General features: G+C 42.0%; 1 protein-coding gene across 2 annotated transcripts; it reads left to right on the top strand.

Annotated features, from left to right (window-relative positions):
- The first annotated feature begins 1,279 nt into the window (after nt 1–1,279).
- On the top strand, nt 1,280–50,002 carry SLC29A4 (solute carrier family 29 member 4). 2 transcript variants are annotated; one of them, XM_075285146.1, is made up of 11 exons: nt 1,280–1,425; nt 19,054–19,234; nt 21,901–22,029; nt 23,056–23,169; nt 28,417–28,545; nt 30,761–30,835; nt 35,569–35,822; nt 38,190–38,313; nt 40,202–40,389; nt 41,750–41,990; nt 49,791–50,002. In XM_075285146.1, exons 2-11 carry the CDS (start codon nt 19,069–19,071, stop codon nt 49,931–49,933), a joined length of 1,563 nt encoding a protein of 520 aa, XP_075141247.1. In that variant the 5' UTR covers nt 1,280–1,425; nt 19,054–19,068; the 3' UTR covers nt 49,934–50,002. The 2 variants fall into 2 exon arrangements, with proteins under 2 accessions (XP_075141247.1, XP_075141246.1); XM_075285145.1 differs by lacking the exon at nt 1,280–1,425 and adding an exon at nt 2,832–3,083.
- The last annotated feature ends 16,608 nt before the right edge of the window (nt 50,003–66,610 follow it).

The following is a 66,610-nucleotide window of genomic DNA, read 5'->3' on the forward strand; positions in this document are numbered from 1 at the left end:
ACAAGACTTCTTCACTGTAAGGTCTGTGAATCTGTGGAATAACCTACCCCTGGGGCTGTTCACAGCAGCAACAACTAACAGCTTCACAAAGGCTTAAATGGCTTTTTAGAGAAATATAGCATTAATGATTATGGACATGTCCGTCATAAGATGAGAGCAATGGAAATTAACACTGTCCATCTGCATTCTCTCTAATACAAAGATCATAAGGGAAGTTTTCTTGCATCATGTTTGTTTACCCTTGTGAAGGAGGAAAAAGTTGTGCATGTTAGGTTTTTTTTTCCCCCGAACTTGATGCAAAACAGTGACCATTTTATTGTTAACATTAGAGTGAATGGGAATGGACACAGACGGCGGGGGCTTAATCTTAATTATTGTTAATGTCCCTTGTTCTCATGTTATAGGTCCTTAGTAATGAAGACACCTAGTTATTTAAAAGCTGAGACTTTTCTTACCAATAAATCCCTTACCAATAAAACCCTGTGAACACTTCCGCGCGGCTAGCCGTGACATGATGCTGGTGCTGTGCACCGGCATCCAGTCGAAGCGTTCGGCTCCAGATTAGGCCTGAACAATGGGCCTAATCGGGAGGGAGTCTGAGTCAGCTGAGTTAGCTAGCAGAAAAAAGAAGTGAGCGGCTCCCATTGAAGTCAATAAGAGCCATTTTTGTAGGCGCATTCCGTGTCAAAATCTGCTCCAAATTTTTTTTTCGTGTGAAAATACCCTCAGGTGTATGAGAAGATAACAAATCATTTGTACTAGCCCCTGATAATAATGGCAATATTAAAGTGAAAATAACTGAGTGCCAATGGACTCACTTTATTGATTATTGGCGCTCAGTTACCAACAATGATATACAATGATATATTGATTTGATTAGTCTGCAGCTGGACAAATAGATCTCTGGTATATACACAGAAGCAGCTGTTACCCAAGCGTCCATAGTTAATAGCATAGAGTCACCTGACATGTCAGGGAACCTTTTACTTTGCATTTTGTAGGTTTGTGTATCCAATAAAGGTGAGACATGTTGTATGTGCCAGATCTAAACTTACACTTCAGCTTACTGTACACAATCTAGTAATATACACTGGGCTGTGTATGATTCTGCCTAATACATATGTATGACAGCCATGGATAGTGCTGCTCGGTCTGTCCCTCTCCCAGCTGCAGGTGCTACATTTGTCTGGCTGCCTCCAGGCGTTCCCTTGGCATTGTGCATGGCTTCCCCGTCTCTCCCATTACACAGGAGCTGAGAGGAGCTGAAGGAGGGCCTGTGCTCTGCAGTCAGCTTTGAAGGGAGACTATTAGTAGGCGGGATTGGAGATGCATTATGTTTCCTGCCGCCCAGTCCTGCTGTGTTGCGCTCAGGAGCAGTGACTGACGTGCTATTCTCGGCGCTGTCCTTTGTCCTGGACCTTGGGGGTAAGATGCTGCTTCTTAAAGTCCCCATGAGGGACATGTCCCCGGCTCGTGCTGCTCTGCCATCGCCGCTCCCCACACTTTAGCAGCTGTTACTAATAGGAGTAAAGTCTTCGTAGTAATGGAAGGCTTTGTATGTGAATGACAGGAACGAGCCATGTTGTGAGGGGAGAGCGGGGGTGACGGCTCTCTCACATCTTGCTGAGGCTCAACAGATGTCTGGAGCCCCTGTTGCACGTAGGCTGGCTGCGGCGGGCTGTGATGGAGCTGAGGCTGCAGGGTGTTGTCCATAGAGAGTGACGTGTGGTGGTGGTCTATCGCTTACATGGGGGGTGGGGGGGGAGAGCTTGTTTTGCTGTCTGACCTGATAACATGGAGTACAGGGCTGAGCCAGGGCTTGGGCTTTGAAGTTTTGCTGTTGTCATGGCTGACAGGTGTTGGTTTATTTCTCTGGTTCCTTATGACATTTTTTTTTAATATCCAGCAACGTTTCAGAGTTTTCAGTCTAGAAAATGGAGCCTGTATGAGAGATTTAGCCTGATATATATATATATATATATATATATATATACATACACACACATATAAGATATAGATATAGTATAATATTGGCACAGCTTCACCACACCTTATTGTTTTCAGCAGAAGATGGAGGACCAGAGTGTATGGTGTGGTGAAGGTCAGGTTGAGTGTTATGTTGTGCTATTACAAATCACAGTAATGGCCTAGGGGCCTCTGTCACCAGATGAGGAGGAGGAAGATGCTCTGAGAATGTACCGGCCCTGTATGTTGCCCGCTGTACCAGTTACCTCCTGTTGCAGGTTGTGTTAGCGCCATCTTACAGTATCTATAGTCCACCCTTAGTGATGTAGTCCTGCCATAGTAAGGATGAACAGGTAAAGATTCATACAGTGGTGGTAAATCCTGTTATAGTTGTCTATCCAGCTACGGAAAGAGGGTAGTTCTATAAGTTAATACTTATGGGGTAGTAAAACTAGTGTCCAACATACTATCTTCACATTTGGGTAATACAGAGAATAGCACTTCCATACTTCCAATAAGTGGATCCCAGAACCATCACTACATAGGATTGTTATTGCACACTTACATCCACTCCTGCTGGATTCCATATTGCTGTAGATAAACCTGAGAGGCTTAAAGTGGCCCTCCACCCTCAAACTATAATTTAGCCATCTGTTAACTATATGATGTATACTAACCTTCATGGCCGCCATTCCAGCCACCATTTCCTTGCTCCAGAGATGGATTCTTCTGGTCTTCTATTACAAATTGTCAGTGGCTTCTTCAGGGATGCCGTCTGTAAGTCATAGACACCCTCATGTCCCCTCTACTAGCTTAAGATTCATCCCAGTCTTCTTTTCCCCTCAGGTATTACTAGAAGATGTTGCACACAGAATGAGCCCTGACATAGCCTGTGCACAACTTTTCCATGCAAGAAAATCTTCAGCATTGTTAGGGCTGTGTTTGTGGATCCTCCAGTAATACTGACAGTGAAAAGAAGATTGGGATCCGTCCTGTCCAATTGGAGGAGACAGGGAACTTGTTTGTGACAGCATCCTTGAAGTTGATAGAAGCCATTTTGTGATAAAAGACCAGAGAAGATGGAACGTGAACATGGCACCTGGAATGGAGGGAAACAGGTAGGTATACTTCACATAGGTAGTAAATGGTTAAATTATAGTTTGAGGGTGGAGGGTCGCATATTTAGGTTAAAAAAGGGAATGAATTTATTAAACTCTGCCTCAGTCTCATTGCAAAGCACACTGGAGTTAGATGTATGTACCACTTAACAGATTTGTGCATATACAGTATGCGCTGTTGTGGGACATATACTGCAGTCTACGGCACTTATAAGATTACATTCATTTTTAAACTAATTTGTGCTATTTACTGGTGCAAATTACAGTACAATGGAGAACTTTCTATCCCAATCTTATGGATCTAAATTCTTACATTTCATTAAAACTGAAAGGCAAGAAGATAAACTGCTCGAGGGTCCATCAGCAGCCGATAGGTGCTGTATAGCTACTGTGAGGTTTTCAGGTTCAGTCCTTACACCGGGGTGTCATCCATTAAATACCCAATGCATAAAGAGCAGCTTGCCAATTTTAATAACTTTACTAGAATTTACAGTTGAGAACTTATACGGCAGTGAGCAGTTGTTGTCAATAAGTAAGCAAGATCGGCCTATTTTATGGCATACACCCGTCTGGTTGTGCAAGTGGTGTGTCACGGGATGGTTAGAGTCTATACTATAGGCAATGTGTAATATATATTTCATGTGGAATGTATTCTCTAACCTGTTGTATACATCAATGTGTAGTTGGCTGATTGGGGTCTAGTGTGTTAGCACATTGTATGCAAATACCTCTAACTAGTGAGGACAATGGGTGGAGATAATCTGATCAGTGTCTCCAAGAAGATGTTGGACGGTGCATTGTCCATAGTAGACAGGGAGTCTTCTCTCCTTGGTATAGGTGAGGGGGAAGGATCTGTGACTCAGCCCTTCCCACCCACAGATATAGGTGTAACAGTCGTAGTATATAGTTGTAGCTAGCAGTTAGTAAGTGTTAGCCGGCCTGTGCACAGCTCTGTAGAGAGCCAGAATTTAGTTACAGGACCAAGGAGCCAAAGCTATCATTGGATTGTGACTTCTGTGGACTTATTGTTGTTACGGTTGATGTGACCGCCGCCGGCTACTAACTTTGTGGATTACAATAAATTGCTGTTGTCTCCCGACCTCTTGCGTCCGTGTTGATTCAAAAGACCTTCCGGAGGAAGACGTATACCTTTGCTCCGTGACAACTGGTTGGCAGCGGTGGGATCAACAGCGGACAGCGAGATGGACTACAACAGCTCAGCGATTAATGGAGCCACAACCTCAGAATACAGGAACTGGACTATGGCAAGTCTACAAGTAAGGGCCCAGGAACTAAACCTGAGTTACCAGGGAAGAACGAAAGAGCAACTGATCGAGGCACTGGAGGAGATGACCCTGCAAAGCGACCATGAGGAGGGCTGCCCCCAGGAGACAGGAGAGATACGGGAGTGGCAGGTACAGACCCAAAAGAGCAGATGGGTTGTTTTGTATGAGGAGGAATTGGCAGTGCTGGGGCTAGGAGCAACTGCAGAGCAAAGGAGTAGAGCATTACAGAGGGCTCAGGAAACGGAGAAGGAGGAACAGAGAATGGCGTATGAAAAGGAAAGAATGGCGCATGAAAGGCGAATGGCTGAGATAACTACGCGGAATTATAATCAAACGCCGACCCCCAGCCCAACAGTGAGAGAACCACCATATGTCTCCCATAAACACTTCAAGACCTTTGAGGAAGCGGCTGGGGATGTTGATGGATATTTTCAGGACTTCGAACACCAGTGCCGCCTGATGGAAGTCCCAGAGAAGGATTGGGTCCGGTATCTGGTGGGGCACCTACGAGATGGGGCTGCGGAAGCTCTCAGAGCCATGGACCCTAGTGATCAGCGGGACTATGAGGCCATTAAAAGAGCGGTGCAGAAGTATTATGCAGTCACTCCAGAGTCCTACCGAGTTCAGTTCCGCTCTTTGTCTTACAATGGGGGAAGCTCCTTCCACATGTTCGCCCACAAGTTGAAGCAAGCATGCAAGCGCTGGCTAGAAGGAGAGGAGGCTGTCACAGTCGATAAGATCCTCCAAGTCATACTTAAGGAACAGTTCTTTTCCCAGTGCCCCGCTGAGATCCGTGAGTGGGTGCTGGAACGGAACCCAGCCACAGTTGAGCAAGCTGCTTCTCTTGCAGATGAGGGCCTGACCATCAAGCCGCAGTGGAAGAGGTTGTTTGCAGAGGAGCGGAAAACTACCACAGTCCGCCAGACACCCTTCAGCCAGCCACCCACCTTTCGTGCCCGGCCTCAGGATTACAATTTCCCCTCTACCCTTGCCCCAGCCCATCGGCCTCCAGCTATGAACAACCCTGTCCCTAGACAACGACCTACTGGAAGAATGCTAGAGCGCAGATGTTTTGGGTGCGGGCGGCCTGGACATTTGCAAGCTAGTTGCCCTGTTAACATGGGGGCACGGGCCACCGTGGCATCCCGGCCTATTCACTACCTGGGAACCACCCCTAGGACAGAAAGTTTGGCCCCATTTCCAGATGACCCCATGAATGACCCATCTGTTCCACCTCCAGGGGTCTATGGGATTCAGCCTTCTGCCACACATCCCGCAAACCTTCAGCGGAAGCACTTGCAGGAGGTCCTACTGGATGGTCGAACAGTTGTTGGATTCCGGGACTCGGGAGCTTTCCTAACGGTAGCGGACCCCCGAGTTGTGCGACCCGAGGCCCTAGAGGAGGGCCCTGGCATTTCTATCAAGTTGGCAGGGGGTACTCGGAGACGTATTCCTAAAGCTACCGTGGAACTTGACTATGGTTATGGACCAAAACGATGCACAATTGGTGTGATGAGCGGGCTGCCGGCTGATGTTCTGTTAGGCAACGATGTTGGAAATCTACAGTGCCACTTTGTGGGAGCAGTGACCCGAAGCCAAGCTCAGGGAGAAGCCAACATGGATCCACCGGATTTTCTGCCAGATGCCAGCCCTTCAACCCTACAACTTTACCATTCAGCACCGCCGAGGGAACCAACACCAGAACGCAGATGGGTTATCCCGGGCCGGAGGACATATGATCTATAGAGACTGATGTGCATTCCCCAATTTACCTGTGTAGGCCAATTGTGTCATGCACATGTTTTGAGAGGGGGAGGGGTTGTCACGGGATGGTTAGAGTCTATACTATAGGCAATGTGTAATATATATTTCATGTGGAATGTATTCTCTAACCTGTTGTATACATCAATGTGTAGTTGGCTGATTGGGGTCTAGTGTGTTAGCACATTGTATGCAAATACCTCTAACTAGTGAGGACAATGGGTGGAGATAATCTGATCAGTGTCTCCAAGAAGATGTTGGACGGTGCATTGTCCATAGTAGACAGGGAGTCTTCTCTCCTTGGTATAGGTGAGGGGGAAGGATCTGTGACTCAGCCCTTCCCACCCACAGATATAGGTGTAACAGTCGTAGTATATAGTTGTAGCTAGCAGTTAGTAAGTGTTAGCCGGCCTGTGCACAGCTCTGTAGAGAGCCAGAATTTAGTTACAGGACCAAGGAGCCAAAGCTATCATTGGATTGTGACTTCTGTGGACTTATTGTTGTTACGGTTGATGTGACCGCCGCCGGCTACTAACTTTGTGGATTACAATAAATTGCTGTTGTCTCCCGACCTCTTGCGTCCGTGTTGATTCAAAAGACCTTCCGGAGGAAGACGTATACCTTTGCTCCGTGACATGGTGCCCTTCTATAACTCTGTGTGCCTGCAAAGACCAAGGTTTTCTAACTGTTGGGTTCTGTATGACTCTTGACAGAAAAAAAATAATCTCCCTTGTTCTATTATAAGCCATGTTGTGGAAATATTTTTATTTAGACGCATAGGGCCATGTGCACAAGGTCTTATAGTTATGCTCTGAATAATTCTATTTGTATTTAAATATAGCTACTACTTATTTCAAACCTATAGTTTATGTGACTGCATCTAATGCTATTCATTTATAGTATTACAACTTCTAACAAACAATGAGGCTCTACCTCAGCGCTATAGCAGCAGTCTAGGTCCCATAGTAGTATGCAAAAAGTATTTAATTGGATTTATAGTGCTCAGGTAGAGTCTCATTGCTTTGCTAGAAGTTGTATCTTTGTACCAGAGAGAGAAAAACTCTCTCTGGGAGAGACAGGGGCAGCTGCTGGCATTTACATATGTAATGGCATACTCCAACAGGTGGGCAGGTCTTCATTGGTCTGTTAGGCTCCGTTCCCACGGAGTAACGCACCACTCATTCTGACACATAACACGTAAGTGAGGCACTTCAAAACAGATCCCATTGATTTCAATGGGTGCCGGCTTACGTACGCTATCCATTGAAATCAATGGGAGGCTTTTTTAACTATTGCTTTCAATGTGATATGCGCGTATCACATTGAAAGCAATAGTTGAAAAAGCCTCCCATTGATTCCAATGGGTAGCGCACGTAAGCCGGCACCCATTGAAATCAATGGGATCTGTTTTAAAGTGCCTCACTCTGACACGTAACACGTGTCAGAATGAGTGGTGCGTTACTCCGTGGGAACGGAGCCTTACTGTTACACATTTTTGTTTTTGTTCTTCCCCATATTTTTCTTTTCCTGTAGTTATAATTTGTAATATTAGGTATTCTTCTGTTTTCTGTTCACAACCTATACAGAGTATTAGAGATGAGCAAACGCCGTTCAATCGAATAGGTATTCGATTGAATATCAGGCCGTTCGAGGTATTCGATTCCAATCTAATACAACGCAGCAAAACACACAAAAAATTTGTATCCCCTCCCACTTTCCCTGGCGCGTTTTTTTGCACCAATAACTGTGCAGGGGAGGTGGGACAGGAAGTACAACAACGGAGGCATTGAAAAAAAATTGAAAAAAAACCCATTGGCTGCCGAAAACATGTGACCTCCAATTTCTAAGAATAGCGGACGACATCTTTGATTCATTGAGAAACAGAAGAAAAACAACAGCTCTTTTCAGAGCTATACTGAAGGGAGAGGAGTTGAGCTTTCCACGGGATGTCCCCCCCAATACAGAGATACAGAGCAATTCAGTCCAGCTATATACGCTCAACCCAGCTTTGCAGGCGGTGTCCCCCCAAAACAGAAATACAGAGCAATTCAGTCCAGCTATATACGCTCAACCCAGCTTTGCAGGCGGTGTCCCCCCAAAACAGGGATACAGAGCAATTCAGTCCAGCTATATACGCTCAACCCAGCTTTGCAGGCGGTGTCCCCCCAAAACAGGAATACAGAGCAATTCAGTCCAGCTATATACGCTCAACCCAGCTTTGCAGGTGTTGTCCTCCCAAAACAGGGATACAGAGCAATTAGGTCCGGCTATATACGCTCAATCCAGATATCTATAGTGTGTACTTCCCAAAACCTAAGTGGGATACACAGCAATTCAGTCAGGCTATATACACTCAATCCAGTTTTTCATGGTGTGTACCCCAAAACTTACCTGAGATACACAGCAATTCAATCAGGCTATATAAGCGCAATCAAATTTTTAAGGGTCTACCCCCCAAAGCTAAGTGGGATACATGGCAATTCAGTCAGTCCATGTATGCTCAACCCTGTTTTTAATGCTGTACCCCGCAAAGCTAAGTGGTATACACAGCCATTCATTCAGTCCATACACGCAATATCCAGCTTTCCTCAGCTGTACCTCCCAAAGCTAAGTGGGAGACGCAGCCATTCAGTCAGTCTATATATGCGAAATCCAGCTTTGCCATGCTGTACCCCCAAAGCTAAGTGGGAGATACAGCCATTCAGTCAGGCCATGTGTGGTCAAACCTGTTTTTAATGGTGTACCCCCCAAAGCTAAGTGGGATACACAGCCATTCAGACAGTCCATATACACGAAATCCAGCTTTCTAATTCTGTACCCCCCAAAGCTAAGTGTGATACACAGCAATTCAGACAGGCTATATAAGGTCAATCCAACTTTTGTTCAATCCAGTATTATTTGCTCTCCATAATGTGAACTATGCCTTTGTCTCTTGAAAAGCAACCCAATATGAAGTCAGTTATGTGTGCCAGTGTGTTACTTGGCATGACTTCACTGCCCCCAACTGTAAGGGTCACTCCAAGTAACAACATAGTTCAACCCTTCCCCCCTCCCTCCTGTGTATTCTATAAGTAGTTCATGGACCAAAGAGTAAAATTGGTTTACAGTTACACAACTATCTATTGTGGTGCTTTTTGGTAACAATGTTTCCAGTTTTATCTTCAGGTGCATACCTTTAATCCTTTAATAGTCCCACATTGGGGAAATTTCAGAATTTTCATATACCTGTATATGAAAAGATTTTTGGGGTCACCCACTCTAGAGCAAGCAACGTACAACCAGTGGCGTAACTACCGTGGTAGCAGCAGTAGCAGCTGCCACAGGGCCCGGGACATTGGGGGCCCGGTGGCAGCCGCTACCGCTGCGTTTTTTTTTTTTTTTTAATAGGCCGTTACCGGCTGGAGTTACTCCAGCCGCTAACGGGCCCTATATACTTACCGATCCTGGCAGGGCTGGGATCGGTAAGTGACACTGCGGGCCCCACAAGTACTATTATACTCGGGGGTCTTTTCGGACCCCCGAGTATAATGATCGGAAGTGCAGGAGAGGTAACTGAACATAAAAAACTGTGTTACTTACCTCTCTAGGCTCCGCGCAGGCTTCGGCCTACTTGTGTGACGTCTCAGACGTCACATGATCGGGGCTTGCGTCCTTATGCGTCGCGACGCAGGTTCCCGGTCACAAGACGTCCCTGACGTCATTGAAGATGGCCGCCAGCGGGGAATCGGGAGACAGGTAAGTTACAGTGTTTTTTGGTTTTTTTTATGTTGTTCTTCCCCTGGGTCTCCGATTATTATACTCTGGGGTCTGAAAAGACCCCAGAGTATAATAATTGTTAATGGGTGTCCACAACGGGGCATAATAGTGGGTGAAGGGGCCACAATGGGGGATAATACTGTGTGTAGGGGCCACAATGGGGCATAATACTGTGTGCAGGGGCCACTATGGTGCATAATAGTGTGTGCAGGGGCCACTATGGGGTATAATACTGTGTGCAGGGGCCCCTATGGGGTATAATACTGTGTGCAGGGGCCACTGTGGGGTATAATACTGTGTGCAGGGGCCACTATGGGGTATAATACTGTGTGCAGGGGCCACTATGGGATATAATAATGTGTGCAGGGGCCACTACGGGGTATAATAATGTGTGCAGGGGCCACTATAGGGTATAATAATGTGTGCAGGGGCCACTATGGGGTATAATAATGTGTGCAGGGGCCACTATGGAGCGTAATAGTGTGCGTAGGAATGCGGGGGGTGGGGGTCGTGCGGGGTTTTCGGCGTCAGCCGGGGGGGGGGGCCATGTCAAAGGTTCGCCACGGGGCCCCGCCATTCCTAGTTACGCCACTGCGTACAACTGTCCATGTGAAAAACACGGGCTCTCCAAATTAATGCCGGCTACTTTAAGTGATTGACCTCGTGCTTTTTTTTATAGTCATAGCAAACGCAAGTCGGATTGCTCTTATTTTGAAAGTGAGCTTATGCGGTGGCATTCCAGGACGCTCCAAAGAATTCAGGAACTGCAATGGATACATTACGGCTTGTTCACTCTCCATAACTGAATCAATGGACATGTGTGTGGTTGCTAGACCAGGCGGCCTTCCCTGAATTAGTACATTTATGGAGATGGCACAGTCATTTATAGGCGCGAGGACTGCACGTTCACTAAGCCACTGATGGTTGTTAAAATTGTTACAAATATCAGGGAAACCTTGGTCAATAAGCTCCAATACCGAACATGTCATTTCACAAAAATCTTCCAGAAAGGAAATGAGACCAGTAGTGGAATCAGTAGGGAATCTGTCATTTTCAAGACATAGTGTGTGATCCATATGTATGTATGCGTGTGTGCATACACGCGTGTGATCCATGTGTTTGTGCGTGCGCAGTGAAAGTATCCATGCGTGCGGTAGTTGTGTGTGAGCATGCATGTGCTCTGTTTCAGCATCTGCGTAGTGTGCATTCATTTGAGTGTGTTTTCGTGTGTGTGTGTTATTTATGGGGTAATGGTGTTGTATTTGTGGGGTGGTGTTTGTGTTGTTTGTGTCTAGAGTTGTCTGGTGTTTGTGTGGTGTGTTGTGGTATTTGTGTGGTGTTGTGCTTGTGAGCTGGTGTATGTCTGCTGTCTGTGTGATGTTTATATGCTGTTTGCGAAATGTTTGTGTGTTGTGTGTGGTGTTGCGGCCCCTTTAGCAGCGACTCTCTGGTGCCGTTGCTATAATCTGCACTTGTCAGTCACAACTGTTGATTTCCCCTCAGCACTTCCACTTTCATTTTTCCCCATTATATGTATAGGGCCTAAATTTAGGGCCCCCAATCTCATGACGAGGGGACGCTAGCGAGATGTAATGTGCGCAGTATTTTGCTCCTGTGGGTGGAGAGCAGGCATGCCAAATTTCACCCAAATCGGGTGAGAACTGTGGATTTGTATAGAGCAGACTACTACAGAATTTGAGTTTCATACATATATAGTATGGACTGGCTTAGGTAAGCAAAAATGCCGCCCTCCCTGAGGCCCTGGCATAGCGCCGCCTGAAGCGGTCGCTTCAGGTCGCCTCATGGAAGGTGCGGCGCTGGCCCTATGGGACAGACACACTGCTGGCTTTCCATCAGGAACATGTTTTCTAAAAAGCCACCATGGCAGAAATCTCCCAAAATTAGGTGCTTCATTTCCTGTAGCACACCTTCACTTTGTACTACAGATTTTAGTCACAGAGTGTGGATGAGATTTTCTTAAATATCACTCACTATTGCTGCTATTATAGATTGTATTGGGTCAGCACGTAGAGATGAGCGAACACTATTCGAAACAGCCGTTTCGAATAGCACGCTCCCATAGAAATGAATGGACGTAGCCGGCAAAGTCTGTGTGCCTGCTGTTTCCATTCATTTCTATGGGAGCGTGCTATTCGAAACAGCTGTTTCGAATAGTGTTCGCTCATCTCTAGACTCAGCTGACAAGTGCGCAGTGACTAACCTGCTGTTCATTTCTGTGTGTCTAGGGGACTATTGTTTTCAGGGTGCTGTTTGGTGAGAGCAGTTATGGTTAGTGGCAGAATTAGGAACTTGTAGGTCTTGGTTATTGTGTAGTGCATTTTTCTCAGTAACGGTAAGGCAGTAATATGTAAAGGGCTTTTACAATTGCTATCGATAGTTTTTAGCCTTTTTGTTGTACATCCTAACATACCCTCATTTTTCGTTGTGACAGACGCATGTGGCCATGTGGTTTTTCTCTATTGTATTTGTGTACTGCCTCACCTTTGTGGACTGTGAGGAATTTGATTCAATGTGCTCTGGTATCATGAGTAAAAAATGTCTAAAACCTTGGAATAAGGAGAAAGTTTGGAATTGTTGCTTTAAAAAAAATCCTGTCTTAAGAGACTTTGTTTGACATTGTGGCGGATTCACCTAGACGGCACTGCTGTGTGGATTTCTTTGTGGAGTATCCTTGTTCTGGGAATTTTTGTCTACTCCACTGTTACTTGTGAAGTCTTAGGCCACTTGCAGATGACCGTGGGCCATGGTCAGTGTGCTATCCATGTATTTCATGGACCCACACACTGACCCATTGTTTTCTATGGGCCCGTACACGACTGTGAATTTTATGGTCCCGCATGTGGGTTGACACTCCGGGCCGCAGAGTATAGAACAGGTCCTATTCCTGTCCTATTTTGCAGTCCTTGCTTCCATGGTTCCTATTCATTTAATGAAAGGAGCCGCACGGACGGCACACCTATTACAACTCCAGAAGATGAGCAGGTTTTCATTGGTCTGTTACTGTTGCACATTATTGTTTTTGTTCTCCACTATCGTTTTATTTCCTATACAGTAGTTATAATTTGTAATATTAGGTATTCTTTCATTTTCTGTTCACAACCTATACAGAGTGTGTCCAAATTGGAGCACCATTTTAAAGTTTACTTATATTATTTATCTACAGTCTTAAGAAAAATAAAGTAGACACTTTTTGATTTCACTGGATTTTTGTAACCTAATTTTAACCCAATTTTAAGACCTTCTAAGGACCAGATGATTATTATTATTATTATTATATTATTATTCATTATAAATATATTATTAGGTTAATAAAACCTCAATAACATATTACACTATATTATTGTTTGTTTAATAAAAACTAGGCCAAAGTACACACACACTTTAAACCCTCCTTCTTAGCCACATTTTCGAAAACATATCATGATCCACTGCAACCTAAAACCTTGGCATCTTACAGAAGACCAGGAGGCAGTCTTCAAGTCATTTGTCATGTGGAACTATGTCCGTTATGCTTCATTGTTGTGTTAGCTCTGCGGATCGATGGAGGGCACACTGTTACATGTACTCTGGGGTTGCCAGGGTGGTTTTTGGGAGGTGATGCAAAGGTCACTGTAAAAATCTTCTAGACTCCTGTCCCTTGCATGCCATCCTTTGACCTACTTAAACATTTCATCTCTCGGATCTTATTATGAACACTTATTGAAAGATGGGTGCAGCTTGATCATATATTTAAAGGGGTTGTCCCATCACAAGGATCCTATCTATACTACTGGTTAATGTGGATGTAAGACTTTTCCTAAATACACTGCTTCAGCAAAACTGCTTTGTTTGTCCACTATCTTACTTTATTCAATTCTTTGTGGCCACAGCCCTGACCTAGCTGCTCCTGAGTCAAGTGATGTATCTGCTGCTCTCAGGGAGGAGGGGCTAAGTGCACTGGAGCGAGCCTGTGTATCTAGCTATTCCTGTGTCTACACCACACATGTGACCTAGGTCCTGCACTCAGATAGGGGAGAGGAGCTGCTTTCATTTCTTCTGTTCTCCCAGTTATCAGGCTAGCTAATCCAGTTGTGTTCATTATGGCAGAGACAGGCAGTGTCTGTATGTAACACAGAATGGAGTTGCTGCTGCCTGTACTTCATAGTCCAATGTGGGTGGGCGGAGCTACACGCGAATTTGGGGGCGGAGCTAAACGGCAGGTTGCATGTGAAACCCCGCCCACCAAATGATGCAAGCAACCAGGAAGAAAGAAGATTTTACAAGAGTGAAGACTGCTGAGTATGTGAGGTGGGAATACCCCTTTAAGTAATCTGGAAGTTCTCCTCCCTGCCCTGCGTAGCTTATTGAGTCTTCAAGGTTAAAGACTTTCCGAGGATAGAGTACTTTCTTCCCCCTACTGGACTCTCTTCTACCTCCCTTGAGCCCTTATATCCTACCCCTTCTTTCCAGCTCCCTTTTATCTCTTTTCTTTGCTTTCTCCTGCGATCTCCCTCTATTGTCACCCTCTTTTAACACCAATTGTGTTGCCTTGTGTTTGTACCCATTTCATTCTGTATGTAATACCTTTGTGTATTGCTTCTTCGATTCCTGCTTTTTCTAGCATGTGTTTCTTTTGATTTATTATAGAAAACTATAAATAAATAAATAGAAAAAAATTAGTTTTATAATTGGAGTTAAGTGATAAACCACTGACAGGTAAAGGAAATAACTCTGATTATCTGATGAGAGTGGCATCTACGGAAGTATAGTAGACAGCATGGAGCAGTCAGGTCTTAAAGTTGATATGTTAAAAGCAGAAAAACTGGGTTAGATGACGGATATCTCTAAGGGCTCGTTCACATCTGCGCCCGGGGCCTCCATTATGCAGGTTATACCCGAAACTGGGCAGGAGACGGAAACCTTCAGGTTTTTTTTTTCAAACCCATTCAAATTAATGAGTTTGAAAAGAATCCGGCCGTAAGCGCCTGTGAGCACCTTATGCTGTCCGCGGCAAAACCGTTTTATTTTTAACCAGACACAAAGTTGGACATGCAGGACTTTGTGTCCGGTTTAAAAAAAAACAGTTTTGCCGCGGAGAGCATAACACGCTCACAGGCGCTCACGGCCGGACCCAGCCTAAGCAGAAGTACTTGTTAGGGGCTGTGTAGCCGTAGCCTGCTCAGACTATCTAGTCTGCTGAACACATGTACAGTCAGCATATAGTACATGAGAACTGGCCAACGACTATAGAAGCAGGTGTCTGCTCTTACATCATATGAATATCTATGTTCATGTGGGTCACTCAGGCTCAGTTCACATGACATTTTATTATACTGCTCATGCATAGATTAAAAAAAAAAAAGCCATCAAAAGGGCATCCATTTACATAGACTTAAATGCTAAACAAAATGTGCATGTCTGTTTATGTCTATGTCTGGGGGGGGGGGGTTTAGGACAGGAGAGTGTAGATTGCCATGTTTTCCCGTCCACCAATAAACATAGAAAGGGCATCCATTTTACATATACTTCAGTGAAAAAAAATTACTAATACGTCACAGCAACAGGGGTTAAGCAAGGAAAATGGGAGTGAAGCAGATGGAGGGGTTAGAACAGTAAATCAGAAAATGTATAAAAAGTAAAGCACTTACCGTGCATGTATAATGATGCCAGAAGCCTCAGCCACAAGACTGAGAAATTGGAAGTGACAATGCTAGAGGAGGAATGAGACATGATGGGAATATGTAAGACCTGGCTGGATGATAGCTAGAACTGGACTGTTAATATATAGGAGTACAGTCTATTCAGAAAAGACCGGCTAAATAGAGAGATTTGCTTATATGAAAAATCCTGCTTAAAGCCCTCCTGATAAGTGAAATCTGGGAGGGAAATTAACATGTGGAGTCTCTTTGGTGAGAATAAGGGAAGGGGATAATAAAAATAAAATATTAGCAGGGCTAATAAAGGAAGAAGAATGGTTACTTATGGAACAAATAGAGGAGTCCGCTAAAAAGAAATGAAGTAATTGTGATAGGTGACTTCAACTACCCTGATATAAATTAGGAAACAGAAACATGCAGGTCTATCAAAGGAAATAAGCTTTTGACAAAAATTTAAAATAATTACCTTTCCCAAGTAGTGCAGGACCCAACACGAGAGGGGGCATTTCTAGACCAAAAGGCCTGACAGAATATCAAACGTGGAGGTTGGCAGAAACCTGGGCAATAGTGACCACAGCATAATACATTTTCATGTATTGTTTAATAAGATGTTTAGTGGAGGAATGGGTACAAAAACACTAAATTTCAGGAAGGCCAATTTCCATCTGCTGTGACCTTATGGCCCTACACTTCAAAAACATAATACTACAATATAAATAGGATATTTGTAAATGCATGTTAAGGACATCTTTGAATGATATATACCATATGAGATTAAATATGTTAGGAACCAAAGAAAACTGTTAGGGTTAATTCACACCTTGTTAGGTGTTAAGGAATTTGGTTAGGACAAAACCTGCTTCAGAAATTAGGAAATGTTTTTTTGAAGCGTTTTCTGAGACGTTTTTAGTTTGTTTGTTTTTTCCTCCATCACAATGTATGGACCTTGAAAAAACTGCTAGCGGTTTTTGAAGCATTTTTTGACAAAAACCACGTCAAGAAATGCATCAAAAACCGCAACGCGGTTTTTCCACCTCCCATTGACTCCTATTGGTTTTTTCAGGCGGAATCCTCCTGAAAAAAGGTCATGTTGCTTCTTTTTTCCGCTAGCCGAAAAAAAAACGCTAGCGGAAAAAAGAAGCGACATGACCTTTCTTCAGGCAGATGCCACCTGAAAAATCCAACAGGAGTCAATGGGAGGCGGAAAAACCGTGTTGCGGTTTTTGCCAAAAAAAGCTTCGAAAAACGCTAGTGGTATTTTCAAGGTCCATACACTGTGCTGGAGGAAAAAAACTAAAAACGCCTCAAAAAACAATCCAAAAAAATGCCTCATGTCAAAAAATGATTCAATAAACCATTTTTTAATTCCTGAAGCAGGTTTTTTCCTAGCCAAATTCCTCAACACCTAACAACGTGTGAACTAACCCTTACATATAAACATTGTGAGGGATAATCTATGATAAAAAAGAAGGCATTTAAACTAAACAGTTAAAATCCCATTTTTTGTCGGTATGCAAATGAGGTCTCTGGCAGCATTGGGGCTAGGCCTCAGCGCTCAAACAGCACTGGGGGCTTCCCCAATGCTGCCAGAGAACTCTCTCCAGTGACGCCTCCTTCTTCTTCAGCAACTCGTCTTCTTCCAGCTGGGGTCACACTTCAACGCCTGCGCAGTTGGCTCTGCCATCGGGCCTCACGCAGAGCCGACTGCACATGCTGTCAGCCATTTTTTTGTGGCCGCTTATGCGAGCATGCACATTACGCTCCTGTAGTTCAACAGAGTACAGAGAATACTGCGCATGCTCGCGTAAGCGGCCACAAAAAATTGGCCGCCGGCATGTGCAGTCGGCTCTGCGTGAGGCCAAATGGCAGAGCCGACTGCGCAGGCGTTGAAGTTTGACCCCAGGTGGAAGAAGACGAGTGAAGGAGATGGAGGCGTCGCTGGAGAGAGTTCTCTCTCAGCAATGGGGACGCCTCCAGTGCTGTTTGAACGCTGAGGCCCACCCCCAGTGCTGCGAGAGAACTCATTTGCATACCGAAGAAAAACAGGATTTTAACCGAATGGCGGGGCGGAGACAACTTAGAAGAATAGCCTTTCTTAAGGCTATTCCGACGTGTTAACGAGAAAAAAAGTGTTTTAATGGTAGAATCCCTTTAATTCATAAAAATAAACTAATGTGTATAGAATGTGGTTCTAGGTTCTTAGGCACCTATTTGTATTTATTTAGAGTGGCATGCTCTTGCTGGTGCAAAAATAATTGGGTGTCCTGAGTGTTCAACCACATGCTCATGCTATGCTCATTCTTTTATTTTTGTGAATTGAATAAAATATTATTGCAGTTGTTATATTTTATTTTCTTCTACTTCAAAAGTAAAAATAACCCCAAAATATTCTTCAATTGCATAAATAACAAGAAACTTAATGTTATAGTTAAGATCCAAGAACTCATTTCAACAAAAGCAGAAACTGTCTGATAACAGTAAGCAGAAGAACAATCTATTTTAAACCAGTACAGCACTCCAAGATAAATACAGACCCCCAAATGCCTTCATCACTGCTAGACACAAGTGGGCTTTGCTGAATGTTGTCATCCAAATTATCACCACCAGGAACTGTCCTGGTAATAAATGCTCCACTAACTGAAACAGGAGAATAATCATCTAGGCAAAGGGTCAGAGCCAGTGCAAGTCAATCAGGAGAAAAAAAACAATGTCCAATAGAAAGCCAAGGGTCAAATTCGAACGGATACATCAATGGCAGAATCAGCAGGCAGCCAAGCAGAAAACAAGCTGAAGATCAGAATGAAGCAATCCAATACACTCACACAATCAGCTTTGAGCCAAACTAGTGAACTAAATTAGCAGGCAACTTGGGTCAGGAGGGAAGGGTATATGTACTTATATATTCTTCCTTGGCTGCTAATTGGACAACTTTCAAAGTGAAATTTTGAAACTGCAGAAACTTCCTAGGTTGACATGGTAACCTTAAGGCTGAGTTCACAGGGAGTTTTTTGGTCAGGAATCCACCTCAAAATCAGACTCCAAAAAAGCCTCCCAATAGAGTTCTCAAATGTCATCTGCTTAACCCAGGTGTCTTAAATCCACTATAGTGGCGTCTTAAAACCACTGAAACAAAAAAAAAATCGTGAGGTCCTCATGGCTTTGTCTCACACGATGGCTTTGTGGCTCTACCACATGAAAGGTTGGTATACAAAATGAGAACATTTTGTATACCATTTTGCATTTGAGTTCACAACTGGCTCAGTAATAGGAAACAGATGGTGCTTGTTAATGGGAAATACTCAGACTGGAAGTATCCAGATGAACAAAGCTGCAAATGGAGGGAGAGGTGAGTAATAGATTATGTTTATCGTCCCACTACCAGCAATATTAAATAAATTTTAAAAAAATGAAATTCCAGCTACAGCAGTGTGGCCCCGGCCTAATTGTAGAATTCTGTTACATTACACATCTTATAGAAAATGTAACATGTTTTTGAATTTGTTGCTGCAGGTTGTGAAAAAGAATATGAAGCCTACCAAGGGTGATTGTTACCGAGAACTTAGTCCAACCGTTAATCTTGAGGGAAATGTGGTTATGAGCTTTAGTTTTGATAGCTGCCAGCTTGAAGAAGAAGAACTGCAAGGAAGAGGAAGTCAACAGGCGCAAGGGATTCTTACACTAATGGAACCAGGTAACAATGTGACTGTGTAGATTTTTTTTTAGTGACTTGGTTTTATTGGAAGTAAGCCTATTGGTATTTTGCTTCACATTGTCACTTGTTGAAATACATTAAGTGTTTATTGGCACAAATTGTATTGCTGTGTAAAACTAGTTATACACAAGAAAAATTGTAAAAGATTTGATACGGAAATAAAAAGGGGGGACACCGAGCCAATCCTCGTGTAGTAAATCAGGCTAAGAGTGAAATATTATAGACAGACAATCGTCTGCTCATTTGACGGGGTTTTGAGAGCATCACAACAACCCAAGGCACAATCAATATCTGATCCTGGGAAAGTAAACCAGATGGAGGGCAGCGGACGTCACAGGGACGTATCATTTTGCAACAGGAAAAGGACCAACCGACCAGATAGGCCAAGGACAGCGTTCACCCAATTATTAGGAACCTTCTTTATTGAACAACACTCAAAGGAAATGGCACAACGCGTTTCGGACCCATAGGTCCTTTATCAAGTGCAAATGTACTGGCCTGGGATGGCTTGGAATATACTTTCAGCCCTTAACAGCAAAATTCAATCAGCTGACTGATAACTGGAAGAGCCGGAGATAAACAGCTCAGAAATACAAGCTCCGAGCACTCGGCTCCCCCTCCACCCCCTTAAAGCAGGGGAGCTATGTTACTTGTCCTGGGCAGAGAGATAAAGAGCTCAGAAATACAAGCATGGAGCACTCAGCTCCCCCTCCCCTCCCTGAGAGGAGGGAGCTACGTCACTTGTCCTGGGCAAAGAGATAAGACCATCCCCAGGTCCATGGTTATGGAAACACAGTGTAAACAATGAAGTGAAGAATCTCAGATAGCAGCCACACAAAGCAGTTTTGCTTAAGCAATGTATTTAGGAAAAGTCTTAACTCCACATAAGCTAGCAGTATAGATAGGATCCTTGAGATGGGACAACCCCTTACTGAAAGCAGCAGAGGGAAAGTTCTCCATTCAGGACTTTTCCTCTGCCAATTTTGAGACAGACACTGCGATAATGCATTAAAAAGCTACTACTTACATTTTTTATGCCGTTTTACACACATTGTAATTATCTTTTACTATTTTTGCAAAATAAAAATTGTTCATAGAAAAAAGATTTTGCATTGCATTGAAAGGCGATTTTAATGTGATTTAAAATACGCCTTTTAATGCAATGCAAAAAAAATTTCTATGAACATTTTTATTGTGCAAAAATAGTAAAAGATAATTATAGTGTGTGAAAAACAGCATAAAAAATATAAAGGGTTGCTTTTTCTCTGTTACCCCAAAATGAATAAAAGTTAATAAATTGGTTACAGCAGGGATAGTAAAACATTTCTACACCTTTTTCACATAATAAGCCTCATCTGTAAGGGCTGTCAATGAAAAGTTTATATAAAAACGGATGACGTATGTTATTCCGTGATTAGAGAAATCCAAAAATATCTTATGATATTACTGAGCACTTGGGTTCTTTGTCCTTTGAGTAGCCCATAATGTTCACTGGTGTGGAGTTTAGTTGGCTGGAGGGCATGGCGTGACATTCGGTTTCTTGCTTATCTTTGCTCTTCCATTAGTCTTACAAGGCTTTGTTACTACAAAGGTCATTATTCAGTTGCAGTATGACATTATCGCTGCAGAACTTCAAAGCAGAGGATAGCTGAACATGTCCAGCTGTCATAAATCTCAAACCTGCTTTCATTACTTGTATGTCTTAACTGATATTCTAAACATTCTGTAACTGTGAGGAAGTTGTGGTTCCTTCTCACTGAACAAAGCTTTATTTACTGGTGCTCTAATAGTTGGGTCACTTCTAAGCTGCCTCTTCATATCTGGATTCAGACACCTAAAAATGCGGAAAAGTTTCAGATATAATATCCCACAATAAAAGGTGACTGATTAGCACTACAATGGTGCAATATGTACGTTCTCAAACTAGTCATAACTTTGCTGATTAAATTCACAGTCCAGTCATATTAATGTGACCACCGCCTACTTTTGACGTCAACGTTAAATAACCAATCGCAGAAGGCACGTGTCATCAGCCATCTGGGTGCACTCCTCATTGTGGAAAGCACGATGGATCAACACAAGTATGCATCTATCCTTGCGGACCATGTTCACCCCTACATGTGAATTGTTTTTCCTCAGCATGATAGCATCTACCAGCAGGACAATGCAATGTGTCATAAAGCTCACAGTATACGTGCGTGGTTGGAGGAGCACCAGGATGAGTGTACTGTACTGCCATGGCCAGCACATTCCCCAGACTTAAACCCAATCAAGAATCTGATGGACCACCTCGATAGGGTTGTTCGCGCCATGGATGCTCAACCGCATAACCTAGCGCAGCTGGCCATGGCACTGGAGTTGGCATGGCTCAACATCCCAGTGAACATCATCACAACATCCCCTCTCTTCCTGCACGTCTCGCAGCGGTCCGCTCTGCAAAAGCTGGTTATTCTGGATTTTGACATGTGGTCACATTCATGTGACTGGACTGTGTAGCATTGCCTCATTCATGGGCCTTATTTGGTTACATCTCTCAGGATAAAAAACATTCACGTTCTTCAGATCACATAGGTAGATAGGCAGACTGCAACAAAACTAACTAAAAAATTACCAACTAATAAACCTGCCTCAATGTTTTTGTGCAGATGCAAATCCAGAGCCTCAGGACCAATATCATGGAATATATTTTGCAATGCTGCTTGCTGGAGTTGGGTTTCTCCTTCCTTATAACAGCTTTATTACCGATGTGGATTATCTACACCAGAAGTTTCCAGGTTTGTTGAACGTAGCTTTACAATTGTCTTTCAAAATACATATGCCCAGATGTATATTAGTGCCTCTATTACTGAGATAGCACCTTTTTTTTTATATACAAATGAGCTATTTGTAGCAACAATTGAGTTGTCTGAATCAAGAAGCAAGACCCTCCGTGCTCCAAAGAGCTAATTTTCAGATTGCCAAAAATGGCAGTATCTTGGCAACAAAGGCAGCAATTCACAAAGGGAGAACACCTTAGGCTGAGTTCACACTGAGTTTTTTGGTCAGGAAACTGACTCAAATTCCTCCTCCTAAAAACGTGTCACCATAGGACTGTATGAGTCAGTTTCGTGACCAAATTCCTGACAAAAAACTCTGTGTGAATGCAGCTTTAGGTTAGGGTCACCTGAATCAATCTATCTGTGTGTTGATATGCTAGGTGACAGACTCTCTTTAATATGAAATATGCTGATAATAAACGGGACTAGAGTGTTTGTTTTCAGTTTATGAAATGAAATCAGTTTTCATTATCTAAAATTGCTGATCTGTAACTCAGAAGCTATGTATAAACTTCCAGGGTATTTGAAATGAGTGTGTTTATATGGAAAATGTTTCTAAATGTGATTATTATAATTGTGCATGTAAAACCACACCTAAAAGCTGTAGGTGTTTTGTTATCTTAGAATTTTATAGTTGTATGTATTGGGTGGTATTGTATATCTAAGACTGCCCGCGCTAGAATTTACGTGTAATTTTTTTGTACAAACCTGATGTTTTGTTTATTTTTCTTTTCTGTACTTTGCTATATGACATTTTAACAATTTGCGGTGTGAGAATTTTTTTTGATTCATAAGATTTAGATTTATTTGTACATGTCAGAAGTGTAAAACTACCTTAGTTACTAAAGGGTCCAAATTTTAAAGTACCACTAGCAGGCATAGAAACAGTTAACCTAAAATCACTTTAATTGTTTCTTTTTGAAACAAAATAACCTGGACTAAAGTAATATATCTTCATCATCTATTTCTCTCTTTTAATTCTAGGCACATCTATTGTATTCGACATGAGCTTAACATATATCCTTGTGGCATTAGCTGCTGTTGTCCTTAATAATGCTACAGTGGAACTTCTTACTACACATATGAGAATAACTGCTGGTGAGTAACTAAATACTCCGCTTACTCTCAATGGATAATATAAACTTATTAAGGCGAAATGTTTTGTCAGTATGCGAGCCATGTTTTTCACAGCTCTGTCTCTTTCATTTCTATGGCCGCATACACCAGCCCATATGCTATCACAGGTCCTTGAGCTTGGGGTAAAACTCAGGACAGGTCCCATACCTAAAAAACAAAAATAAAATAAATAATAATTCATGCAGATTCACATATATCCTCAAATGAGTGTCTCATAAACATCAAGCAAATGTTAAATGCAGAAATAGTACAATGTATAGCATCAACTCAATAGTAAGAATCTAAGTAATAAACTATTATTATACTCTGAGGTCTCTTCAGACCCCAGGGTATAACAAGCGGAGGTCCAGAGAAGTAGCAGCAGTGTTACTCACCTCTCCTGGGCTCCGGTATGGGTATTAGGGCCTCCTGTGATTGGGCCTCAGTGGTCTCTGAGATCATTCAGGAGTCTTAAAGCCCCGCATCAGAGGCCAAGAGAGGTGAATAACACTGTTATTTTTACTCACCTTCTCTGGGCATCTGCTAATACTCTGGTGTCTGTAGAGACCCCAGACTATAATAATAGAAGTTCTGCTTTGGACCTTTTTGGTCCGAACATAACTGCCAGGCAAACCTCGAGAAATAAATCTTGCAAGGTTCCGTGGCCCTGCTTATCTATCCCTGATCCTTCTCATGGTTTGCAACCCTAGGCTTTGAATGTGATGTCCAATTTTAATACAGCACAGATCATTAAATTAAATACTTCTGATAACATGATTCAACGTGCAAAGATTTGCCTGCACACACCTCTTGCTGTCATTCTAGTTCGTCATTGTTCTCCTATCCAATGGGACACGCAGTGCTGACATCATAGCCTAGGTGCGTAGCAATCTGCCGTAGTGATAAACCAAGGTTTGTCAGTTTAAGGATTCTGTCCCTCTCAGTTTGCGACTAGTTACAATAACTGGCACAAACAGGAGGAATCGCATAAACCACCCACATCACTTGGTCTGATTTTTGAGGCTTCGCATGGATAAAAAAAAACAAAAAACTTTGCTTCCAATCTGGTTTTTATGTTTCTCGCACATGCTGCAGATTGGCTAAAAATGCTTAAAAATGTGAACACTTGCAGATCTTAGTGACATTTTTTTATTTCCTCGATTATCGTAACCTTACTGTTAAAGAGGAATTTTCATGTCCTGGGGCACATGCAGTTTTATACACCACTAGAAAGCCAACAGTGCATTGAATTTTATTATATGTCTTAGTTCTGTGGTAATGTTTTTGGGTTTTTTTTGTCTTAATTTTTGGTTTTTCTATGCATTATGTCTCCACCCCCCCACACACACATAAGTTCATAATAGACCTTGGGAAGCATTTTAATATTTTTTTTTCTGCTTTCACCTGAAACTGGATTGACACAATAGCTTCTAGTGAGGCGCATACACTTGCATATGCATTTTCTTCTTTTGTCCATCAGAGCACATGTACATCATACCCACAGCACCTGAAGGTACTTCCTATATGGCTTTGTCCAAGTGACACAAGCCATCCAATGTACACTCCTTATTCAACTGCCTTTAGTCTAGGAACATATATTACTGAGCGACTGAATACTACCTTACAACCCTATTGAAGCTAGGCGCATGGGCACACATGCTATAATCATTCTTGTAGTATGTATGTATTAATTTTCATCCCCATGCTTTATACAGTGTGGTTTTTGGCACAGTTTTTCAGACTTTAAATAGTCCTAATGTGAGTATATGTGTATTAATGTCTCTATGGCTTGAGAAAGGGGCACTGGAGGCCTGTAACACATTGCTATTTTGAGATATTAGAACAATTACAGTGTTCTGGTTTGGTTTTAGAGCGAAGTCGTTGCTTATGGTTTGCAGGCTTGGTGCCTTCTCTGATAAACTAGATTCACCACATTCATTATCAAGCATCAGTTAATTCCACATACTATTAAGTGCCTAGCTTTGCACTGTTTACATGCTACACACTATCAGGGAAGATTTACATTACTGTCAGGGGTCCATTGTTCTGATTTTTCAGAGGAGCAGAACAACAGACATTATCATGTACCTGTTACAAACAAAAGACTTTCTGTTTGTATTTATTCTAATTCACTGCAATGTTGATAAATGGACGGTCACTGCCAACAACTATAATTTTATAATAATTTTAGATTAAATAAATAATTCAGTTGACTACCACATAGTGTGATCCTCTCCTGCCCTACGCCGGACTTCCCTCCGTCGAGATCTGATTTGGCTACACCCCTTCTAGAGGCCGTGAAACTATTCATTCCAAGTTACTGGCTTCAACAAGATGCCCCACCCATCCAAGAATGGATGGACACAGTAAACCAGGTTATGAGATTTGAGGAGCTAAATAGAAATGATGACTTGTTTTGGAGAACCTGGTCTCTCTGGCTCAAGTTAGATCAGGCTTCTTTCCTACGGAGTAGTGGTGGAGATAAGACACCGTAGGTACAGGTACATATTTCTGTGTAAATTAATCTGAACTCTTCTGATCACTCTTGTTAGTTGGATTCATTCTCAGAAATAAACGTTACTGGAATGTTCTCTTCTTCTTTTACATTTCCTAGACTTTACATACACCTCCCCCTTCTCCCACTGATCTAGTTGCTATTGTAACTATAATAATGCTTCATGTATACCAAACACTTATGATTGTTCTATGTTATTGTATTCAAAGGTAACAATTTTTTTTTTCTTTAGAAGTTCTTTCTGTATTTTACATCGAAAAAAAACTCAATAAAAACTAAGAATTGAAAAGAAAGAAAGAAATGATTCAACAATCAGGATGCAAATTGAACAGTGCAAGCACAAATCAGGCAAACTTTGTAAATTGTTCTAAACGATAGACACTCAATAGTGTATGATCATAGCCTCAGTAAATTTGCCTGTCTGAGTCTAATTAGCCCCTCAAATGTAAAAGATGACAGTATTCATCAGGGGCTGCCATACCATTGGTGCAGCTGTACAGGGGCCAGGTTTCTTCTGTCTGTTAGTCTCTGAGCTATTGAATTTCATGGAGGTAGTATACTGTTCCTGAGCAGGGCTCTGTTCTGTTTATGTCCACCACATACATCCATATGCGACCACCCCGGGAGAACGGTTACTCAAAAAAATAAAAGGAACACTTAAGCAAGACAATGTAACTTCAAGCAACACTAATTGACAATCAATGTCACATGCTGTTGTGCAAATAGAATAGACAACAGATGGGAATTATTGGCAATTATCGAGACACATTCAATAAAGGAGGGGTTCTGCAAGTGGGGACCACAGACCACATTTCAGTACAAATGCTTTCTGGCTGATGTTTTGGTCACTTTTGAATGCTGGTTGTGCTTTCACACTCGTGTTAGCATGAGATGGACTCTACAACCCACACAAGTGGCTCAGGTATTGCAGCTCATCCAGGATGGCACATCAATGTGAGCTGTGGCAAGAAAGTTTGCTGTGTCTGTCTGCGGAGTGTCCAGAGGCTGGAGGTGCTACCAGGAGACAGGCCAGTACACCAGGAGACGTGGAGAGGGCAACAACCCAGCAGCAGGCCCGCCACCTCCGCCTTTGTGCAAGGAGGAACAGAAGGAGCACTGCCAGAGCCCTGCAAAATGACCTCCAGCAGGCCACAAATGTGCATGTGTCTGCACAAATAGTTAGAAGCTAACTCCATGAGGATGGTATGAGGGCTCGACGTCCACATATGGGGGTTGTGCTCACAGCTCAACACCATGCAGGACGCTTGGCATTTGCCACAGAACACCAGGATTGGCAACTTCACCACTGGCACCCAGTGCTCTTCACAGATGAAACACTGAACACGTGACAGACGCGACAGAGTCTGGAGACGCCGTGGAGAGCGATCTGCTGCCTACAACGTCCTTCAGCATGACCGGTTTGGCAGTGGGTCAGAAATGGTGTGGGGTGGCATTTCTTTGGAGGGCTGCACAGCCCTCCATGTGCTCGCCAGAGGTAGCCTGACTGCCATTAGATACCAAGATGAAATCCTCAGACCCTTTGTGAGACCATATGCGGTTGGTTCCTCCTAATGCAGGACAATGCCAGACCTCATGTGGCTGGAGTGTGTCAGCAGTTCCTGCAAAATGCGGGCATTGAAGCTATGGACTGGCCTACCCATTCCCCAGACCTGAATCCGATTGAGCACATCTGGGACATCATGTCTCGCTCCATCCACCCACATTACGTTGCACTACAGACTGTCCAGGAGTTGGCAGATGCTTTAGTCCAGGTCTGGGAGGAGATCCCTCAGGAGACCATCCACAACCTCATCAGTAGCATGCCCAGGCATTGTAGGGAGGTCATACAGGCACGTGGAGGCCACACACACTACTCAGCCTCATTTTGACTTGTTTTATGGACAAAAAGTTGGATCATCTTGTAGTGTGTTTTTCCACTTTAATTTAGGGGGTGACTCCAAATCCAGGCCTCCATTGGTTAATAAATTTGATTTCTTTGATGATTTTTGTGTGATTTTGTTGTCATCACATTCAACTTTGTGCAGAACAAAATATTCAATGAGAATATTTCATTCATTCAGATGTAGGATGTGTTATTTGAGTGTTCCCTTTATTTTATAGAGCATAACAGCTCCGTGTAAAACGCTGTTGAGTTTGATCTTAGGGTACTTTCATATGGGCATACTGTATTTTGGTCGGTATTTTTTATCAATGTTTGTTAGCCAAAATCAGAAGTGAAAAGTATAATAAACATTTGCACCTGTACTGTATTTGAGACCCACTCCTTGTTTTGCCCCTTGAATTTTTTTTTTTATAATGTAGATTGCAAGCCACATATAGTGCTCACAATGTACATTTCTCCCTGTCAGTATGTGGGATGAAACCCATGCAAACATGGGGAGAATATACAGAATATACAATCCTTGCAGATGTTTTGTCCTTGGCAGGATTTGAACCCAAGACTCCAGCACTGTAAGGCTGCAGTGCTAGCCACTGAGCCACCGTGTTGCCCCTTGAATATTGTTGATAAGTGGTTATAGGCCAGTTCCATAAAGGATATGGGTATGCTGTTATCTCATGTCAGTACACACATGGTTGATCCAGGATTGTCACCATAATACATGAAGCTGGCACTCCACTAATAATTGTGTAATTATTATTTGTAACAATTTGTATGTACAAGCAGTTAACATGTCTATTTATTTTATTCGCAGGGTATATTTTTGCTCTTGGGCCACTAATCTTTATTGGAATTTGTGACATCTGGTTAGAGCTATTTACATTCAAACAGTCATACGCCATAAACCTATTTGCTGTCGGTGTGGTAGCTTTTGGATGCACAGGTAAGTAATATAGCAGCACAATTAAATCAAAGGTTCCCTGAAAATTAACAATGTCCCGTCATAGTTTGAAATTTCTGTAGTACATTTCATTACTTTCAACAGCTAAGTTGTTTACCTGCTATAGCTACTACTGGTCAGGGAGAGGATCTTTGGACGTTGTGCTGACGACATTGTCTATTCTTATCCTAATCCCTATTTCTGTGCCAGGTCTTATTTGAGTTTAATTATTTTTCTCTTTGATTTGAATCACATTATTTATTCCCTTCATACTCTAATGGGAATACGGAATCAATATATATAATATATTTTTTTAATTCTTTAATAACATTTTCTATGTCCTCATCTATATTAAGCAGAATATTATTTGTACAATGACCTCCAAACCTCAAAACAGGTTTACATTTCTTCCAAATTATTTATTTTCAATACAAGCAGCATTACAATGAAAAGTACCACCATTATAAAGTGGTAGGCAAATAAGACAGGATTGATGTTTGATAGTAACAGTGGGCCATAGCTTCCCTCCTCTTCCTCCCTACACAGTGACCTCTCTATGTGTCACATTGCACTTTCACAGGAGACAAGGATCTATAATAATCCTAATCATTCTGAGTAAATTGAATTAAAAAATCTACAAGACACTTGATGGGTATATGTCTTTTTTCAACCATACTATTTAACCCTTATGTAGTATCATGGGTTCTTTCATAATGATATGTCTATGGTAGTGGTGTTTGATAGACACCATGATAGTACTTAAGGATTAACTACACAATTGCAAAAAAAAAAATCAGATTAAAATATTTTGGTAACAAATAAAATAAGTATACAGTGGGTGACACATTTTATTTTAGTCACAAGGGCCCGTTCACACGGAGTAAACGTGCGTATATATAAAAAATACCCATGTAAAAATAAGATTGGTGTAAACGCTCACTCATTTTGGCAAAATACACATGTAAAAAATACACTGTAAAAATAAGACTCCCATTGACTTCAATGACATTTTACATGTGTATTTTACACGTGTAAAATACACGTGTAAAATGTCATTGAAGTCAATGGGAGGGCCCGTTGACATGGAGTAAACGCGCGTGTATTTTGGCAAAATACACGTGTAAAAATAAGACTCCCATTGACTACAATGACATTTTACACATGCATTTTGGCATATTATTTTACACGTGTAAAAAAATGTAATTGAAGTCAATGCGAGTCTTATTTTTACACGTGTATTTTGCCAAAATGAGCGCGCGTTTACTCTGTGTGAACTACCCCTTACTCCGTGTGAACGAGCCCTTAGGCTAAGGCTCCACGGGCTGTAATCGCTTAAGAACCGCTGCATGAACGCATTGTGGTTCTTCCTGCAGCGATTTGAAGAGAAAGTTCACTGAGTTTTCCTCTGTGGACTTTCTCTTCCCATTATATCTACGGAAAGCCGCCGGCGTTTCCGTAGATATAATTGACATGCTGAGATTTGCAAAGCCACAACGGCTTTGCAAATCGCAGCAAGTCCGCACTGCGTTTTTTTCCGCAAAGTGGCCATGAGATTCACATGAATCCCATCCCCTTTGCTTGCACTGTAAAACGACGCGATTTTTCCTGCAGCGTCTCCATTGCGGGCAAATCAGGCGTTTACGTCCTGTGGGGCCTTGGCCTTAAGTAGTTTTTTTTTTTTAGTTTTTGTCTAAAATTCCCTAATAGCTTAAAAAAAAAGTTTCCAGCATGGCAAGGGTAAATATGAGCGAGTACTGTTCGGATCAGCCGATCCGAACAGCACGCACGCATTGAAATGAATGGAAGCACCTGGTACTTCCGCTTTGACGCCGGCCGGCCGCTTAATCCCCCGCGTGCCGACTACGTCCATTCATTTCAATGCGTGCGTGCTGTTCGGATCGGCTGATCCGAACAGTACTCGCTCATCTCTATTACTTATCAATGTATACCTGTTCATCTTTCTATGTAGCTCTTTTGGATAGTCAGCAAAAAAAGTTATAATTTGTATCACCTTACTGTACTGGCACAGTGGGAATTGGGGATGGGTACAAACTAAGGCAGATATATATCTAAAAAAAATTATATATTTATCTATTCTATCGATCTATCGAATATACAGAGAGAGAGGAAGGCAATATACAAGTTTTAATATATTTGCTGTTATAATTTATGTTTTCTTGTGTACTTTATCTTATGAATATTGACTTTATTTCACAAGTGCAGCAATCCAGTTTCTATGGTTATACTGGGATGCTACCCAAACGCTACACTCAAGGAGTAATGACAGGTGAAAGTAAGTACTGTATGTGTATTCGTAAAAAAAAAAAAAAAAAAAAAAAAAAAGGATTTATACATTATGACTTCATGTTAACATACATTTTTGATGTATTAACATATGAGGGTTTTTTGTTTAAAGATTTTTTGTTTTTTTTTAAATTTTGGGTACATTTAAAAATACAATAGTAAGAAATACATAACTGTACAGTATATAGTGACATGTTATATTTTTCATACTTCCCTTTGATAGTATTCACTCTCTTTTCTTAAGTAAAATGGAATAGGGATAGTAGAGAACAGCATGCTTGCCACAAATGGAAGTATAATGCAACATTGAGCCAAAAAGGAAAGCAGAGTATGGCAGCATTAACTTATACTCTTCTTTTAGTCTTAATACATGCATCCGCTAGTGCAGGGGTCTCAAACTTGCGGCCCGCGGGCCGCATGTGGCCCCCCGAACAATTTTGTGCGGCCCGCACAAGCCTAGGGACGCCGGATCCAAGTTGAATCCGGACGTTTCACCATTTTGCTGTGAGAGCCGGGAGGAACGCCCCCTCCCTCCCTGATAATGCTCGTCTATGGACGAGTACTGCGAGCAGAGGGAGGGGGCGTTCCTCCCGGCTCTCACAGCACAGCGCGATTGGCTGTGCTGTGAAGAAGGACGTCTCTGACTGAGTGTCAGAGACGCTCTTCTGACCATAGAAGAGCTACGGTACCGGACCGTAAGCTCTTCACACTGGGCCCACATTGGGAAAGCCGACAGTGTGCTGAACTCAGCGCACTGTCAGCTTTCCGGCAGTATATAGAACTGCCTGTGGGCAAAATGGTGGAAGGTCCTCTTTAAACATTGAGGTGGAATGAAGGGGCTCATGACACTGGGGGCAGACGAAGGGAGGGGGGAGAACGGCATGACACTGGGGCAGAAATGGAGGGACATGAATCTGGGGGCAGAGATGGGGGGACATGAATCTGGGGGCAGAGATGGGGGGACATGAATCTGGGGGCAGATGAAGGGTGTATATGTAACTGGGGGAAAGATGGAGGGGGGACATATAGTTTACGGGTGACTGTAGGAGGATTATACAGCACTGTTTATTTCTCTATAAAGCACTGTTTATTTCTTTCTCTCTTTATTACCAGGCCAGAATAAAATAAAAACACAGATTTTTATTGAATATGGATTTTAGTATAGGCCTTGTGTAAATAGTTTGCCATATAATTGTGAGAATGAATGGATACAAATAACATACATTATTCTTATGTTATTGCTTACAGCGCCGCACCTCCCATGAGGAGACCTGAAGCGACCGCTTCAGGCGGCGCTATGTCAGGACCCTAGGGAGGGCGGCATTTTTGCTTACCTAAGCCAATCCAGGACAAGCTGTCCTGGACTGGCTTAGCACCGAGCGGTGGATTGGGGAGGCCACTGGAGCAGTGCTGCTTCCCCTCACGCTCAGGCAGAGAGCAGGTCCTCTCCCTGCCTGCGAATGCCGCTAAGCCACGCCCCCTCCACTCTGCCCCCTCCTCCCGGGGGGGGTGCGGCTTTCTGTCGTTCGCCTTGGGCGGCATAAGGGGTAGGTTCACCCTTGGTTGCTTACATTTATTTAGGGGCAGTTCACATGGAGAAAATTTTCTTAATTGAAAATCAATCTTCAGGAATTTTTCCTAGTGGAAAATTCAGCTTTCAGGGTCTATTCACACAGAGTTTTTTTGGCAAGGAAAAAATTCGCTTCAGGAATTAGGAAATGTTTTTTTTTCCTCCAGCACAGTGTATGAACCTTGAAAACAAATCGCTAGTGGTTTTTCGACGCGTTTTTTTTGCCAATTCCGTGCCCAAATCCGCGACCTGGATTTTCCGCCTCCCATTGACTGCGTTGGTTTCTGCAGGCCGAATCCACCTAAAGGAAGCTTTTTTCCGCTAGCAAAAAAAATCCACTAGCAAGAAATAAAAGGTAGTGGAACCCATAGAACTCTATGGGGAGGCGTTTTTTCCATGTGGATTCTGACACGGATTCAGCGCCAAAATCCTCGCCAAAAAAACTCAGTGTGGATGGACCCTCAAGGTAAATTCACACAGGGTTTTTTGGAATGGATTTTGACACAGAATCTGCCTCAGAATCCGGCTCCAAAAAACGCCTCCCATTGACTTCAATGGGAGCCGTTCTCAGCTTTTTTCTGCTAGCTGTGGAAGGCGTTTTTTGGTCCGGATTCTGAGGCAGCTTTCTGCGTCAAAATCAGGTCCATAAACCCTGTGTGAATTTACCCTAAGAATTTGAACCTGAATGTTCCTCTTGTCCAAATTCGGCAGCAAAATACACACCTGCCTGGTGGTATTTTCTCCCTCCTGTTCACTACAATGGTAGTTATCAGGTGGAATCAGTCTGAAGATTAAGCAACGAGCAGATCTTTGTAGAATATCTGAAGTCATCATGAAGGAGCTTTCTAACCAAGTAAAAGCATAAGATCATGATTTTATATCAGGGATTGATGTGAAACAATCAACTTTTGGATGAAGATCTGCAGCACTTTCAGATTTCAAATATCCGCTGTGTTACCGTAATTGTTAGTAGAGAAAACGTGATTTTAGGACTGCAGGCTTATCGCTGGCAGAATTTGTGTGATTTTAGAATACCTGGCAGTGGTTTTGTCTCTAGCTCAGTACAAGTATTCTATGTGAGCAGCCTGTCTTACAGTATCACTGAGGTTACCATTACTTATTCTACTCTATAGAATACTGTCTATAGGGGGTGCAGTGGTAGTTGTCACTACAAGGTAGGGCCCCTTTACAGATATTACATTTTGGCCTATTAGCTTCACGTTTCTCTTCTAGCTGTCTAGGTAGACATCCAGTGGAATAAGGTGTACTGGTGTATCTTCGACTGACTCTGAGTAGATCACCGATATTTAAAGCTGAGGATGTGCTTATCCACTGTCCATAAGTGTTGAATGAAAGCAACAATAATTTGGGTTAATATAATGTATATTACAGCATCTCTGTATCAACATCAACATGTTACTGTACTGACTGACACATCGTCCCTTTCTCTGCTTGTGATAACATGTAGGTATTCTAAAAAAAAAAAAAAGCTGCAATTTACAGAATTATTTAAATTATTTGCATAATTACAATGTCTGACTGAAATATAGATTGCAACCACCTGTAAAATGTAATTTGTCATGTAAAGATCATAATAAAAGCCCCCAACAAATTCAAGTACAGTTGGTACTGGAATATTTGCGTTGAGGCTCCATCATATGATGACAATAATGGGTATTACAGAAGCAGAGTAACAGACACAAATGAGGCCCTTTCAGTCTGTGTCCATTCCCATTGAGGGGCCGTTCAAATGGCATAAACGTGAGCTGATTATGGCAAAATACACGTGTGAAATATACATGTGTAAAAATCAGACTCCCATTGACTTCAATGCCATTTTTTACACGTGTAAAAATGGCATTGAAGTCAATGGGAGTCTGATTTTTAAAAGTGTATTTTTTTACATGTGTATTTTGCCATAATCAGCTCGCGTTTACTCCGCGTGAACGGCCCGACTCTTATGTAAACAACATGGCCGATGCTGTCTTTGTTTACTACTGTGATGGAAGATAAAGTCCTTCTTGCAACAAAAGTAAAAAACATGATGGAAGAAAGCTTCTATTATGATTTTACATCACTGTGAATGCAGACAGACACCCAATGGAGGGCGCTACATCTGCATCTGTCATTTAATGTCAGTTGCTCTCTTCCTTTGACAAATGACAACAGACACTAATACTGTTAGTGTGAATGTAGTCTTACAGCAATGCCTTAGCTGATTCTTTTTATTTACATAGCATTTGTGAATTGGCTGAATAAAACATCCATTGTATAGTGATCCAATGGGGAATTGATCATACCCACTGGTGACTGTGCACCAATTTTGCGCTAACACATTAAGTACGTAGCCTTGTTTGGATGTGTCGCTTTTCTTTGTTTTTTTCATTGTCACATCACAAAGGCCACTCAAGGGTTAAAAATGCTCACTTAGGCCCCTGATAATTTTTTAAGAGGTATGGTTTAAAAAATGAACTCACGACTTGAGGAATTCCTCTTTACTTTCACCTCCAGAGCTTTGCATGCGTCCAAAAAACAGATCCTCTAAATCTACACTCCAAAAGCGTAGCCTTCTGAGCCATGCTGTTTATACCCACATTTACAAATTTTGTGTGCCGACTTAAAATTTTAGGAGTGCATGTCTTTGTGGACACAAAGTGGGCACAAAATATTGGGCAATGGATTTTTTTTTTTTTTTAATTCAATTTTAACTATGCACCTTAATTTCTGAGATGCACTCTTGGGCTCAGAATGTTCACTATACCCCTCATAAATTCCTGGAGAAGTGTAGTTTCTAAGATGGAGCCATATTTGGGGGGGGGGGCTCAAGTTCTTCTTTTACATCAGAGGCTCTGCAATTGCCTGCCAGTGTAGTGTTAATAACTAAATTAGACCACAAATGCACATGGTGCTCTTTCATTTTCGTTGTATTTCCAGGCAAAAGATTAGTGTCACATGTAAGGTGTTTCCAAAATCAAGAGACAGAGCATAATAACTGGAGAGCTGAAATGACCAAAGTTTTCACTACATAAAGTGACAAATGGCAGATTTGAAAAACAGGGCCTATGTCCTTAACATGTTTTTAGGTGGTGTCTTCAAGGGGTTAAACATTACCATAAAATCCACTAAAACCCTTCCATTTTCACTTTTTCTAGGCACTGCTGGTGTAATAATCTCTCTTAGCCGCATATTTACCAAACTTCTTCTGCCAGATGAAAAAGAGAGCACCATTATTTTCTTCCTAATCTCCATCTTCCTGGAATTGATGTGCTTTGTTTTGCACTTGCTTGTGAGAAGAACTAGATTTGTTCAGTACTATACAAATAAAGCCCTGGTAAAAAATTCATGTAGGAATCGCTCAGAACCAAGTTTTCGTTATAAAGTGCACCACAGCACCTATGGAGAAGATGTAAGTTTTTGTCCTGATTTTGTTCAGAATATATAACTATTAACATAGTAAAGCTAGAAGATAGATTGGAATAGATTCTCCTGGTATCATCTATTGGTTTATATAAATTGTGACTCTCTGACATTACTTAGACTGAAAAATACTTGTATGCATCAAGATAAACTTTCGCAGATCAATTATATATCTTTCAATATTCAGTTCCATATGTTATTAGCACATCTAACCATCATTGTATCTGCGATTACTACCTCTTAGTGTGACATTCCATGGCTAGACAAATCTAGCCTGTCATTGTAAAGTCAGCTGTACACAATGGTGTGCCAACCGGTGGCCATGAATCAGAATAGGGTGGAATTAGTCGAATTGTCGCTCATCAAGAATGGGTTAAAATTGGTCAAATGAATCTAAAATCAAAATAAGAAAAAAAAAAGTTATGGTAGGTTTTGTAATGAAAGATAAAGTTGTGCATGCAGGACCTTATCTTCTGTTACAAAGGTAGAAAAAAAAAAAAACATGACAGAAGATAGCTGTACTTTACATATGTGTCAATGGGAACGGACACAGAATCAGTCTGTGTCTGTTCTCTGCAACAGTTTAATGTCCGCTGCTGTCATCTTATGACGGAAGACAGCAAAAGACATTAACAATGGTAGTGTAAATGTAAGTATGTATTGTGAAAGCAGTAGGGAAACAGACTGTGATATGACAGAGGAATCCTACAAACTGACACAGCTAGGGAACAAAAAGTAATAGCTGTGCTATGAAAGGAACGCCTAAGGCCCCGTTCACAGGGGGCTAGGGACTGCGTATTTTGGTCTGGATTCTAACGTGGGAAGCCACATCAGAATAGGACTAAAATGCACCTGCCATGACTGTCGTGGCTTCCCGCTGTGAAGTAAGCAAAAATGAATGGGCCTAGTCCAGAGGGGGCTGCCGCGAGGTGGACACCGCGGCCGAATCAGCCACGAAATCCACCTGAAGAAAGGGCAGCTCGCTTCTTTTTTCCGTGAGTGGGAACTTACCGCTCACGGAAAATAGGAGGCTAGCGGTCTAAATAGACCTTTATTGTGAGGGGGCGGATTCTGAGGTGGATTCGGCTTCAAAATCCACCCCCTCTTGCTCCGTGTGAACAAGCCATAAGCCCTAAGAGTTAGAAGGTGGATATTTTTTTTTATTTAATTTGGTGGCTGTCAGCAGAGGTTATCATAGCTAACATGGAAGAAATTTATAGAAGCAAGAATTCCATTTCCTGTGAAAGAAAGTTGAAAAATTGATCTGTTGTGGAATAGTCTAAGCTTTACATAAGAAACGTTCAAACACTGACTCTCCACAACAAAGTACGAATGCAAGGAAAATTGATTTTTCACTGGAGACACACTTTCAAATGCTGTTACATTTAATCTTGTTTTTGGATTATGGCTAACCAATTAAAATTATTATAGAATTCTTTTTCACACAGTGCAGCATTACTTCTGGCACTCAGCTGTATTACACAGCCAAGTCCTGGGACTAGCCACTGAGCGGGAAGATTCTCTGACTACAGTGGAGCCCCCCAGATGCTGTGATTATTATTACAGCATGCGGGGGGCTCCAGAGGCAGGATCGCCCCCATCACCCTCAGATCCCAGGGTCGCAGTGGCAGCCAGGAGGCAAAGTAAAGGCCTTTTGACAGCCTTCACCCATCACACTTAGTAAGCCTACTATGTATTGCAGTACATTGATCAAAGATCCAAGGTTCAAATCCCCTTGTGGGAAAGACAACACATAAAAACAAAAGTTGAAAAAGTTTAAAACTTGTTTATTTTTTTACATTTTATTTTGAACACTCACCTTTTAATTAAAAAAATAATGTAAACAGAAAAGTAAACAAACAGGTTAGATATCCCCATGGGTATACAAGTCCACACTATCCAAAAATAGCGTTATTTATCCTATACAGTGAAAACTGTAAAAAAAATAAATAAAAAAAAACAATGTACAAATTAACATATTTTGGTCACCTTGCTTTCCACAAAAATGGCAATAGAAAGGGAGCAAAGTGTCATACATACCAAACATCTGTACCAATAATTAGTACAATCAAATTTCTTCGAAAATAAAGAGCCCTTACATATTTCCATCAACAAAATAATTAAAAAAAAAAAGTTATAGGTATCAAAATATGGGAACCCCAGGAAAATCGTTCATTTTCAAAAAGTGGTAATTTTTTTTAAAAAAAAATATGGTATTGTATTGATTCGCTGGTCAAAAAATTATGATACAATTGTGGTGGTTTTCACATGGACCCCCAAAAACTTTAATAAAAGCTCATCAAAACATTCAAAATGAAAGTTCTGCTCACATGTTACTTTGTGCTATACCTTTAAGGAGAATAGATGTCCTTCGGCAGAAAATAGCATGGAACTGCAGACAGATGTAACAACAAGAGGAACTTACATTCGGTTTGATGTTCCTGAACACAAAGTTAAAAGCAGCTGGCCAAACTTAAGAGGTAAAATGCAATGCTAAAATATAAACATGTTTTCAGCAAAGCTTTTTTTTGTCTTCACAGTTTCCTTTAGTAAAAGGCTTCATAATTTTACTTAACTACAATCTTATATTCTAAGAAGAATTAAAAGGTTGTTCAGTGTATACACCATGATTGGACATGAAGATTCTAGTACACTAGACTTATTTTAGGTGTGCCTGTTTTCTGACTGATCAATGCATTGACCCCACAGCTTGTTTCTGACTTTGTTCCTGTCTGTGGTTTCTGTCCTGTCGGATAAGTATCTAGAAACGTCTTCCAGTTTACGCATTGCATCTGCGCTCTTCCAAGGATTTGCTAATGATATTTTAGGGTACTTACAGTTATGTTGTAGTATACTTAAATGATATTTTGATATATTCTCCTGGCTTATTTAAACATCAAAGACAGGAGTGCCAAGTTATGGCTATGCAAAACTAGAAAAGGGCATTTTTGTAAGATCTTCTCTGCCTAGAGAATATCATCACGCATTAAGGTCTGCAGATGGACCCCAAAAAACTTATGGCAATAAAGAACTGGCCTCACCCTGTCTTTGAACTATGCAAAGATGAATCAGTTATGTCAACTTCTACAGCAGAGCTTGTAGCAGCAAGTGGGTGAATGCAAAACATTGGACTTCAGAGGCATAAAATCCCTTTTTTCTAAACTTAAAAAAACATTTGCCTCTGCTTCTGTTCTACATCACTTTGATACACCAAAACAATTCTTTCAGAAGTGGATACTTTATGCTATAACAGAGGAATACGAAAGGAAAGTTGGTCATCTGTGGTTTTTTTTCCTCTCTAAGCTCTTCCCCTTGGCTAAAATGAACTACTCCACCTAGAACATAGAGCTGCTGGCAATGAAGCATGTCTTTAAGAGTGGAGGTATCTTCTTGAGGGAGCCATGGATCTGGTGATAGTTGAAATGGACAAGAACCGCAGACCACACAATGCCCCTTAACAAGCCCGATGGGCACTCTTCTTTGTCTGATTTGATTTCCAATTGCACTCTCTTCCAGTCAAGAATATCAAAGCTGATGCCTTATCCTTATAAGTAATGGATCCGTCTGAAGCACCACCATTGAAATTTCTTTTATTATCTCTATGGCACCAGTATATCTTAAAAATATTCCTTATGTTAAGACATTCATTCAGGTTTTTCTGAAGTAAAAATAGAATTAGTACTTACTGGTAATTGGCTTTCTAGTAGTAAAGATACCTCAGCAAGAACATTGTTAATAATACTGTGAGGGCAGAATATAGAGACATTAAAACTGTGTCTGGAGATAGCTCACTCCTGTCATGACCAGCGCCGCACCTCCCATGAGGCGACCTGAAGTGACCGCTTCAGGCAGCGCTATGCCAGGGCCCCAGGGAGGGCGGCATTTTTGATTACCTAAGCCAGTCCAGGACAAGCTGTCCTGGACTGGCTTAGCACCGAGCGGTGGTTTGGGGAGGCCACTGGAGCAGCGCTGCTCCAGCAGCCTCCCCTCACGCTCAGGCAGAGAGCAGGTCCTCTCCGTGCCTGCTCTCTGCCTGCGAACGGCGCTAAGCCATGCCCCCTTTGCGCAGCCACGCCCCCTCCGCTCCGCCCCCCTCCTCCGGGGGGGGGGAGGGGGCGGCTTTCTGTAGTTCGCCTCAGGCGGTGAAAGGGGTAGGTTCACCCCTGGTCATGACTATGACCAAGGGACATGCAGCAAGGTCAGGACCTTCATGAAAACCTTCCCATACACCTGATTTACCTATGTGCCAAATTTGGGGTCAAATGGTTTAGGTGTTTGGGTGCCTATAAAGAACAGACAAACAGACTTTTCCTTTAATAATGTCAGTAATTTGATTGATAATAGCTTGACTTATTTTTTTTATTACAGATATGATGTTTCATCGTTACCTGGTATTGCGAGTAATTTGGGCTTACATGCTCTCCATCTCGGTCACATACTTCATTACTCTTTGCCTTTTCCCTGGATTGGAGTCAGAAATTAGGAACTGCACAATGGGAGAGTGGCTTCCTATCCTTATCATGGCTATATTTAACTTGTCAGACTTTGTTGGCAAGGTAAGTTTAGTGATAACAGTATTGCATTCACGGTGTGTTCAGGAAGAGGTTTTCACATTTGATGCACAGACAGGCTTAAGGTATGTTTTGGTGGGTTTGGAGTCTCCTGGGAAAAAAACAGACCCACATTACATACCTCCCAACATTTGAAAAGTAGAAAGAGGGACAAAATGTGCGGCTCGCTGCGCGCGCCGTGGCAAATTTGGCTCCACCCACTTTTATGTTGACTCCGCCCATTCTCATTCATTTTTCACGTGCTCCCACACAGTATAATCCTCCTACAGTCACCCGTAAATGATATGTCCCCCCTCTATCTCTCCCCCAGTTTCATATACACCCTTCATCTGCCCCCAGTTTCATGTCCCCCCTCCATCTCTGCCCCCAGATTCATGTCCCCCCATCTCTGCCCCCAGATTCATGTCCTCTCCATCTCTGCCCCCAGATTCATGTCCCCCCCATCTCTGCCCCCAGATTCATGTCCCCCCATTTCTGCCCACAGTTTCATGTCCCTCCATCTCTGCCCCCAGTGTCATGCCGTCCCCCCCTTAATCTGCCCCCAGTTTCATGTTCCACCTCAATGTGTACACACATTACACTCACCTTTTCCTCGCTCCCCCGCCGCTATCTCCGCAGTCTTGCTAATACTGTTGAAGGCGCGATGTGACGTCATCACATCGCGTTTACACAGCTACTAGCCGGAATGCAGCGGCAAAGCAAGGAGTTGAGCTGTGACAGCTCCTTGCTTTAGTCGCGTATGTATTCAACTCAGATCTGTGTCCTCCGGACGTAGATCTGAGTTGAAATCGGGACATACCTCCCTCCAACCGGGACCGCAGGACACGTCACCAAAATAGTGAATGTCCCGCGGAAATCGGGACGGTTCAGAGGTATGCGCATTATAATTTAATGGTGTCTGTTGGGCACTGCTGGTGTCCATAGTGTCATAAATCCAACAGAGCATTGTGGCTTCTGTAAACTCTACAGGGCAGATATTAACAGAGCCTAACACTATACAGTTGCAAAAAGTAAACAAAAAGTAAATGAGCCCTGAATTTCCTGGAATTCTGCATAACTACAAGGCAGTGCCGAAGAAATACACAGTAGTATTACTGGTGGCAACCAAAGAGTTTATGTTGTCTACTTGAAAGCAAAAATAGCTAAATGTAAGGTAAAGTAAAACAAAGATGTATGGTCTAAGGTACAGTAATGGCTTTTTGTTAGTATTTCTATATAATACGTTTCCATATTTCTGATATAATGAATAAGGAAGGTTCTAGCACCGCTTTGCTTAGTAATGTGCAGATATGCATAATACTGCTACTTTTTTACAAACTAATTTTTAAAAATTTCTTTTTACTAGATACTGGCAGCAGTTCCATATGAATGGCGTGGTAGCAACCTGCTCATTTGTTCCAGCATGCGTGTAGTGTTTATTCCACTTTTTATAATGTGTGTGTATCCAAGTGGAAAACCTACCTTTAGTCATCCTGCCTGGCCATGCATCTTTTCCCTGCTTATGGGTATCACAAATGGATATTTTGGCAGTGTTCCTATGATCCTTGCATCAGGTTTAGTAGTACCAGAGCAACGAGAACTGGCAGGTATGTTAATATTCATATCCTGTTATTTGGTTGTTACTATCAAATTATTCTACTGCATACTCTATAGTATTATATAAGGCAACTAACAGGAGGACCCGGCTTCGCACGGGTATATTTAATTTTTTGTTTGTGTAGTTGTCCAATTTTGCGCTGATGTATTTTGTATATCATTTGTGTGTGTCCATTAGCGTCATGTGATCATGTGCATCTCATTTCGAATATCAATGAAAAACCTGCAATCGGTTGTTATGGAGACCTGGAGTAAAGCTGTGTGTATGTGACCTTGTGTAAAAGTGTCATTCACAGCACCCTGCCCCTTTAAGGCTGAAATACAGTAGTGAAGAAAAATGGCTGAGTTGCTATGGAAACCTGGAGTAAAACTCTAATATATGGTACTCTGTTAAGAGCCATGTAGATACAGATAATCCTCCAGCGTGTGGTACTGTGTGCTGACGCACGTATCTATTCCACTGGCATGTAGTACTGTGTGGAGTGCTGCGTATCTAATCCTCCAGCGTGTGGAATTGTGTGCAGATGTGCATATCTCATCCTCTGGCATGTGGTACTGTGTGCTAACTTGTGTATCTAATCCTCCAGTGTCTGGTACTGTGTGCAGACAAGTGTATCTAATCCTCCGGCGTATGATACTGTGTGCTGACATGCGTATCTAATCCTCTGGCGTGTTGTACTGTGTGCAGACACGTGTATCTAACCCTCCTCATGTGGTATTGTGTGCAGTAGTGTGTATCTAACCCTCCGCCGTGTGGTATTGTGTGCAGTGGCACGTATCTAATCCTCCATTGTTTGGTATTGTGTAAAGATGTGTGTATGTAATCCTCCAGGGTGTTTAACTGTGTGGAGACGCGCGTATCTAATCCTGCGGCATGTGGAACTTTGTATAGACACATGTATCTAATCCTCCGGCATGTGGAACTGTGTGAAGACGCACGTATCTAATCCTACGGCATGTGGTACTGTGTGCAGATGTGCTTATCTAATCCGCTGGTGTGTGGAACTGTGTTCAGATGCGCATACCCAATCCTCTGGCATGTGGTACTGTGTGCAGACTCGCGTATCTAATACTACGGCATGTGGAACTGTGTGCAGATGTGTGTATCCAATCCTCTGGCGTGTGGTACTGTGTGCAGATAGGGATATCTAATCCTCCTTAGTGTGGTACTTTGCGCAGACACACGTATCTAATTCTTCAGCGTGTGGAATTGTGTGCAGACGTGCATATCGAATCATCGGTCATGTGGTATTGTGTGCAGACGCACATATCTAATCCTCCCCTGTGTGAAGAGGTGCGTATTTAACCCTACGGCGTGTGAAACTGTGTGTAGACGCGCGTATCTAATCCTCTGGCGTGTGGAGATGTGTGCAGATGCACGTATCTAATCCTCTGGCGTGTTGAACTGTGTGCAGATGTGTGTATCTAATCCTCCCCTGTGTGGTATTGTGTAAAGAGGTGCTTATCTAATCCTCCCTCGTGTGGTACTTTGTGCAAAACACATGTATCTAATCCTTCACCATGTGGAACTGTGTGCAGATGCGCGTATCCAATCCTCTGGTGTGTGGTACTGTGTGCAGACATACGTATGTAATCCTCCCCTGTGTGGTATTGTGTGAAGAGGCGCGTATCTAATCCTACGGCATGTGGTACTGTGTGCAGACGCATGTATCTAATCCTATGGCGTGTGAAACTGTGTGCAGATGCGTGTATCTAATCCTTCGCCATGTGGAACTGTGTGCAGAAGCACGTATCTAATCCTTCAGTGTGTGGAACTGTGTGCAGACGTGTGTATCTAACGCAGTTGGAATATGAGTGAAAGACTTGCAGGTTTGTATTGGCTAAGGGGGGGGGGCATTGTGTTTGGAATGCTGTATCTCAGCAATGGCACTTCCAAGCGAGTTGGAGTCTTGTCTTAAACCTTCCCGGATACCTGAAGTATCTCTGTACCAAATTTGGTGAAGATCGGTCCAGTCGTTTGCTCGCGCATAAAGAACAGACAGCCAGACAAGAATTCATTTTTATAAGATAGAGAGACTAGAGGAGGGAGGGGTGGATGTAAAGAGAAAAATGGAGGATTATGTAGATAATCTGTTTTCCCATAGTCCAAACAGCAGCACAACGGATGGGGTATTCCTGCCCCTGTGACCAATTTAGGACAGGTGGAATTTTTAATTACAGCAATACTCCCCTATAAGAAGGTCCGAATACCTCCCCCCCCCTTGTGTTAGTCCTAAAGTACTGTTTCCGAAGACAATGTTCAGAAGAATGAGAAGAAAAGGGAGGGAGCCTTGTGCTGCTGTTTGGACTATGGGAAAACAGATTATCTATATAATCCTCCATTCCCCATACGTCAAACAGCTGCACACCGGATGGGGAGGTAACAAGTAAACACCACCCCCCCACCCCTCCAGGGAGGGACCTCCTAGCACACTGATGATAAAACGGAGTGACCGAAGGCAACTGCCTCCGAACTGCGCCCATCTAGCCTATAATGCCTGACAAAAGTTAGATGTGAGCTCCAAGTTGCAGCAGAACAAATTTGGTCCAGGGAGACTGAGCTCTCTCTGCACAAGGTGTGGTGACCGCCCTAGAGGAGTGGGCGCGAACAAACTCAGGGGGAGTTAATCCCCGAGAATGAAATGCATGATAGATGGCTTCTTTGATCCATTTGGATATAGAACCCTTGGAAGTCGTCTTCCCTTTATACCTATCCTTTATACCTTCCCTTTATACCTACCTATCGCTCCAAGTAAATCCTTAGGCATCTCCAATGTATGCCACCTATCTTCCTTTTGAGAAGCAGGAGAAGGAAAAAAGGTAGGTAGAGAAATTACATGATTAATATTTTGTCCCGAAGGGACTTTAGGTACAAAGCCAGGAAGGTATCTCAATTGTACTGTCAGAGAAAAATAACAAGTAAGGTTCCGAGGCCGCCAAGGCCTTTAGCTCTCCAGCCCTTTTTGCTGAGGTTACTGCCAGGAGAAAGGATACCTTATAACACAGGAATAGAGATGAGCGAGTACTGTTCGGATCAGCCGATCCGAACAGCACGCTCCATAGAAATGAATGGATGCACCTGGTACTTCTGCTTTGACGTCGGCCGGCCGCTTAACCCCCGCGTGCAGGCTACGCCCATTCAATTCTATGCGAGCGTGCTGTTCGGATTGGCTGATCCGAACAGTACTCGCTCATCTCTACACAGGAACCTTAACTCTGTTTCACCTAGTGGCTTGAATGGAGCTCCACACAGACCATGCAGTACCGTAGCCAGGTCCCACTGTGGGACTGGGGCCTGGATGGAAGGCCGGCCCCCTTCAGAAACTATTCGATCAGAGGGTTTTGAGATAATCTGATCCCTAATACAGCAGAAAGAGCAGCCACATGCACCTTTAGTGTTGCCGGAGTAAGGCCTTTCTCCAGGCCGCTTTGTAAGAATTCCAGTATCGATTCCGTAGACGAACTGGTATGGTGATTGTCCGTACACCATTGTTGGTAGATTTTACCAACTCTTAGATAGCTCCTGTTAGTGGAGTCTGCTCTTGAATAGGCCAATGTTGATTGAACGGCCTGGGATAATCCTCTATGTCCGTATAGGGTGCGGTCAACCTCCAGGCTGTCAGGTTGAGCCTCTCCAGGTCCTGGCAGAGCTGGTTGTTTTGGGTTACCAGGTTGTGAAGAAGTGGAATTCCCTCGACTCATCTGCATGAGGTGGGTGGGTGAGGTGGATAGGTGGATGGGTGGGTGGGGTGGGTGGCCCTTTTTGGCCAGAACGGTATGATGGCAATCACCGATACCTGGTCCTGTTTGATCTTTGTCAATACCTTCGTTACCATAGGAAGTGAAGGGAAGATGTATGACAGCCTGAACCTCCAAGGTATTGACAGGGCATCTACTGCCAAGGAATTGTCCTTGGATTGATAGAGGGAGCAAAACCTCTTCACCTTGGCATTGTACTGGGTGGCCAGTAGATCCATCTCTCTTCGGGGAGACCCCACATCCGAGTCAGTTGAAGAAAGACGTCCTGGATGAGGGACCATTTGCCGGATATTGTTAGGCCTCTGCTGAGCTGGCCTGCCAGTATATTTAGGTGTCCCTTTATGTGCACCGCTTTGAGGTGGCTTAAATTCACTTCTGCCCAAGCGAAAATCCGATCTGTCAACTTGAGAAGGGGAGGGGATCTCGTGCTTCCCTGTTGGTTCAGATACAGGACTGCCGTGGTGTTGTCCGTAATGACTTTTACCGCTTTGCCGCTGAGTAATTGGGCGAAGTGCAGCAGGGCCCGGTGAATTGCGCACAACTAGCACCAATTTTCCGGCCGCTTCCATTCTGTCTCCATATACTTCACTAAGGTGGGATCCACCTTAAAGGACCTTGGTCCTCTATGCTCCGCCTCTTCGCCCCTCTCAGGCCGAATCAGCTTCATAAGCTTCAGCATCTTCTCCAGCGGGAAGGATGGACCTCCGAATCCTCATCAGTAGAAATCTCATCCAAGATTTCAAACTCATCATCCAGCGGAACAGAGCGGGGGGGAGCATCTTCGTGAGGTGAGAGATGGACTCTTTCATTTCTCGCATTGACTCCTCCACGTAATCTTTCACCCAGGAAATAACTTCACGGAATTGGGACTCTTCAGGCTGTGGGCCTCGACATTGGCGACAACGTGAGTAGTCATAGTCGTCCAGTAACGGGATATCACAATCCCTACATGGCGGGTGTCTGCGTTTGGATGCAGACTTCCTTCGCCGACCATCACCTGAGGCAGAAGCTGAGGAAGAGTTCTGTAAAATAACCATAAGATATTAATATTTAGGCAACAGCCCAAGTGGAGCAGTATGAGTAATCTGATTATCCGATACCTAGTAGCGGACACAACAGACAGTACTACAGGATTAGCTTAAGAGAGCTGCCCAAGCAAGACCTAGCCTGAAATAGCAACTAACTCAACCCAGAGTGGGTTTAAATAGTCCCACCCAGGTAGGGAACCCAGTTCAGACCGCCCTCAAAGGTCACAGGCGCAAATAAACTTTAAATTTGAAGTAAAAAGAATGCATGAGATATACAAGTCCTAGGGGAGCGACTGCTCCACTGTAGGAACATAGATCTATTTTTCTGCCTAATTTCAAGATCAGGGAAGAAGTGACGGCTGGCTGGAGACACGGAGTCGTCTGCGCATGCGCCAACCTCACTCAGGAGGTACGTTCAACTATAAAGCGGGCAGATGCGCGCACGAGCCTAAGCCTGCACAGTCTAAGGGGCACACGCAGAGGTCCTAGAGACGCTGGATACCGCGTGCACCGCAGCCCGGGAGCAGCGGAGAAGGGATCCGCCGGACATGACACCTGCTCTGGGGCTTCTAGCCTCCTGCTGCTAACTGCCACGCCATAGCCCAAGCACAAGAGAGATTCTTAACCTGTCAGGGGGAAGAGCATTTCAGACCTTCTTAAAGGGGAGTATTGATGTAATTAAAAATTCCACCTGTCCTAAATTGCTCACAGGGGCAGGAATACCCCATCCATTGTGCTGCTGTTTGACGTATGGGGAATATAGGTTTAGGGATTGTTCACAAATCAGTGTTTTGGTCAGTAATTGTGAACCTAAACCAGTTCAGTTTTTTGCACCACTGTTTTTTTGGCTTACTATCACTGACACAAATTACTGACCAAAACACTGTTGTGTCAATAAGGCCTTAAGATGGTGCTGAAGCTAAATATGAAATTTCTATAACAACCAGGTCTTCAACAAAAAGCACCAGGTAAACCCGCCTAAATCTGAAAAAAAAATAGAGCATCAATCAGACATCCTACACACCAGAAATAATGGGGAAGATTTAAGAATATGGCGTTGGAAAGGGTTAAAGGCATACCTTTTCATAAAAACGGCTTTTTGTAAATGAATAGTACAGTGATACTTTGTATTACATTTTATTTTTAAAAAAATGTGGTAGGTTCACTTCTCCACTTATCAGGCTGGGTTACTTTTTACATAGAAGTCTACGGACAGGCTGCTGAAAATGACACACTCTGCTACAGTGCAAGGGAGAGAGAGCCGTTTTGACACTGTTGTATTCTAAAGAGAAGACTTTACCACTGCAATAATTCAGATTCCTCCTCCCCTTTTTATCTCCATAGATTCAGTGCATGAGCTGAGCATGGAGATGGATTCTTGCGGTGAAAATAAGGAGTAGGAGAGCAACCAGATGAATTAAGAAAAAAAAATATTTCTTTATTAAGATATATAAAAAAAATTCTTATATTCACATAATGAAAAGTTGTTGTATAATTGGCTGCTTTAACCCCTTCCCGACATGCGCCGTAATAGTACGGCGCATGTCGGGTCTGTAACTATGGCGACCGCCCGGGATCCGGGCGGCCGCCATAGCCGCCGGGTGTCTACTGCTTTAAGCAGTAGACAACCGGCTCTAATGCCTCCGATCGGTCCCCGGACCGATCGGAGGCATTAACCCCTCCGGCGCTGCGGTCAAAGGCGCTGGAGGCGCCATTTTCCCAGCGGCGCATGGGCGCCGTCATTTTTCCCGGGATCGCCGGCTCCTGGAGCATGCTCCAGGGCCGACGTCATGTTGCCATGACAGCCGGGAGCCTGTACAAGGCTCTCAGGCTTGTCTGCAAATTCTCTTTTGCAGGCTGGTCTATGCAGCCTGCAAAAGAGAGGATGATTTTTTGCAATGCATTAGCATTGTAATGCATTGCATTAGTGATCAGACCCCCTGGGGTTCAACACCCCTAGGGGGTCTAATAAATGCAAAAAAAAAAGTTAAAAAAAATATAAAAAAATATAAAAAGTATTAAAAGTTCAAATCACCCCCCTTTCCCTAGAACACATATAAAAGTAGTTAAAAACTGTGAAACATATACATGTTAGGTATCCCCGCGTCCGAAATCGCCCGCTCTACAAATCTATAAAAATATTTTTCCTGTTCGGTAAACGCCGTAGCAGGAAAAATAGTCAAAAGTGCCAAACCGCCATTTTTCACTGTTTTGATTCTGATAAAAATTTGAATAAAAAGTGATCAAAGCAATAACATTTCCCGAAAATGGTAGAACTAAAAAGTACACCCGGCCCCGCAAAAAAAGACGCCCTATGCATCCCCGTACACCAAGGTATAAAAAAAAGTTACAGCCGTCGGAATATGGCGACTTTTAGAAAAAAATATTTTTTTTAACAGTTTTGGATTTTTTTTAAGGGGTCAAAATGTAAATAAAACCATATAAATTTGGTATCCCTGGAACCGTACCAAAACACAGAATATAGGGGACATGTCATTTTGGCTGCACAGTGAACGCCGTAAAACCAAAGCCCGTAAGAAAGTCGCAGAAATGCATTTTTTCTTCAAATTCCCAGTACATTAAATAGAATAATTAATGGTAGCATCATGATGAAAAATTTGTCCCGCAAAAATTAAGACCTCATATGGCTCTGGGAGCGGAGAAATAAAAAAGTTATGGGGTTTAGAAGGAGGGGAGACAAAAACGAAAAACGAAAATCAAAAAATACCATCGGTGGGAAGGGGTTAAACGGCTTTCAAAAAACCTGAATAAAATTGCGGAAAACTAAATATCCCCAAGCTCAACTCATGCTATTCTCAAATATGTGACCTCACGGAGCTGTTCTTACTCTCAGGTTCATACAAAGTACAAGCCCCTGATGTTAGCATATCACGCGCACTATTGTATAGGATCAATGGTGTTTATTTTGAACAGTTCTATTTTTATTGTATGTGCAGTAAATATTAATGGAATATTTCTTACTCTCCCTTTTTATCATCACAGGGAATACAATGACCGTATCATATATGACCGGACTTACACTCGGATCAGCTGTTGCCTATTTTGCCTACAACTTGGCTAGTACATCTCAAAATATTTGCTTCCATTCAGAGATATACAACAGTTCTCTGCCACCAGACATTTAGATTGCAAAGAAGTTTATGACCTAGAAATTTCTCTTATTTCTTTTACTTCTAGTACAATTTTATTCACAATGTTCTTACTGCCATAAAATCTGATCAGCTGCTTTTATTTCTTTTTAAACAATATTCCTTTTCTATTGCAAAATCATTATTGTATAGAGGATACATGCAAAGACATAAGATATATATTTCTTGATGTTGCCAATACTTTTAAACCATATTTAATGTCTTTGTCTCTATTCTCTCTCCTATTGAGCCCTAAAATGCAGGGTTTTCCTTGCTGAGTCAATGCCTTGTAACATCTTCAGTATATGCCTCGACTGTAAGTCTGTACCTAAAGCTGGCCATACACCTTTAGATTTTCAACCATTTTTGCCAACAATTAGCCATGTAAATGCTGCAAATATTCATGTGCGACTGGTCAATTGGAAATAGTTTTAAAACTATCGAGTACATATCAGTGTTTGGCATTATGAGCCGCAGTTGGCCAGCTTGAGCAGATTCATTGCGCATGGGATAGTTCATATGACTGACTCCCATCAATTGGACAGCTGCATGGCAGACACAATGCGAGTGTGTACAATCTGTATTTGGGCTCCCGATCCACCACATATTTGACTACAAAATCTTGTGCCATATTTTGTCTTCTTATGTGGCAGAGAGGCTTTGGGTCCATTGGCACCTGGGTTGGATGCAACTGCTATCCCTGCACTCTCTATAATTATGTCCCTTCATATGTGACACTGGGAAATGTGAGTTCTGTTTCTTGTTGTAAGCAAAATTTTCTAAGGAATTCATATCCTATACATTGTAATATAGAATTATGTATAAGATTGCAATAGAAGGCAGACCAACAAGTGAAATCTAATTATTTATATTAAGGGAGTCTGTCAGCAATAAATTATAAACCTAATCCCAGTTCCTTATAGAGGTGTTTATACTGTTTCCAAATCTGCCTCTGTTATTTAGCTTTGGAGCCCCATTTTCATGCGACTATTGTTGTTTTATGCATATTAAAATGAGGGGACATGCCTTAGCTTGCCTGGGCATTGGTCTCAGCTCTGGATTGTCAAAGCGCTTTTCCATTATTTCCATATGAATATGTCCGTGATCTACATGAAAATGGGCTGTCAATTGTGGACAACAAAGGCATAATTGGAAACTACATAAATATCACTACAAAGCACTGAATTAGGTTTATAATAGAGTTACTGCTGATAGACTCCCTTTAAGATTGTTTTAAAAATGAAATGTATATTATTTATCGTATCATTATTTATTTTAGTGAGTCTACCACCACCAAATTCGCTTCTAAACTTGCTTATAAATATGCTTAGAACAGAAAAAGACTCATCCATTAAACCATAACCTTCATTAATATTGCATCTAGATGTCCTAATTAAAATATTTGCAACAAAAATATCATGTGTAGACACATGCACCTAAATGTAATCCCGTATCTCATAATATGATAATAAAGGTACCGTATTTTTCAGACTATAAGACACGCCTAGGTTTTAGAGGAGGAAAATAGGGGAAAAAAATGTGAAGCAAAAAAAAAAAAAGGTAAAATATTTAATGTATGGGAGTTGTAGTTTTGCAACATTGACAGGTGACCCTGGAGCTGTACAGAGATGTATAGAGCGTTTTTTTGCAGGGCCAGATGTAATTTTTAGTTATACCATTTTAGGAGATATCTATTGCTTAGATCATCTTTTACTTAAATCAGAGGCAAAATGGTGAAAAAAACCCCGGCGGTTTAGCACTTTTGATTTTGACATTCACCGTACAGGAAAAATATTAGTAGACTGGGCATTTTCAGACACAGGGATTCCTAATGTGTATGTGTTTCACAGTAATCTTCTACTTTTATATGTATTCCAGGGAAAGGAGGTGATATAGAACTTTTATTTATTTTATTAAAACTTTTTTTTTAATTCTAACTATTTTATTAGGTCCCCTTCCTTAGGGGGCTTGAACCTGCAATCATTTGATTGCAAGTCGCATAGACGGAACATATTATGGTATATACTCTGCGTATACAAAACAGCAGCTTAACGTGTTTAACTTGGTAGGAGATTATCAGGGACTACAAATTACTATATACAGCCATGGGACTATAAAGTACACCCTCTTTAAATTGTATAGTTTTATGTATAACATTCACATCATTATAAAAAACATCTTGTCCCTAGAAGGTCTTAAATTTAGGTAAAAACAAAAAAGGTGGCCGCCATAGCTGCCCAGTATCTGCTGTTTTATACAGCAGACACCATGGGCTAATGCCCACGGTCGGTGCATCAAATTCCCCTAATAGGGTATCTATAGCTCATGCCCAATAAACGAGAGTCCCAAATGGGGGACTCCATAGATGTTATAATAGTATTTAGAGTCCTGTCACTCTGGCAGAACAACAGCTGCACCTGGTTATACTAATATATATATATATATATATATATATATATATATATATATATATATATATATATATATATATTAGGGGGTATTACTTGCCTTTAGTGGCATATTAAACTTCGCTTGCGTGAAATTGCAAGCTTGATGCAGAGAAAATTATCTTTGAATGTTAATGGAAACTAGGTATTCGGTAGACCTGGGGCATGGCTATATCTGTGGTCAGCGCTATATCAGGAAATGTTAAGGAGTAACATTAGGTGTTGCCCACTACAGTAAGCACCACTACAACAACAAGCACATAGGTGATTTAGAAGCGATTTTGATGGTGGAAAACTCCTTTTAAAATACAATAATAGGGAGTTGCTTACAACACATCTTTTATATACGGTTATTATTGGAAATACAATAACTAGCTGTTAGAGTAATGCAAATGTACTATAAAGCTGCTGGGAAAATTCCAAATAAAGAAAAGCTTTAAAACACCCATTATATGATGAATGGTAAAGTAGTAAGAGAATATTTCCCCCAGACTCTAAGGACCATCTGCAGTATAGAAAAATTAACTTATCCCCTGTGGCAGAAATCAGTGTCTTCTTTCTTGTAAATATGTCATGCTGCAAGTCACATACGTTATGTTTTGTGTTAATTTTACAAATTTTAAACACATTTTTGTTACTAAATCATCCAGTTCTTAAATGCAGTAAATATGATGTTTACTGAGCCAAATATACTGGTAAAGCTACTTGTCTGATGTTAAAGAGTTATACATGAATACGGGAAGAACCAACTGATGTTTACAGATGAAGATGTCCAGAAGTGCCAAACTAGAATTACTTCACATAATATGAGCTTTTAATAGTATTATCTATTCGTGATTGTTAAAAATGAAGTTATTTGGGAATTATAACATAACTTCAAGCTTTGTGATCTTAAATTTAAGTGTAAATTAAAATAAAGAGGATCTTTCAACCACCAACTCTAGTTGTCTGCATTTATTAACCACACAGCCTATTTTCAAAATGGTGAATTTTTTTTTTTGTTATGTCATCAAAGGGGTATTCCCATGACGCTTGTTCACTAACCTGCAGGCTGTTGTGCTCTCTTCACTTCCTGCTTTTCTCGGCACATAGGTGGGTGGGGTTTCACTTACACGGGATTGGTTGTAAATGAATTACCACAGTGTGAAGCTGATGAAGCAGAGCTGGATTTGAGTCAGTTTGCAGAGGTAACGGACTCCCTATCTCAGCCCTTAGCCAAATTCAGTTAAACCGACTGATAAGAGCTCAGAAATCCCGGAGCTCTCACCTCCCCTATCTGTGTCATTTATGTAGCTGATCTTCTCAAACAGCTCAGAGCTGCTCCCAGCCCCTCCTTCCCCCCTGAGAGCAGGCTGTTATGTCAGTCCAGGTAGCTGCAACGGGGCTAAGGGATAGCAGTAGGGAATCTCGCCCTGCACTACTCCCACTAGCTATCCCGGTCCCTGCCTCACGGGTGTGGGTCGGCTGTACTCAGGCTAAGCCTGACCCCGATAGCTCCTCTCTCACTGATTCCGTAGGCCTAGAGGGAAGTGGGAGAAGGAATGCCCTATAAGACCTCTAGGGACTGGAGACTAAAGGGGGTCACCCCTAACGAACAAGTGAAGCTGCTACTGACAGGGACTGACAAGGGTGTGCGCTGACTAACAACACAAGCAGCACACAGGAAAAATGTGGGAAAGGATTCCCCCAAACCAATATGGGAAGGAACCATACACTAGGAAACAAACACAGGGAAACTGAGTATAAATCAAAGGATAAGGCAATTCACTCACACAGTCAATTATACACAGAGGTAGGATTGGTGAACACAGAAGGGAAAACACACAAACCAACTCGTTCACCCAAACCTCCCAAAAATCAATCACGGAACTTCCTCTATCCCAGAACACCACCTACTCCTCCTGCTAAGGCCTAGCTCTGTAAAAGCGACACTCAGCACAGAACCATGGGAGGCATGGGTTTAAATACAGAGTAGAGACCACTCCTCCCAGGTGCAAATGGGAGGACAGACTAATCAACCAGGAGATAAAGCTGCCTACCATCAGTGCGCGCATGCAAGTCAGAAGGTGTGCACCAATACTCACGACAGGACAACCCCGCAGCGCCAGGATGCCACCCCAGACACTGCGCAGCCAAAAACTCCCCAGGTAAGAAAAATAGAAATTAAAGAACCTAAATACTCCTAACACAGGCAGCTACATCACTTGAAAAATGAGCAGATAATCCCAAGGGCCATAGAAACGGAGTGTAAACAATGAAGTTAATAAATTAAGATAGCGGCCAAACAAAGCAGTTTTGATAAAGCAATACATTTAGGAAAAGTTTTATATCTACAAACTAGCAGTATAGATAGGATCCTTGTTATGGGACAACCCCTTTAATTATGTGAGTGAAATATTGTAACATTATATGCAATGATCAGTGAATCAAAGCTGCAGAAGTGGTCTTGGATCCGAATTTTAGGAAATCTTCGATTTGCCAAGAACCCGATTTCCTCATGCTTCGAAGCATCGGATTGCATTTTTTAATAAAATGGCTGCTGCACATGTTAGGACAAGGGGCAGGAAACTCTAGGAATGCGGGATCACCCACAATGGCAAGTGTGCAGCTAATCAGCAGCCATCCAGTCCTGTGATGTCATCGCCCTATAAAAACATCAGCCATTTTAGGTACAGTCATTTCATAACACTCTTATTGCAGGGACACACGTCAGCAGGAGCTAGGGACAGTGAAAGAAAACAGATAGAAGTTCAGGGAAAGAGGATTATAAGTGTAGGGAGGAATAGAAAGAAGAATTTGGGGTAGCTGCAGCATCATTAACAACAGTAAGAGTCTTAATACACAGTGCAGCACGAAACACCATTATATTGTTGCTCATTACTCATACGTATTTAAGGAGGAACACAACAAGCCTTTTGCAGTGCAGTTCAGCAAAAAAAAAAAAAAAAAGAATTATCATCCACTTATATCTGCAGTTATCTGTTCTAATACCTTTTTCAAGGCATTTATTATAAAGGCGCTTATTCACTGTTCTTTCAAAGAATAACATTTCAGGCCATTTTTCAGTACTACTGTGCCAAAGAAAACAGAATTATTATCCAGTTCTCTCTGCAGTCATCTGTTTTTCAAGGCATTTATTATAAGTGGCTTATTCGTTGACTATGTAGATAATCTGTTTTCCCTTAGTCATAACAGCAGTACAATACAGGGTATTTCTGTCCATGTGCTGGTAGGACAGGCAGAATTTTTAATCAGAAACTAATGAAAATGCATGACTAGGCCCTATAGGAGGGCACAGGAACCTCCCCCTGCGTGTCAATATAAAATAGGGAGGGAAGCCTTGTGCTGCTGTTATGACTAAGGGAAAACAGATTATCTACATAATCAACGATTCCTTATCGTCATACCAGCAGCACAATATGGGGAGATGACAAGTAATCCCCTTAGGGAGGATTTCCTCGACTTACAGAGCTCAAGATCGACCGCCCGAAGGCAGTAGTGTCTGAAGCACGAGAGCTCAATCTGTAGTGCTTCACAAATGTATGATGTGAGGACCATGAAGCTGCAGCGCAGATTTGTTCCAAAGGCACTGCCTTTCTCTCTGCCCATGAAGTCAAGACCGCCCTTGTAGAGTGCGCCCCAAGGTAAGCTGGAGGAGGTAACCCTTGTGTAGAGAATGCCACCTTTATGGCTTCTCTAACCCACCAAGACATGGAGGATTTAGAGGCTTTTAGGCCCCCAAACCTTCCTGCTAGATTTACCAGAAGATTTTCTGTTCTTCTAAAGGACCTCGTACGCTCAAGGTAGATCAGTAGGCCTCTACCCAAGTCCAGTGAATGGAGTTTTACTTCCTCTGAGGAGGAAGGATAGGTGATTCCTCAGGCAAGCCCGACAGGAGTGGAGGAGTAGGGAGTAAGCGCGCACACCAACGTATGATCTTGAACAGTTTATTAAACACGACGCGTTTCGGGCATCTGCCCTTTCTCAAGTGTGATACAAACTATAAAAAGAACAGTCCAATATGGTAGCAACATATTAAAATCAATCAATATATACAAATTTCCATCGTTAGCCAATGTGATCATCCAAAATCATATAAATACTGACACATGTACTAAAGGTTTCAATATTACCAACAAAAAGGTGTTTGGCTCATCACAATAATATTTACTCTTAAACCAAATGATCCTGAGTAGAGCAGAATACAGAATACAGCGCTGTATCAAAAGGTGCTTACTAATCAAAATAGTATTTACTATTAAAGCAAAAAGGGTCGGGGTACAATAAAAAACAGTGCTGTAGTAAAGCTTCTTCTAGTTCTTACCTGTGTAGTGGTGAATACCAATATGCTGCTTCGCTTCTGCGTGTCCCCCTGGCATCTACAATGCACAGGTGCACACTATACGCTTACTTGTAAACTTAATGCTAGGAACATTATATGAGCGTATGTCTGATAGCAAAACTGCTTTCTGAGAATTAAAGTTATCTTACTAGTTTTGAATTAATTAGAAGACTAGGTTATCAATAAATAAATAAGTTAAAGGTATAATACCAAATGGTAACCATTGAGGATTAAATTTACATAAATACATAAAATTTGCATGCATTAATAAAATTTGCATAAAATGTATAATTAAATATCAATTAAAACATAATCCAATAGAAATGCCCATAATTTTGATATATAAAAAAAAGATAAATAATAAACTTGCAGAAACTCCAAAATCTTCCAGTTAATATTTTGTTATATCCTCTAAGGTTTCGTTAAGTCCCATAGGGGTTAAGGTGTTAATTTTGTATATCCAGTATATCTCCTTTTTGCTCAGACTCTCGAAACGATTCGGTTGGTTCTCAGGTATATGATCGATCGGAGTTACTGAGAAATCTTTAAAATTACACATGTGGTGTTGTGCCCCATGACGTGACACACTATGTTTTGCAAAGCCATTATTCACATTAGAGCGATGCTTGTTAATGCGTTCGCGTAACGTCATTATAGTGCGACCGATATACTGTAGCCCACAAGTACATTCTAACAGATAGATGACATAACTAGAAGAGCAATTCATATGATGTTTAATTTGAAATCGCTCACCCGTAACACTGCTAGTGAAAGAAGTGGTACGATTTTTAATTGATTTGCAACACTTGCACTTTTGGTGGCCGCATTTATAGCTCCCTACAATAGGTTTGATTAAACTTTGTCCAGTATTTTCTTTGATTGGCCGTAGCCTGCTAGGGGCTAATATATTTTTAAGAGTTTGGGCCCTTCTAAAGGTAAGCTTAGGTTTGGGTGGCACAATTTTACTTAACACTGGGTCGTTCTGGACGACCGGCCAATGTTTTGTAAGGATGTTTCTGATTGTCTTATGAGATGAACTAAACGCTGTTATGAAGTTGAACTGGTAAGAGTCATTATTTTCCTTTTGATTAGGTTTAAGACATTCACTCTGAGTCAGTTGGCCTGCTCTAATGCGTGCAGATTTAACTAGACCTTTGGGGTAGTGTTTCATATGAAATCTCTCGGCCAGCAACTTACTTTGTCTATTATATTCTTGGTTTTCAGTACAGTTCTTCCTAATTCGTCTGAATTGACCGTATGGAACGTTAATTTTCCATTGGGTATGGTGGAGACTTCTGTAGTCCAAAAAACTGTTGCAATCCACGTTTTTAAAATGGGTACTTGTGATGACCCGATCACCCTTGGATGTCAATGCTAGATCCAAAAAATCAATCTGACCTTTAGCAGAACTCCCAGTCAGCTCTATTCCCATTAAATTGTTATTCAAATATTCTTTGAAAGTATTGAATGTTAAATCATCACCATCCCAGATAAATATAAAAGAATATAATATATAAAGAATATTTGAATAACAATTTAATGGGAATAGAGCTGACTGGGAGTTCTGCTAAAGGTCAGATTGATTTTTTGGATCTAGCATTGACATCCAAGGGTGATCGGGTCATCACAAGTACCCATTTTAAAAACGTGGATTGCAACAGTTTTTTGGACTACAGAAGTCTCCACCATACCCAATGGAAAATTAACGTTCCATACGGTCAATTCAGACGAATTAGGAAGAACTGTACTGAAAACCAAGAATATAATAGACAAAGTAAGTTGCTGGCCGAGAGATTTCATATGAAACACTACCCCAAAGGTCTAGTTAAATCTGCACGCATTAGAGCAGGCCAACTGACTCAGAGTGAATGTCTTAAACCTAATCAAAAGGAAAATAATGACTCTTACCAGTTCAACTTCATAACAGCGTTTAGTTCATCTCATAAGACAATCAGAAACATCCTTACAAAACATTGGCCGGTCGTCCAGAACGACCCAGTGTTAAGTAAAATTGTGCCACCCAAACCTAAGCTTACCTTTAGAAGGGCCCAAACTCTTAAAAATATATTAGCCCCTAGCAGGCTACGGCCAATCAAAGAAAATACTGGACAAAGTTTAATCAAACCTATTGTAGGGAGCTATAAATGCGGCCACCAAAAGTGCAAGTGTTGCAAATCAATTAAAAATCGTACCACTTCTTTCACTAGCAGTGTTACGGGTGAGCGATTTCAAATTAAACATCATATGAATTGCTCTTCTAGTTATGTCATCTATCTGTTAGAATGTACTTGTGGGCTACAGTATATCGGTCGCACTATAATGACGTTACGCGAACGCATTAACAAGCATCGCTCTAATGTGAATAATGGCTTTGCAAAACATAGTGTGTCACGTCATGGGGCACAACACCACATGTGTAATTTTAAAGATTTCTCAGTAACTCCGATCGATCATATACCTGAGAACCAACCGAATCGTTTCGAGAGTCTGAGCAAAAAGGAGATATACTGGATATACAAAATTAACACCTTAACCCCTATGGGACTTAACGAAACCTTAGAGGATATAACAAAATATTAACTGGAAGATTTTGGAGTTTCTGCAAGTTTATTATTTATCTTTTTTTTATATATCAAAATTATGGGCATTTCTATTGGATTATGTTTTAATTGATATTTAATTATACATTTTATGCAAATTTTATTAATGCATGCAAATTTTATGTATTTATGTAAATTTAATCCTCAATGGTTACCATTTGGTATTATACCTTTAACTTATTTATTTATTGATAACCTAGTCTTCTAATTAATTCAAAACTAGTAAGATAACTTTAATTCTCAGAAAGCAGTTTTGCTATCAGACATACGCTCATATAATGTTCCTAGCATTAAGTTTACAAGTAAGCGTATAGTGTGCACCTGTGCATTGTAGATGCCAGGGGGACACGCAGAAGCGAAGCAGCATATTGGTATTCACCACTACACAGGTAAGAACTAGAAGAAGCTTTACTACAGCACTGTTTTTTATTGTACCCCGACCCTTTTTGCTTTAATAGTAAATACTATTTTGATTAGTAAGCACCTTTTGATACAGCGCTGTATTCTGTATTCTGCTCTACTCAGGATCATTTGGTTTAAGAGTAAATATTATTGTGATGAGCCAAACACCTTTTTGTTGGTAATATTGAAACCTTTAGTACATGTGTCAGTATTTATATGATTTTGGATGATCACATTGGCTAACGATGGAAATTTGTATATATTGATTGATTTTAATATGTTGCTACCATATTGGACTGTTCTTTTTATAGTTTGTATCACACTTGAGAAAGGGCAGATGCCCGAAACGCGTCGTGTTTAATAAACTGTTCAAGATCATACGTTGGTGTGCGCGCTTACTCCCTACTCCTCCACTCCTGTCGGGCTTGCCTGAGGAATCACCTATCATTGCATCACGCTGTTTCACAGTGTAAGGGAAAGAGCTGCTGCTATAACACCTTTTATATGCTCATATGGAGTTGTGACTATTTCACAACACCAATAGGTAAGAGACTAACTACATATCATCACCAAGAGTGTTTATAATTACTACACTATATTGGCGCTCGGTGTCTCTCCCATTTTATCTTTTTCTGAGGAGGAAGGAGCAGGGAAAAAAAAAAAGCTGGCAAAGAAGGCACCTTGGGCCTAAACTCCGGAAGAAAGCGTAACTGCTCTGTCCTCGAAAGAGGAGATATAAGGCTTTTCTGAACACATGGCTTTAAGCTCTCCTACCCTTTTGGCTGAGGTGATGGCCAAAAGAAAAGTTGTTTTAAAGGACAAAAACTTCAAGTCCACCACTTCTAACGGCTCGAACGGAGAATCGCAGAGGGCTGACAGGCTGACTGTACCAAGATCCCACTGTTGTACAGGAGCTGACACAGAGGGTCTAATCCTCATGGCACCCTTTACAAATCTGTTTATTAAAGGGTGTGGCGTTAAACCTCAGATAGGTGGACAAAGCGGCAACATGTACCTTCAGGGTGGAAGGAGATAGCCCTTTGTCTAAAGGGGGGGAGGGGACACTGTATTGTGTCCGAGGCACCAACACTTGAAAATCTTCCAAATCCTGCGATAGTTCTTATTCTTACCTGGGATGCGACTGCAGCACACAGGCGCTGACTACAGAAAGGAAGTTGACAGAGGGTCTATAGCAATAGACAGTGTTTTTCTGCACTAAACACAGAGGGAAGCTGAAAGCTTCCCCACAACTTCCATGGCTGCGACAGCTGCACTGGTAAGCGCACGCAGGTGCGGACAAAAACAGAAAGCGAGTTGACAGGATGCCCAAAGCAATAGATATTAGTGCTTTTAGTTTCTGCACTAAAACAGAGGAAAAGCTGACAGAGGACTCAGCCTACCTTACTGCTGGGCAATGAACAAGATGCAACAGCTGAAAAAAATGTCAGTAACAACCTGCAAAGCAGGTAAGACAAAAGACTGCAATATAAACCTAAATATTTCTCCCAGAAAGAAAGAAAAAGGAAAGAAGGCTTGCAGACACTTTCTTCCAGACCATACAGAGGTCACAGAGCTTCCACCACCTGTCCCACCATCACAGGACAGAAAAGAAAAAAAATGCATATTCATTAGTTGCTGATTAAAATTTCCGCCTGTCCTACCAGCACACAGGAGCAGAAGTACCCCATATTGTGCTGCTGGTATGACAACAGGGAATCACTTTTCTTTCACAGCATAACAGGCCATTTTTCAGTTCTACTGTGCCCAAGAATCATTGATTATAATGTTTATCCCAACATCCTAACAGCAGCACAATATGAGGTATTTCTGCCCGTGTGTTGGTAGGGCAGGCAAAATGTTTAGTTAACTTAAATTATGCATGACTATGGTACCCTATAAGAGGGTAAAAGAGACCCCCCCCCCTTGTGTTAGTTATAAAGTAAAAAACAATCCTATCGTAGGGAGAGAAAGCTGATTAGCATTATAATCAAGGATTCTCTTATGTCCCACAGCAGCACAATATGGGATGTAGCAAGTAATTGCCCTAGGGAGGGTTTTGTCGCTCTACAGTCCTTAGGACTGACTGTCCAGGCCAGTAAAGTTTTATGAAGATCAGCTGAGAAGACCAAGAAGCTGCTGAACAAATTTGATCCAAAGGTACCGCACGTCTCTCAGTGCAAGAGGTTGACACAGCCCTAGTAGAGTGGGCTGTAAAGAATTTAGGAGGCGATAACCCGTGCGCAAAAAAGAGAAGCTTTAATTACTTCCTTGATCCACCTAAATAAAGTAGGCTTGGAAGCTCTGAGAGCCTTGTCCCTACCATAAATGTTAATAATGAGATTCTCAGATCTCCTAAAGGGTCAAGATCTGAAGACACCTTACAACATCCAAAGTATGAAGTCTTTCCTCCTTCTCAAAGGATGGAGATGACAAGACAGGCAAGGAGACCACCTGGCCCGAGAGGGCACTTCAGGGTTAAAACCATATTGTGCTGCTGTGGGACATAAGAGAAAATGAAATCCTTATCCAGTTATCTCTGCAGTCATCTGTTCCAACACCTTTTTCAAGACGTTTATTAGTGGGGAAAGACATAAGGGGTATATTAGCCGTTCTGCTCAGTATAAAATTACAGGCCATTTCTGAATACAGTAGTGCAAAAATCAATAATTCTTATCCACTAATCTCTGCAGTTAGCTGTTATTCTAACATTTATTTAAAAGGAGTTTATTAGTGGGGAAACAAATAATGGACAGATTTGCCATTCTCTTCAAAGTAGAAAATTACATGCCCTTTAGCCCTGTAAAACTTTTGCAATTATGTTTTTTTGGTCTAACAGTATGTCGGACAGAGAAGAGACAGGCCATGCACAGGGTAGGGCCACAGGTCACAGCAGAGTAAGGGGGTGTGGCAGCAGGGGTCACTTACATAGGCCTGAGATCCCAGTGTCAAGTAACGGTCGTGTCTTGACCAGCAATCCAACGGTTGTAGAATGGTTAACTTGGCCATCCACTTTATCCCAAGTCACATCAGACACCCCCAATCAAGAATTGGTGGGTTCGTCAGACACAACTATTAATTGGTATGGCTCGGGAGCAGGCCCTGTACCCTGAAGGGTCCTGAACCTGCCTCTGTTTTCTGTTCCCTCAGCTAAAGAAGTTCTCTATTCTGTGGGCTCAGATCCACTCTATTGTGAGGATGCGCTACTACTGGACAGTCTGCAGCTACTGCCCAGCCAAGATCTGGAGGAGACATCCACCAGCCACTTCCTCCGGTAAGCAGCTAAGTAGAGATGAGTAGAGCGATATGGGAGCTGGTGATGCGAGCGGTCAGGCTCCTGGCTCAGAGATTGTTGACGAGGATATCAGTGACCTGCAGACATTAGTGGATAACAATGAATTGTTAAGCTATGCCCACTTGGGGCTGAAACTGTGCAGAAAGTTCTTTGTGGAATCTCTGAGGAAAACATACAATACTCTGCTAACCATGCTCATCCCTCAGATATTAAAAATTTTACTTCACAGTGGTGTATCCATAAACAGGTTTTTTTCTTTTTACTTATTTTCCCCAAGTTTACAAAAAAGGGCCTGAGTGCACTGGAGTGTGCACTTCTCGTCACTCAACTAATAGGAATCAGAGCTGTAAGTAACGACTTATTTCATTGAGAAGGTTAATAAAATATAATCCCACATATATTTTGCTAGATGCTATTTATTAAGATACAGCAGTAATGCCATCTACATGTTTTAGATTGCCTCCTAGGGCACTCTTCAGAACTGTCAAGGAAACTGAAATTTTGAAGAGTTCTTTCTTAGCAGTGAAAACATAAACGGCCCAGGGTCAATTCCTCTAGGGACAGACTGATGAAGGCTTTCATATAGGGATGTTTTCACATAACTTAACTTGAGACTGTTACAGGAATATGAGCTTAATTCTACACAGAGCACAACAAAAATTTGGATTCTTCCGTTTATATGGAGCTGAAACTGGCTCCGAAAGAAAAATACACAGGCACGCGTTCCTCAATGGAATTGTGGATCCAAAAGACACCGTATACATGGATGCAACACGACTTTTTATAGAAAGACTAATACCAAAATGCTAGTTTATCCAGCCAGCAGTTTGCAAATGCAGTGCTGCCCTCCCGAACAGTTGCGGCTTACCACCACAGAAAAAGGTGAGCACCCAATATACAAAAGAAATATGGGGGCACACACAGTGGGCACAATTAAAAAAACAAAAAACAAAAAACAAACAAACTCAAACAGTAAGATAAAACGTATGTATAATCTTAAGGTTTTTTGTTTTTTTTAATGTAGATTGTGAGCCCCATATAGAATGGGAGAAAATCCACGCAAACACGGGGAGAACATACAAACTCCTTGCAGATGTTGTTCCTGGCATGGGATTCGAACCCAGGACTCCAGCACTGCAAGGCTGCAGTGGTAACCACTGAGCCACCGTGTTGCCCCATAAACTTAAGTTTTAATCCTACTTGTTCACACCATGATGTGTTTAAGCCAGTCAGCTATGTATGTCTTGTTCTTCCATCCTTTACATCTATACAAAGCTTCAATTTTGGTTCTTCAGAACAATGTGATCCTGTATCTACAACATATATTCTCTTTACATAAATAAAATAGGGACACCTATAAACTGATGCATTCACTCCACACAAGCATAAAACCCTGAGTGCATTAAGTGGCATGAATGACCATATCAGAGAAAGTGTTATTTGTGCCCACAGTGATCAGACACAGGCCATGGATTCCCCCCCCCCCACACACACACACATGTGGTTTGTAAAGTGAAAGTCAAAATTGTGATTTATTGGTAGTGGACAAATGTCACTTTTCCCTATCATTATATAAGAGGCACAAAGTAAAGTTATTTGACCTTTGGAGAACCTATATCTAGAACATTAGGGATATATACACATATATATATATATATATATATATATATATATATATATATATATATATATATATATATATATATACACTCACTGGCCACTTTATTAGGTACACCATGCTAGTAATGGGTTGGACCCCCTTTTGCCTTCAGAACTGCCTCAATTCTTCGTGGCATAGATTCAACAAGGTGCTGGAAGCATTCCTCAGAGATTTTGGTCCATATTGACATGATGGCATCACACAGTTGCCGCAGATTTGTCGGCTGCACATCCATGATGCGAATCTCCCGTTCCACCACATCCCAAAGATGCTCTATTGGATTGAGATCTGGTGACTGTGGAGGCCATTGGAGTACAGTGAACTCATTGTCATGTTCAAGAAACCAGTCTGAGATGATTCCAGCTTTATGACATGGCGCATTATCCTGCTGAAAGTAGCCATCAGATGTTGGGTACATTGTGGTCATAAAGGGATGGACATGGTCAGCAACAATACTCAGGTAGGCTTTGGCGTTGCAACGATGCTCAATTGGTACCAAGGGGCCCAAAGAGTGCCAAGAAAATATTCCCCACACCATGACACCACCACCACCAGCCTGAACCGTTGATACAAGGCAGGATGGATCCATGCTTTCATGTTGTTGACGCCAAATTCTGACCCTACCATCCGAATGTCGCAGCAGAAATCAAGACTCATCAGACCAGGCAACGTTTTTCCAATCTTCAATTGTCCAATTTTGATGAGCTTGTGCAAATTGTAGCCTCAGTTTCCTGTTCTTAGCTGAAAGGAGTGGCACCCGGTGTGGTCTTCTGCTGCTGTAGCCCATCTGCCTCAAAGTTCGACGTACTGTGGGTTCAGAGATGCTCTTCTGGCTACCTTGGTTGTAACGGGTGGCTATTTGAGTCACTGTTGCCTTTCTATCAGCTCGAACCAGTCTGGCCATTCTCCTCTGACCTCTGGCATCAACAACGCATTTCCGCCCACAGAACTGCCGCTCACTGGATGTTTTTTCTTTTTCGGACCATTCTCTGTAAACCCTAGAGATGGTTGTGCGTGAAAATCCCAGTAGATCAGCAGTTTCTGAAATACTCAGACCAGCCCTTCTGGCACCAACAACCATGCCACGTTCAAAGGCACTCAAATCACCTTTCTTCCCCATACTGATGCTCGGTTTGAACTGCAGGAGATTGTCTTGACCATGTCTACATGGCTAAATGCACTGAGTTGCCGCCATGTGATTGGCTGATTAGAAATTAAGTGTTAACGAGCAGTTGGACAGGTGTACCTAATAAAGTGGCCGGTGAGTGTATATATACACACACACACACACACACACACACACTGCAGTTCCCTAACACATACATTTACAAAAAGTGACTTGCCCATGGCTGCTCAGACAGGATACATACAGTGTTAAACTGCATTGCTCAATAATAATTGCTATAATACAGAGGGTATAGTTTTATAGATTTTACAGTTAATGGGTCATCTGACAAGTCTATTGTATAATACATCATTTTATGTTAAACATTTTTTCAAATTGTAGAATTTTTTTCATGTCACAAAAAAAAGATCACTTTTCAGCAATCATCTCAGCACACAAAGGATTCCATAGACAGCAATACATAGAGGAGAAAAAAAAAAAAAAAAAAAATCACACCGCTCACAAAAAGTGAAAATGTCATGTCTTCCACCAACTGCACAATAACCTTAGCACAGGTCAAGGTGCATGTCTAGAACACTTCTTATACTATACTTCCTATCAAAGTAAAAAAAAAAAAAAAAAAAAATCTGTAGTCTACAGGTATCTATGGTCCATGTGGTTGCTATAAAACAAGTCTTGGCATGTTGTTAAGAGCAGCTTAGGCAAGATCACTGCCACCATAACCGGCTACAGAATTTAACAAAAAAAAAAAAAAAATCAGAAATTTTTTTAAAAAATTATGGTGAAATACTCCCTTTAACAGCCC

This window comes from Leptodactylus fuscus, chromosome 8, assembly GCF_031893055.1.
Source record: "Leptodactylus fuscus isolate aLepFus1 chromosome 8, aLepFus1.hap2, whole genome shotgun sequence".
Classification (NCBI taxonomy): Eukaryota; Metazoa; Chordata; class Amphibia; order Anura; family Leptodactylidae; genus Leptodactylus; species Leptodactylus fuscus.

Bases quoted from the DNA above. Each gene is read 5' to 3' on its own strand.
- SLC29A4 (XM_075285145.1), top strand. From the start codon at position 3,045: ATGGAACGTGAACATGGCACCTGGAATGGAGGGAAACAG. The intron at 30,836-35,568 runs GTAAGTACTGTA...CACTTTTTCTAG, and splicing joins AGGAGTAATGACAGGTGAAA to GCACTGCTGGTGTAATAATC. The intron at 38,314-40,201 runs GTAAAATGCAAT...TTTTTATTACAG, and splicing joins CAGCTGGCCAAACTTAAGAG to ATATGATGTTTCATCGTTAC.